This window comes from Triticum urartu, chromosome 2A, assembly GCF_056163025.1.
Source record: "Triticum urartu cultivar PI428250 chromosome 2A, HENAU_Tu73, whole genome shotgun sequence".
Lineage (NCBI taxonomy): Eukaryota > Viridiplantae > Streptophyta > Magnoliopsida > Poales > Poaceae > Triticum > Triticum urartu.
This window is the reverse complement of record NC_141874.1, coordinates 720,409,274-720,481,362: the sequence shown is the minus strand read 5'-3', so window position 1 is coordinate 720,481,362 and position 72,089 is coordinate 720,409,274. Positions and strand designations below refer to the sequence as shown.

Genomic DNA, 72,089 nt, shown 5'->3' with positions numbered 1-72,089 from the left:
GGATACTTTTTTTTTCTTACTCCCTTGTTTAGACAAATTTAAATTGTGTCTACTTGTTCTCAAATCCGTTATCTTGGCTAGTGAAATCCTTGGGTTTGACATAACTTTGGGATTTCCCTTTTTTTCAAAAGAGTAGCTTTAAACAACCCGAGGGAATTGTCTTCGATGCGGTTAACTCCTTCCTTAAACCAAAAGAAATAAAAACCGGCGAGTTAGACGATCCTGAGCGAAGCACTGCACATGCCCTAATGCGCGTTTTGCGTGCAGCAGGGATGGCGTCCAAGCCGAGATCACTCAGTGCCGGCGCGCGTGTTGCTTGGACCCGCCTGTTTTGTCCGACGGGGAGCAGAGCACACGGCACGCTGCAAATGGTATGTGCGAGTGTGGTGCCTCCTTTCACTTTATTCGCGCAATAGCCGTAAAAAGCACACATACCTTGTTCGACCGCTGCACCACCTGTAGATAAAATCCAAAACCAAACCGCAGAACCGCCACGCGATCGACCGCCGAGAAATAGCCCAGGATAAACGATGATGGCTCACGCATGCTTGCCGCCTACAGATCCAAGCAAAAGAGAGGCGTGGAGAGACCCACCGCGGGACAGGACCGAGCACGCACTGATTGCATGCATGACCCGCTGCCCGTCCTCTCCTCCCAGCAAATTGGGGCGGGGAGGCGCGCATGCATATGCATGCATGGAGCCGTGGGCCGCACACCGTACCGGAACCGCACTGCTGTCCTCGTCCACCCTTTCCCTGCATCTCCCGTCCGTATCCGGCATCAGTAGCAGCACATGTGCGCGCCGACACCTGCTGCGTCGTCGCCCCATGTCGACACATCTCAAGTTTTTCCCGCCACCGGCGGCTGATTTCGGTGTTTTGACCTTTTTGCTAGAGTTTAGTCGGATCTAACCCTCGTCTAAAAGTATTTTAAGATCCGACCCTTTTTCAACCAGTAGGATCGATGACGGTATGGTATAAGAGCCTACTGTCAGTAGAGACGCATGCCTCACCGTAAAAAATTCTCTAAGTATGAGATACAGTGTGAATTCATCTACCGCTAGACACCTCGACGGTAGAGGCACATAGGCTACCACCAGCCTGTTTGACGGTAGGCCAGCACTACACTTATGTGGACAAGTTAGCTACCTCCAAGATCCTTGGCGAAAGGCTATTATACCCTACCGTCAAGGACCTTGTCAGTAGCAAAAGGATCAATTTTTGAAATACTTTCGGACGGGGTCAGATCTGGCTAGACTTAACAAAAAAAAAGTCAAAACACCAAAATCAGCCGCCACCGGCACCCCGTGCCGATCCACGACGTTTAACCACCCACCTCTGACGGGCACGCGCCGAGCCCCCAGCTCCCCTCTCATGTCAATCCACCGCTAGATCCCTCTCCCCGTAGCCCGCCGCGTAGCGTACCAGTCCAGTGACCGGGTGCAGACATGCGCGACGCAGGGTCGTTGCCACGACAGTCCAATCCGGTTCCGATCCCCCTTGCCTCGTGCGCGCGCGCGCGAGGTGCCGTGGCGAGCGCTGATTCGTCGGGTTGGCGGCAGGTCGACAGGAGTACTTGGGCGATCGGCGCATGCAGCGCATACTGCATAGACCTACTACGACGCAATCATCATCAGCCCGGAGCTGTGGGCGTCGCTTTGCTTTCCAGCCGATGTGGTGGCCTGGCCTTGGCCTAATACCCACCCAACCCCCAACCCAACCAAAACCAATCACCCACACACACACACGCCATCATGCAGCATGCACTAGTAATCCACCTACGACCCCTCTGCCCAATTGTGCTACTACTCATGCAGCTCGCTCCACTTGGTTCGTTGGCGTTGGCGATTAGATTAGCCACCGGTACCAATCCCTGATCCATAATTGCACCGGCGCGTTCGGATTCAGACGCACGCATGCAGCGGAGACATGGACGGAGAAAAGTCTCACCCCCGACTGATTAGTGCATGCTGGCTGGCTGGCTGGCTGGCTGCCGATGCCTAACCTAACGCGGATATGCTTGCTTTGCTGCTGCTCCCACCAGCAGACACCCGGATTAAGCCCAGCGACTGGATACGTACGAACCACCGGATCAATTGTATACCAGATCAAAATCCAGAAGCGATGCACCCAGCAATTAACAAGTAACAACGGAGGCGGCGATGGCGTCGGCCAACTGGGACGATTAATTAACAGAAAATTGTACTGCTAATTGATGCTTATCTACTCGATAACAGCCAGCAAGAGACGGCGAGAGAGAGAGAGAAAAGAAGATGCTGGCGATTGTTTTATCACTGTTACAGCTGTCTTTTTTGACATTTGGAAAGACCGCCACTTGTGGCGTCCCCCGCCTCCCCTCCCCCTCCCTTGTTCTTATCCAGAACGACGTATTGAAAAATCCGGCCACCGACCCACCGACCACCGGCACCTCGCCGCCCTCACCGACGCGCACCCGGCGGAGCTTGCTAGGGAGACAGGCGGAACAGTAGGTGGGTGGGTGGACTGGATTGAGCTGCTTGTGCTGAACCTGATTGATCACACGCCGGCTGGCGGCTCTCCGGAGACTAGCTAGCTGCATGGGCGGCGGGTTGTGGATGGCTGGACTGGAAGCCGCTGCTCCTCTTTGATGCCTAGCTGCTTCACTCGGCCTCGGCGTCGGAGGTGTCCGGGCTCGGCGCCTGGTTGAGATCCGGGTTCTTGGCGCGCCCGTTCCACGCCGTCCGCTGCTGCTTCACGTGGCGGTGCAGCTCCTCGCCGTGCGGCTCCGCGTGGTGGTGGTGGTGGTGGAGCCGCTGCCGCTCGCGGTGGTGCGCGGGCGCGGCGACCATGGTGGTCATGCCGGTCTGCAGCGCGTCCACGCGGGACCCGACCTCGATGGCCTTCTTCCGGATCGACGCGGCCGACAGCGCGCCGCCGCCGTTGCCCGGCTCCTCCCCTCCGCCGGCCTCGGCGGCCTCGGGCGACGACAGCGCCAGCGCGGAGATCTCGTCGGGGAAGTTGAGGCGCGCCGACCGGCCGCGCAGGTAGAAGACGGCCGTGTCGTAGGCGCGCGCGGCGGCGACGGGGGTGGCGTAGGAGCCCAGCCAGATGCGCGTGCGCTTGTGCGGCTCGCGGATCTCCGCCACCCACTTGCCCCACTTGCGCATGCGCACGCCGCGGTACTGCTTCCGCGGCTGCTGCTGCTGCAGCGGCATCGCCATCGCCATGGGCATGGGCGGCGCCACGGCCACCGTCACGTTGTGCTCCTCCTTGGCCGCCACCGCCGCGGCCGCAGCCGCCAGGGGCGCCATGGCCGCGGCCGCCGCAGCCGCAGCAGCCGACCCCGCGGAGCCCTCGCTGGAAGACGACGAGCGGTACTCGCCCTGCTGCATGAGCGAAGCGAGGCTGCCTGCCTACAACCTACCTAAGCTCCTACGCTGGCTAGCCGCCTCGGCTGCCCTCTCTCTCCCCTGCCGGCCGCCCGCGTGCCCGAAGGAGGGGTAGCTTTTGGTGTGCAGCGGGGCGGAGCTGGTCTCTCTTTGTTGCCTCCCTCCAGTCCAGCCCGGGCTATCTATCTATTTGCTGGGCGGTGGTATTTGTATTGGGATTTTGTGGGTGGGGGTATGATTAGAGTTTGGTTGGGATAATCATAAACTAGCCCCGGTCCGGATGGAGAAGGGAAGAGGACATCGACGGCAGCGGCAGGAGCAGCAGTGTACTCTACTGTGCTGTTTGGAAGGGAGCCTGACCCGATCCGACCCAGGCCAGCGGCACCCCAAATCGCCAGGCCCACCGTCTCACCTCACTTGCGTCCGGTCCATGCATATCCCTACGTATATTGGGCCAGTAGTCTAGTGCATACGTACATACGTACAATTCTCCGAACCAACATCCATCCGTCGTACTACGTATTTGTATTTGTAATTTTGTACTTCCGGTACAGCTAGCGTCATCTCATGGCGGCTAGCGTGGCTACTTGGTCGCCTCGGAACTGGAATTTGCATCCGCTGCACAACTCGTTATTTACTCTCGCCGTAGAAAGAGAAGCTACTCCCTCCCTCCCATGATGTAAGACGTTTTTTTGATACTAGTGTCAAAAAAACGAGGGAGTAGCAAGGAGCAACATCGTTGTTCTGTCGCCGGTCCAAGAAAAAAACACGAGAGGTTCTTTCTTGTGGTAAGTTTTATGATGAGATGAACGCAACGTCACATTCGATCCATCCTTCTCTGTTGCTCACCAACCCTCGTGCGTGCGCACTTGTCGCCACGCTGTAATTTTGCTGACCTCCGTTGCCGCTCCGGTTTCTTCTTGTCCAAGTTCCGTTCACATTTTCGGGTCAACAAGTAACCGCTTGTGTATACAATAAGGGCAAATTCTAGAAGAAATATACTTGCATGCCTTACAAAACAGAGCTGACTAGGCAACGAAAAGATCGTCCTTACCCCCGCGAAAGGGGAAAAGGTTGTCCTTATTACGTTTTTTGCATCATGTGATGCACATGATATGGCATTTTATTCATGTGACATGCAAGTCGCTTAGGACGATAACAACATGCAAATCGAATGGCGAGTAGTGGTGACAATATCCACCACAAGTAAAATTGTGTGGCCGAAACTTTTACAAAGCAAACTAGAATTCCTAATAAGGTCAATGACCACAAAGATACTATAATTCTTTCATTGAAAAAACAGCTATTGCTTTTGCTGTAAGAGTATCACAGTTTCACTCACATTTTTGGTGAACAAGTAACGAATTGATTATTTATATATGTATCTATATCAACATCAAAAGCATCACTTAATTTTGACATGATCAATTCTATCCACCCATAATAACTAGGTCCGATGGTCCATGATTTAAGTTAGTTTTCATGAACAATCTTTTTTTTGGGTAGTAATTGCACTACTAATCTTGCTACGAGCCTTGTTCAATCGATTCTGCTATCCCTTGGTATCGTTCTCCGTCTCCTCCCCTTCACAATTCACACGCTCCCAATTAAGCCCATAACCTTCTTTCTCTAGCCCTACAATGGTGACCGATGCTAGCCGCTCCTCTGAGCTCCCCTCATCGGACATCGAGCGTTGTCCCCCCCCCCCCCCCCCCCCAAACGGGTTTCGAATTGGCACATCTAGAGGATTAGTGCTACATAATGTGATTGGTGCTACCCTTTTGTTCCCCTCTCAAGGAGGGGTTCGTGTGAAGTAGATGAGGACAGATGATGGTGTATAAATCATCAGTGGTTGTTTTGATATTACATCGTGAAGTTGATGGTGTCGTGGCGTGCAGGATGTGGCAGTGATAGGGTTAACATTGTCGATGAAAAGGCCGATGGTGCCAAGGAGTCTTACCATGATCATCCGAGTTACAACACACAAGAAGGTAGAAAAAAGTTTATGAGTAGTGGTACTGCTCTAACAATTCCATGATTCGCTCACCCCACTCTTCTTGTCCCTTGGCTAAGGTGGAGAGTCCTTCTAGGGGGAGTCGTGTGTCATCCCTAGATTCATCTCGGGGAAGCGATGATGAGGTGTGCTAGGGCATGTGCTACTACTTTCTATGACATGCTCAAGGTGTAGAAGGTGGGTGAAATTAATCATGTGCACATCAGGGCATCTTCAATTGTTTGTTGGTTTGCTTATTGGCGAAGTTAGTTGTCGTGGATATAATCCTTGCAATACTATGAGGGTAATCATGTAGAGGCCACCGTATCTACTGAACGATGTTGGTGGGAGTACGCGCAAGGAATTATACATATTCGGGGCCTCTTCTGTGGAGGTAACCCCCTACTAACGTGATGCTCTTAGCTCTTGGCGTAAGGTACAAGGTGTGAATGTTCAACCCTTAGCCAGATGCTCCCCTCCCGGCTTATATAGACTGCTCTAGGAGGGGGTATGTAATGGGTTGATATTAATGGTGTTCATGGCCTTAGGCGTGGCCGAATGCTTCCTAGTAATTACTACTGGTCACTAGTAGAAAAAGGCTCATTTGTCCTGGTGGCAGCCCCACTGTGAACAAATTCTGCTGACAACTATATAGCTTACACTATTGAAGATACCTTTAGCGAATTATGTGGTGGCAGCCCCACCGTGAACAACTTCGAGCTCCATACCAAGTTGGGTATTATCCGACTAGATCTCAAGGACTTTGGTGGCGAGCAAAGCTTTCTCGTTCTCCTCAAATGCTTTTTGCCTACTCTTCAGTGTGAGCTATCCTAACACAGGAATTCACGAGGCAAGTTACCATGAGTTGTGGCAAAAAAAACAACTTATTTGTTTTTTTGAGTTATTCATTACCAACCTTTTCATATCCACTGGCATATCTCCACTAATGTGTTGCACAATTAAGAACATTTCGTTACGAAGTACAACAGTGATTGAATGTCACTGTGCTATATGATTGATCATTAGGCACAATAGTAGAAGGTTTTCTCCCAAAGACGATTTTTATTTGTCCTATATTAACTAAATCGTTCTTTTCACGTACACGCTTGTCAACATAATAAGTGATCAATAGGAAGCATATATACATATCCTAGAAAAGCGTAAGCAAAATAACGTTCAAGTGATTGAATTTCACGGTGTCATATCATTGATCATTAGGCACATGACTTATGTCGGAAATGTTTTGATTTTCTTTTTGATAAGTGAAAGATTTTGATATTCGTATAAGCTTTTCACCTAGACATGATTTTTGTTTGTCAATTGTCCTATACTATTATCCAAAGTGTGCTTGCTGCGTAACAAGGGATCAATATGAAGCATACGTATACATCCAAGAAAAGAGTAAAAGCGACGAGACAAAAACAACGTACAAGTGGAATGCCCGTGCGGTGGTAATATCGTGCAAAACATCTAACTCCATATGAGAGGCATCCTTTTCTTTTCTCTGAAGCGGTTATGAGTCCTAATGAATCAGGAATGATTGGATATTCTCGGGACGAAAACTTGAATCCGACGCCATGTAGTCGGCGGCCAATACTTTGCGGTGAGGTGATGTGCCCGCCGGTCCTGATAATTGCTTGCTTTTAGGTGAAGAACCCGCCAGCCGCCCCCGACGCATAATTGTGGAGGGAATAGCTAGCTGGCGGCCCGCCGACCCGGCTCCCATAATCCAGAGCTAAATCATGCGAAATCTAAGCGTACGTACGTCCAATCAATCCACCTGGGTACACGTACACGTACACGCTCCGATGATCCATGACCCCGCCGACGTCGCGGCATCTTCCGCCCTTTTCCCTCCGGGAGCACGCATGCACGCGCGCACGAGGCGTCGCGGCATCGACCGCCGGTACTACGCCGTGGCCCCCGGCCGTCGTCGTGGCTACGCGCCTACGTGTGCGTGCGTGCGCTGGTGCGAGCCGTTGCGGTGGAGACACGACGTGGCCGGCCGGCCGGCCGGCGCGCGCGCGGCGGGGCGCACGGCCTTGTCGCTTGCGCGGGCGGGCGCGCGCGCGTGTGGGCCTCGAGAGAGTTGGATTTGGACCACGCGCATGTAGAAGCAGATGCTAGCTCTACGGCCTACGAGTGGGATGTTTGATCGATCGAGTGTAGGCTATTTAGCCTAGGAGAACAACGTGGTGGGGGACTACGCATGGCTATAGTGCTATGGCCGCTTTGCTTTGCCTGGATCGAGTGAGTTGTGTCCGGCTGGCTCGTGATCGAGGGCTCGAGGCCAGTAGGACCATGAGGATAGGATCTCTTGAAACCCCCCTTCGGGTCAAGAAAAGCCGGGGCGCGTGCATGGAGATGGAGATCAAAGGTGCCTTTCAGCTCCGTTTTGTCGTGGTGGAGGGCAACGGCACGCGGGAGGGAGGGGAGGTACATGGAGATGGAGTCTTGTACGTTCACTTTCTTTTGGTGAACCAGTCTCCAAAAAGGTTTTATACTTTGTTTTTTATCAGGGTGTACTCTACAAAATGTAAGCACATCTACAATCAGACTTCTCAAACCCGCATCATACGTCCGGATGGGCCGTCCGGTCACTGCCGGGTCACGATTTTTTGACCCAGACAGACCCCTCAAACACCCGGACTGACCGGCACCCCCCATATCCAGTCTAAATATGAGACGGATATGAGGGTGTCCGGGCGCGCGCCACATCAGCCTGACGGCGTCGCCCCACACGGACTCGCCGAGAAACCCGACGGCCCGACGGGCGCCTCGACCGTCGCTGTAGTGTGACCGCCGCGTGCCGCCGCCCGAGGCCGTAGCCGGCTATTTAAGCCGTCCGGCGCCCCCGGCCCTAGCACAACCTCTTCCCTCCCTCTGCCGCCACTCGAGCCCGTTAGTCATGCCCCCACACCGCTGCTACTACACGATCCAGCACCATCTCTTCCTCCTTGAGTTGGTCCGGATCCGTAGGGAAGCGAGGCTACCTCTGGAACCGGAGGAGGATTTCAAGGTGGTTGAGGAGGAGGTGCCGGGGGAGGAGGAAGAGGAGGAGGAGCAGGAGCAGGAGCTGGCGGAGAAATAGGAGGCGCCGCCGCTGGATGTGAGGTAGGAGTAGGCGTCGACGATGGAGGAGGACGTGGACAGTTGGCTGGAGCAGCACGGCATCCTGAACTCCATCCGCTCAGAGTCGGCTGCGGAGGCGAGATGTTGCCGTCAACAATAGATGGATACGGTGCATGTGGCCCAGGCTCCGGCGCTGGCGGCTCCGGCTCTGGTGCACCAAATTCGGCCATCGTCAACAACAACGAAATTTGAGTAGTAAAGAACGTAGTACGTAGCTATATATTCTACATGCTTTTGTATGGATTTAGGGGATGGATATGAGAGGATTGTATATGAAGAAGGAAATATGAGGCGTGCCCGGTCAGTGCCCGCGGACGCGTCCGGACACGTCCTGAGGCGTTTGATGGGTTGAATTTGCCAAGTCTGGTTGTAGATGCTCTAAACAGTAACAATATATAAATCATACGAGAAAAAAGTTATATTGTTGGATTTATCTTTGAAAATGGTACGACCCCTCTTTTTTTGGATCAAACTTTGTTCATCAGTAACAAAATATAAATCATATGGAAAAAGTATATTGTTGGATTTATCTTTGAAAGTGGTTTTTCTTTTCATATTAAGAATTTTATGATTTATAAAATTTACATTTGTTACTTAAATTTATGGTCAAACTTTGGTCTAAAACAAGAGGGGTGACTAATAAACTCGGATGAAGTGGGTAGTAGCATGAAATTGGCGCCTTGCTCATTATCGACTCCCTGATGGCATGATTTTATTTCAGGTAAGATATATTCCTTGTGACTTATCCACGCGCCTTTCCCAAGCAGCAGGCTCTAGTGGTGGAGCGTCGGCGGGACTACTACTCCTCCGGCGCCTCTGATCACCCTACTTTTTCTATGCATACACTGATTTTGCCCCAAAATAGATTTGAAGGCTTCCGTGCTTGCATGTCTACGAATAGCTTAGAACGTAACGGGCAAGTACTTTAACGTGACCGGCAAGTATCCTAGAGCCAGACAAAGCCCTCCCACGAAACTAGTCAAGCTAGACCGCTCATATTATATAGTCCATGATCAGTGGTAATTCCGCACGAGATGATCGAGTTGGAGTCTAGGGAGCAAAAGCTTAGGCAAACCAATCGTTGAGAGCTGAGACGTTGAGTCAAGCACGGCATAAACCAGAACTCCGTGTTGATTAATTCCGCACTTTCTTGACTAATTCGATCGAGTACATCATAGATAATGGCATGCCCACGTCCCCGTCCTCCTCGAACCCTAGCTAGCAGGCATGAACGAGTGTGTGTGGGTGTCTCCTTCGCGTACGCGTTGCACTTCTTTCTAATAAATAAGCTGGCAAATGACTGGGGCGTCGGCCATACGCAGCACCGTACGTCTGGTGGACGTACCGGTTTGGCCAACCGCGCGCACCGGCACCGCACCGACATGGGGTGAGATGGAGATGTGGATGTGGATGGGGATGGGGACGGAGCCGAGCGGTGTAGCGGGGGCGGCTAGGTGGCTGGCGTCGGGGCGGGGTGACGCGCGCCGACGCGGACGCTTCCCTCTCCGTCCACGGCATCCCCCACTGCCCATCCACCCGTCTCATCCCCTCCCGTGTCCGGACAAGCCCGCGACGTCAACTTGCTTGCCAGCGACGGCATCGCCATTATCTACCTCCTGCTAATCATGCACCCTAATCACGCCCACCACCCCCTAATCCCGTCCCGTCCGCCACCGCCGCTTTCTATCCCGCGCACCGCATCTTCCCCTCCCTCGCCACGTCCGGCAGTCCCCGCCACTGACCCAGCCGCGCCGTACGTGCCGCTCCGGTCGGTCTGGTAGGCCGCGCGCGGGGTCCGGGTGTGAGGCGTCCGTGTGACGGCGGGTCGGTGAGATCGGTTGGCGAGGTACGTCGCACGGGGGACGGGACGGACGGGCGTGATGCGACGGTGGCGGGCGGCGCGGGGGAAACGGAGGTCGGTGAGGGGCGGATAGGAACGCGACGTGTTGAGCCGAGATAGGGCATGGAGGAATCCCGTCACGCGTGGGGCCCCGGGTTGGCGACCTGGGATGGGAGTCGTCGTCACGGGGGAGTTGGGTGGGTGGTACTAGTAGGCCTCTGCGTGTATTCGCCAACCGGTTCCGTGGAGGACAAGGCCGGCCATGGGTGTCTAGAGCTAGGCGGAGTGAGTGGAGTTCTGGTAGAGATAGGGCAGCGGCCGCAGCGACTTCCGGCCAGGTCCGTGAATTTTGTCGGTGATCATACGGCCGCCCGCGTTTATGGCCGCCTCGCTGGCCGGCCGGCGACCACCCCACGGAGCATTTACCTGCACCGAGCTCACGTTTCATCATGAAAAACCAACAGTATACCGTCCACGGCTAACCAGTGTTGTTAGTGTACTGATTGCACCAGAAAGACACCCCCTGGTGGGACATGCACTCGGTTTGGAGCGTTCGTTTGGATGATAGCGGCAGAATCAAGCGGATGTGTTCGTGTGAATCGACACAGTTGTGGCCGGGCGCATAGAATACTGCTCCCTCCGGCCGTCAGCTTTACCATGTAGTAGTACTCTAGTTTTATCCAGCAGGGCGCCGGTCGGTCTGCGCTAATCAATACATGCTCCTGCAGGTCGAGCTGTGGAGTACTGGTACTCATTTCATATTCTAATGGTACTGCCGCTTCCAATAACTAACGGACTGGGCAGGCGCAGCCAGTGCTTGCTCGATATGCTGAACCAAATCGAGATTTTGGTGCCGACGAACTGGCCCGCCCGCCAACCAGCCAGCAGGCCACTTGCCGCTTTATAAAAACGCTCGCCTGCACTGGCAATTGATAACAATTATGGTGGCCGGAGGCCCGGAGCAAGCGAGCAGCGAGACGGATGGGTGCAAATATAGTGAGGATCACGTCCATATCCGGAGTTGTAATCTGGGCACTGGTTGTTACCGTCATGGGAAGTGGGGGGAGGGGTGGAGTCGGGTGAGGGAAGCAGGCGGGGTTGGCGACGGCGACGCGCGGGCCGGGGAGGAAGCTGCCGCTAGTGGACGGGCCCCGCCGTCGTCGCTGCCATCTTATCCCTCTTCTCTCCGCGTGTGACGCCTGATAAACAAATGCGCCGGGGGTGGAGTAGCGAGGAATACAACGAGGCGTTCCTGTCGCCCCTGATAAACAATCGGGGAATTAGTTTAGTGTTGCGTAATAATGCTACTGGGCTGCCGCTAATCATGATAGATTAAGAGGCGCATGATACGGATCGGCGGATAATGCTCCTGCCCTGGAATTCCACTGCCGACTCCGCCCGCCGGCCGGCGGTTGGACGTTTCCAGCGCGGCATGCGTGCGTGCCGTGCCGGTCGATTATTAAAACCGGCCAGCCCAGCCCAGCCCAGTGGGTGGCCGGAGGGGCGAGCGCAAGCAAGTTGCCGTCCGTGGCGTGGCCGGTGGCCCCCGCCGCTCTCGTCTCGGTCGGCGTGGCCGGCGCGTGCACACGCACTGCCGCCCCGCGCCCCTGGCCCGTCCGGCGCCACGCCCAGCGACGCCTCGCTATCGGCCTCCAGTGTTCCGTTTCGTCGCCCACCCGCGCCGGTCGCTGCATGCCGAGGCCACCCGCGCGCGCGCCGACAAGACAGGCGGCGCCCGGGACGGACCACCCACCCCGCGACTCCCGTTCCTCCCGCCTGCCTGCCGCGAATTCGGAAAAGAAATTCCTCCGTCCGCTCTTTTGGACGCTTTCCACTGGCGCTGGCGGCGGCGTCGGGGGCGACCCGCTCGCGCTGGCAGGGAAAGAAAGCGGCGGGCCGGGCCGGGGAAGGAAGCGGCGCGGCTGGTTCCGATTCCGATTACCGACTACGACCCTGGTGGTGTAGGTGTAGCCATGGCGGTAGCTAGTGGAGGCTGGCCGGATTTAGCGCTTTGGTGATACCGCCACCACTCGCAGCAGTACGACCGACGTGATGATAGGCTCTTCCGGTTATATGTACGATCATCATGGCCGACCGGTGCTGGCGCCCCCGGAAAGGTGAAAATAAAGGGTGCGTGCGTCCCTGGGAACTCTGCAGCGAGTGAGCGAGTCAGTGAGCAGATCATGCATGCGCGCCCTGCTCGCTGGTGCGTCAGCCCGGTGCCCGCCGGCGCAAAAAAAGCTCAGTCGATCCCGCCACCATGCCGGCCACCATTTTCTAAGATGGGAAGAAAATTGCACGCCGGACGGATCATGCTTCGTGCATGCATGTGTACGTGATGGGACGGCGGGCGCGCGATTAGGCTCGGTGGTGACCCGTGCTCGTCGGAGTTATCGCACTATCAAGAGGTGGGAGAGGGACATGCTCTACTCGAGCGTACGTTTGACTTTTCGACAGGACGCGCTTAATTTATTCATTTATATATAAGAGTCGGCACTACACATGGAGCGAGCATATACCTTACGGTGGGGCCAGGCTCCGGCGGTGTGATAGTCGGCGGCGACATCACACCTGACAAGTGGTTCTTCTTTTTCCCTCTCCCAGCTGAGCCGATCTAATGATTGAGCATTTGCTTGGAAAGGAGGACACCCACTACGGCGCATGAACCAACGGCGCCGTGCGCCAGCGTGGCCGCCGCGCCGCTCCCCTCTCCCTCCGTGCTCCAGCAAACTGGCCTCTCGTGGCTCGGAAAGGAGATGATGATACATGCGCCGGTCGGGTCGGCGGTCGAGCCGTCGAGGACCACGGCACAGGGGACGAGCTCTCGTGCAGCCTCTTTCCAGCCGGGTTCAGTGGCCAAGTACGTACCACGACACTGCACTAATGCGTTTCTTTCTTGTAGATACAGCAACCATCCTGTTGCGCGGGTCAGGCGTGATTCATGGCTCACGGGCAGAGGCGACAAGAGATCGACATGAATGTTTTCTGTTGCATGCTCCCTGCGTCTGCATGCATGCTAGGCCTCCACCGCGCGTACATTAGCTGATTTCAATTATGTTTTTCAGAATTATTTTTATCTTCAGTCGTCAGTAAGAGGCCCCGGACTGTGTGTTCCTCGATGATGGCACGCCATCCTGTCAGATGGAAATATGCGGTCAGTTTCTAACGTGGTTGAAATCTTGAGAACTAATGCAAATCACTGGATGCATCTTGAGTGTTCTTTTTGGCTGTCAATGGTCAAATCAACATTTTTCAGGAGGAATGGACAAATCTATATCTATATACCTACCTAATAATAATAAAGTCGTTAGTGCTTCTGTTTGTCCGTCCCAAAATTACAGCCGAAGTTGCCACCCATAAGTGAGGAAAAACGATTGATTTTAAATTCAAAATCGCCACCAGGTTTAGTTATTATATATTAATACACTCACATAACATAGGCACACAAATAACGCCCAATGGCGGTATTGGGCCGTTTTCTCTATTGCGCGCCTCCTCCCGCACGCGACAGGGGGCGGTCATGGCGCCCCTTGTTTTCTATTTCGTTTTTTAGAAAATATTGAGAAATCATAAAGTATTTGTGAATTCGAAAAAGATTCGGGGAATCATAAACTGTTCTTGATTTCAAAAAATTGTTCGCATATTATAAAAAATTGACGATTTCAAATAAATTTTCATGATTTAAAAAAAGATCCAGTATTCAAAACATATTCGGGATTTTGAAAGAAAATGTCCATGAAATTTTAGAAAATGTTCACAAAAAATAGAAGATCCATAAATAATGAACAAAACGAACGTCGATAACGTAGATGTTTTATTTGGGAATCTGTAGAGGTCGTTTTATGATTTTATTTAGTCCCTCACATCAGGTAAAAAAAGGTGCATGTGTTTTATACGACACTGAGCCTCCAAAAAAATTGACACACCTTCCTATGGGTTAGATTTTGTAAGCTATATGAGAATGACGAAATGTCTATTTTGCATCCATACACAACTATGTTTATTCTGGTTCCACAATATTGCTTATGGTAAACACCGCTACACTAGGTCAAGGCGAGACATATCATTCATCAGTCTAGCTCAGGTAGGTCCATCAATGCAGTTTGATCAGCAATTTTTTGTTGTGGTGGTGTCTTTGGAAATCAAGTCGTGATGAGAGCATCACATTTTTAGTTCTTGAAATGACTTTTTAAAAGTCCTTTATCACATCTTGACATCACTCAGACACATAATAGTTTGTGAAATAACATTATAATAGTCCTTATCTCATCCTGGCATTCACTACGGACATTTTTTAAATCTACAACCTCTATAATCGGATAGTTTTTTCTCCCATTGCAACACACGGGCATATTTACTTGTCAAATAAAATGCTCCCCGACAGTGGCCCAGGTTGAGTTTCAGAGATTAGCCCAATATTTTTTTGAGGTTATTAGCCCAATATATAGGAGCAACTAGTTAACGAGCGCTCCTTCGGAAGCCTTACAACGATCAGCGCCACTTGGCGCGCTCTCAGCCATTCGCCACGTGTCGCGCTCTGGACGCTTTCTTCGGATTTTTTTTTATTTTATTTTTCCACACGCGTTTTCGGCTTTTTAAACGGTTTTTCTTCCGCGAGAGGCACGGTTGTACTTTATCGAGAGTCACGGCCGTGCCTTTCGAAAACGAAAAAAAACGTGTTTTCTGTTTTTTTTCTTTTGCGAGAGTCACGGTTTTTCTTTGGCGAGAGGCACGGTAGTGCTTTTGCGAGAGTCACGGCCGTGCCTCTCGGAAAGGAAAAAACAAAACACGTTTTCTATTTTTTTTTCTTTCGTGAGAGTCACGGTTTTGTTTCCGCGAGAGGCATGGTTGTGCTTACGCGAAAGTCACGGCCGTGCCTCTCGGAAAAGGAAAAAAATACGCGTTTTCTGTTTTTTTTTCTTTCACGAGAGTCACGGTTTTACTTCCACGAGAGGCACGGCTGTGCTTTCGCGAGAGTCACGGTCGTGCCTCTCGAAAACGAAAAAAAACACGTTTCCTTTTTTTTCCTTTCAGGAGAGTCACGGTTTTGCTTCCACGAGAGGCACGGTTGTGATTTCGCGAGAGGCACGGATGTGCCTCTTTCGGAAAGGGAAAAACCGTGCTCCCGGTTCGGTTTTTTCGCATGGTTTTTTTCATGAAAAAAAAGTTCGTCAAAACCTATCAACATGGGTCTAGTTTTGAAGATCTCGACGCGAGGAATCCAATAGTGAAAATGGTTCGAGATTTGGACGGGACAGTTTAAGAGATAAAAACGTTTTGAATAAACGGATGTACGAAAAAAAAACTTCCAGGTTGCGACAAGTGGTGCGCTGCATGTGCGCCACTTGTCGTGATCTGGGAAAGTGAAATGTTCTTTGCAACGAGTACTCCTTAATTAATTATTTGGCCGATATATTGTAGGTCGTGCTACATCGCGGCAACTATATCTCGCTGCACGCAAGATTTCCTTCTGTGTCGCTCAAGATCTGTCTTCCGCGATGTTGCTATTGGTCGGCCCAGTTTTGTCTTATTTCTATTCGTTCGCTAGTTTTTCGATGGAGCTCGCTTGCTCGCTGCACTTCGTTCGCTCGTTTTTCTTTATTTTTCTTTTTCCGGGTTTTTTGTTTCCTCACTAGTTTCTTGGAGTTCTTTGTTTTTATTCGTTTTTAACCATTTTCTTTGTCTCTTACTCACTTTTCACAGGCTTATCTTCCTTTCCTTTTTTATTTTGTTTTTCACCGGTTTTCTTCGCCTTCCTCTCTATTTTCAGATTTTTATTTCCTTCTTATCCTTTTTTTCTTCAGTTTTCTTTTTTTGTCATTTTTCTTCGGTTATGTTTGTTTCTTTCTCGTTTTCCTTTGTTTTCTTTAGGGTACTCATTGTTTTTATACACATTTTAGGTATATATCCAATACATTTTTCTAATTGCCTTTAACATGTTTAAATACAGTTTAATAATTTTGTAATACATGGTAAATATTTTTCTATCAATAACTCCAACATTTTGCAAATGCTTAATTATTAGTTTTCAAATACAATATTAGTATTTTTCTGAATGCGCGGTCGATTTTTCCTATAGAATTTGAAGATTTTTTTACAATACTTGATTAACATTTTTGAAAAGCAAGAGTTACATTTCTTTAATACATTGTCAATTTTTTTAATATACATTCCATATTTTTCAAATGCATGATTAAGCTTTTCAAATAATTTTAAAAATGCATGATTAACATTTTTAAATACAATATTAGTCATTTCTAATACATGATCAACATTTTTCTATACACATTTACCATTTTAAATGCTTGATTAATATTTTTTAAATACATGATCAAATACTTTCATCATTCTTTTGATATAAGGTCCATATCTTTTCTATACACATTTAGCATTTCTGAAATGTTTGACTAAACTTTTTAAAAATAAATTATTACTATTTTCATACACATTGTAATTTTTTGTATACATGATAAATATTTCCCCTATACGATTTTTTTACAAATGCTAGGTTAATATTTTTTAAATTTTTTATGTAGAGTGTCTATTGTATTACATATATATTAAAAACATTTGCAATTACAAACAAAGGTAAGACCATAAAGCAAAAAACGAAAAATCGGAAAAAAACGAGGTTGTAGCATCCTGTTCCCCTTTTTAGTTTAGTAAATGTTAACACTTCTGAAAACTGTCTAAGACTTTAATTTTTTCGATCAAAATACTATAAAAATAATAATAAAATTTAAAATAATTTATAAGTGTTTTCAAACATTTTAGATAATATTGCCGTTCTTAGAAAACTACACAAAAGGTTCTAAATATGTTCATATTTTTCCAAAAAAATATGCTCAAAATCCCGAACGATGTATACTTTTAAATTTAAATAAAATTTTGTGTTTTCTGGGGAAAACAAAATGAAAACCCGCCTTAAAACACGGAGCACTATAAAGTTGAACGAAAAAAAATAGGCGGTCAGTACGCTCAATTGAACAGCTACAGATCCCAATGTGAATGGGTTGGCCCACTCACTCACTCCTCTATGGGAGCTCGACGATTTGATGCATGTTTAACATTGTAGCCATGTCCTAACTATTGTGGCCTAGTTCCAATTACAGTTTTTCTGTGGGGTCAATTACAGTTAAGCCCATTAACAAAGCTTGCAGTATCATACCTAATGTTTCTTTCCATTTCTGATTCTTGAAAAGAAAACCTAATGTTTTTTTTCTATCATAAAAAGAGGGAAAATGCTAGATACTCTTATGACAAAAAAATAATGTGCTGATATGAAACCATGTTATTTTTTGCGAATCCCTATTTGATATCCACTGGGTCAAAAAATACCGAGGCAAACACACTACGTGCTCTGATGGACTGGGACCCACTTACAGATATCGGTGGCTCTCTTTTATGTTTTTTGTTTGTTGTTTCCTTCTGAATATTTTTTCCTTTATGTTGTTTCCTGTTTTTCTTCCACTATTTCAGTTTCCCCCCTTTCACTTTCATTTTTTTCCTTCTTGGAACATGTTCTCGAGATTTTTTTTCTTCATGAATTGGGGAAAATATTCATAAATTTTAGAAAAATTACATGATTTCTTTAAAAGTAGTTGTGAATTTTCAAAACTAGACCTGATTTCTTTTAAATATTCATTTATTCAATATAAATAAATATTAACGACTTTCCTATAAGGAAGAAAAAAGTACACACAAAAAAATAATCCAAAAATGATGAATGAAAATAATATTGCCCTTTATCGGGCCATGCCACTTTAGAAGAGTAATAATATACTATCCACTTAATCAAAAAACCATTTAATCTCCACTTAAATTACTTTCTAAAAAAATTTAATGTCATAACAAAAGTCATGACGGCAAACGAATCATGTTGAGGTCACCATGACAGGTAGTTTCATCTTACTTTGTTTGAGGCTTAATGTTCTGGCCGACACTCGTGATCAATTACCGCGGAAGTTATGTCGAATACTATGTACAAGGTAGTTTACGGTTGAACTATGAGTTGTATTGTGTTCACATGGTATGAATGAACGTGTCCTAATAAGACATTTGTATCCTAGGCCTCCTATATATTATGAAGGTAGACACAGGGGAGCCGGCGCCGTGTGCCGATGCCTGGGTGGCCGATGTACACTATTGTGACGGTGTCATCGGGAGGAGTGCCTATATTCAAGCCCAAGAGAGGTAGCCATGTCGATGAATCTCGTTAACAAATCTCGGTATCATGTCTCGTATGATTGCTTGATCCTTTTTTCTAAAATACGCACGAGTGTGCGTATCATGATTGCTTGATCCTTGGTAGATTGACTATGTGCCTCAGATTATTTCTAACAAATGGTATCATGAGCTACATTGTTCGGAGGTGGTGACTGATGGCAGCTGGAACAACGTCGGTAGGGATGGATGATGTAGCACAGCGACGGTAGGTATTTTCCTCAGTTATGAAACCAAGGTTATCGAACCAGTAGGAGAACCAGGCAACACAACGTAAACAACCCTTGCACACAAATAACAACACCTCGCAACCTGACGTGTTAAAGGGGTTGTCAATCCCTTTCGGGTAACGGCGCCAGAAATAGCGTGTGACGGGAGATAAAGTTATAAATATTGATAGATCGAACGCCAAATAAAATAAATTGCAGCAAGCTATTTTTAGATTTTTGGTTTAGTAGATCTGAATGAAAATGCAAAGGAAAAATAGATCGCAAGGTGATAACCCACAAGTATAGGGGTTCGCAACAGTTTTCGAGGGTAGAGTATTCAACCTAAATTTATTGATTCGACACAAGAGGAGCCAAAGAATATTCTCAAGTATTAGTAGTTGAGTTGTCAATTCATCATGGTCTTCTCCTCTCGACCCCTAAAGAATAAGAAAAAATAAAACTATTTACACGGGAAAGTTCCCAACAAGCAAAAGAAGAACGAGAAATGTTTTTGGGTTTCTTTTAATTACTAATACTACAGGTATGGAAAGTAAAACCAGCTACTGATTTTTTGGTTTTTCTTAAGGTTTTTTCAAACACACAAGAAGAAGGCTTAGAAAAGAAAATAAACTAGCATGGATAGTACAATAAAAAAGTATGAGCACCGACAACTGGCATGAGTGTGTGGACATGAATGTAATGTCGGTGAGAAATACGTACTCCCCCAAGCTTAGGCTTTTGGTCTGAGTTGGTCTATGGCCACTGCTGGCCTGGCGGATATCCGAAGTCGTAGCTGAGGTTGTACTGAGATGCAACAGCTACTGCCTGAAGAGCTGCAGCTTCGAGGCAAGCTGCCCCCGTCCTCCTATCATACTCGTTCGACTCCTCCCTGGTTATAACATATCTCCGTTTTGCCTAGAAGTTAAAGAAAGTAGGAGCAGGGAGGGCAACATGGACAGTGCACTGTCTGTAAAAGATTAGTCGGTACTGGAGGAACTGTTCATTCCTCTCAAGAAACTGATGACGAACCATAGCACTATAATCTAGATAAACAGGAGGCAACTCCATATCATTTCCATGTATGGGTATTGTGATATCCTCGCTTATTAGGGATGATAGACTACTCATATAAATAAGGAATTCCTTCTTTTCCGGGAGCCCATTCGGACAGAACTCCAAAGTTAAGCGTGCTCAGCTTGAAGTAGTGTCAAGATGGGTGACCGACGGGGAAGTTGCTCCCGGGTGCGCACGAGTGAGGACAAAGTGCGCAGAAAAGAATAGTATTGATATGTGGGGCTAGTCTAGATTCCGCCAGGAGTAACGACCACTGGCCGGTGTGTTCGGGGCGTTACAAGTTGGTATCCGAGCCGACCCTCGCGGTTACACGGATGTTTGCGGATAGGTGCGCGGTCATGTTGTTCATGACGTTTGTGACCAGTCGTGGCACACGACATGGTACATGTACCGGACTGGATGCATAGACGTATGTGCCAAGAGGGAACGTTCCTGTGGCCCGACGAGGACATCGGTTCCTCTTAGTGGGGGTGTATGTGATAGCCTGGCTTATTAGGGATGATAGACTACTCATATAAATAAGGAATTCCTTCTTTTTCGGGAGCCCATTCGGACAGAACTCCAAAGTTAAGCGTGCTCAGCTTGAAGTAGTGTCAGGATGGGTGACCGACGAGGAAGTTGTTCCCGGGTGCGCACGAGTGAGGACAAAGTGCGCAGAAAAGACTAGTATTGATCTGTGGGGCCAGTCTAGATCCCGCTAGGAGTAACGACCACCGGCGGGTGTGTCCGGGGCGTTATAGGTATACCAAGATAATTAGCTACACGACTTGCATAAATTCCACCAAACAAATCTCCACTTATACCGTTAAGATGCAACCTTCGTGCCACAATGGCCCCCAAGTTATATTGTTTATCGCCTAATACCGCACTCTTGAGACACAAAGATCTAGAACACACATGTGACAAGCCTCATCTTTACCGTTAATGCGTCTACCTATGAAGAGAGCAAATTAATGTATGAAAGAGAAATGAATGCTCCCTATGGTAGCTTGTGTGATTTCTCTAGATTCCCCCACAGTGATACTAGCAAGAAAGTCTTTATATTCAGATTTGCGAGGTTCACTAACATTGCCCCACTACGGGAGTTTACAAGCAGTATTAAAATCTTCTAAGTCCATGGTATATGATTTATCATAAAGATCAAATAAAATAGTGTGAGAATTGCGCGAGGATGTAAATTTAAACCTCCTCACAAAGGAATCACTTAGGTAGTGGTACTGTAGGCACTTATCTGACACGAAGTCCTCAAGATCAGCATTATGCACATACGCGTCAAATTCATCTTTGATGCCTGCCTGGACCATAAACTCCTCTGACGGCCATTCATAAGGCCGCACTTAAGCTTCCCTTGGTGGTTCATCGTCCGGCTCACGTATCGCGAGCCTTGGTCTTTGCTTCCTTGAGGAACCACCTTGGTACATTTTCCTATGCATTTTTCTTTCTCTGATTTTTTTTAAATTTTAATGACTCAAAATAAAAGTGAACCAAACTCAACAAGATTGATAGCAACTACTCCCACAAGTGCCTAGAGGAAATATCATGCATTAAAACTACTTTGGACCATATAATTTTGACATGCAAGCTCAAGAACAGGGTCACCTTAGCAGAAAAAAATTACAATAAATAAAGCACTAGAACAAAAACTAATTGGACCATTGAAGGAGTCACATACCAAAGAACAATCTCCCCAAATAGTTTTGTGAATGGAGATTTGAGGAAAGAGATCGAAAATGGCAACAAGATGAGCTAGAACACGGGTTTGAGCTACGGGAGGATTTTTTCTGGAGGAAGACGAAGTGAGGGGTGCTGGAATAAGTGGAGGGCGTCCACGTGGGGTCCATGAGGCAGGGGGCGCGCCCTGTGCCCTCGTGGCCAAATGGTGGCCCCCCTGGTGTGTTCTCAGTGCCAGAAATTCTTAAATATTCTACAAAAATTCATATTTCATTTTCAAGACATTTGGAGAACTTTTATTTCTGGGGTATTTTTATTACAAGGATAATTCAGAAAACAGACAGGAAATACAATTTTTGCTTTATTTAATCTAAATAACAGAAAGTAAAAGGAGGGTACATAGAGTTGTGCTTTCTAACTTCATCCATCTCGTGGTCATCAAAAGGAATCCACTAACAAGGTTGATCAAGTTTTGTTAACAAACTCTTTCCGAATCGCATGAAACCGGAGAATTTTCGAATAACACTAGGTTACCTCAAGGGGGATATGCATGTCCCCAACAATAAGAATATCATATTTCTTCTTGACAGTAGGAAGAGGGAATTCAAAACCTCCAATAGTAATAGTTGAAAATTTTCCAATAGAATTGATACTGTGGACTTGAGGTTGTTTCCTCAGAAAGTGTACCGTATGCTCATTACCATTAACATGAAAAGTGACATTGCCTTTGTTGCAATCAATAACAGCCCTTGCGGTATTCAAAAAGGGTCTACCAAGGATAATTGACATACTATCGTCCTCGGGAATATCAAGAATAACAAAGTCTGTTAAAATAGTGACGTTTGCAACCACAACAGGCACTTCCTCACAAATACCGACAGGTATAGCAGTTGATTTATCGGCCATTTGCAAAGATATTTCAGTAGGTGTCAACTTATTCAAATCAAGTGTACAATATAAAGAGAGAGGCATAACAATAACACCGGCTCCAAGATCACATAATGCAGTTTTAACATAGTTTCTTTAATGGAGCATGGTATAGTTGGTACTCCTGGATCTCCTAGTTTCTTAGGTATTCCACCTTTAAAAGTATAATTGGCAAGCATGGTGGAAATTTCAGCTTCCGGTATGTTTCTTTTATTAGTAACAATATATTTCATATACTTAGCATAAGGATTCATTTTAAGCATATCAGTCAAACGCATACGCAAAAAGATAGGTCTAATCATTTCAGCAAAGCGCTCAAAATCCTCATCATCCTTTTTCTTGGATGGTTTAGGAGGAAAAGGCATGGGTTTCTGAACCCATGGTTCTCTTCCTTTACCGTGCTTCCTAGCAACAAAGTCTTTCTTATCATAATATTGAGTCTTTGATTGTGGGTTATCAAGATCAACGTCCAGTTCAATCTCTACATCATTGTTATTGCTAGGTTGAGCATCAATATGAACATCATCATTAACATTATCACTAGGTTCATGTTCATTACCAGATTCAGTTTCTGCATCAGAAATAGAAATATCATTGGGATTCTCAGGTGTGTCAGCAACAAGTTCACTAGAAGCATGCAAAGTCCTTTCATTTTTATTTTTCTTCTTCTTAGAAGGACTAGGTGTATCAACACTAGTTCTCCGAGAATCTTGCTCAACTCTCTTAGGGTGGCCCTCAGGATACAAAGGTTCCTGATTCATTTTACCCCCTCTAGTCATAACTCTAACATCATTATCATTTTTCTTATTATTTAATTCATTAAGCAAATCATCTTGAGCTTTAAGCACTTGTTCTACCTGAGTGGTAACCATAGAAGTATGTTTACTAATAAGTTTAAGGTCACCTTTAACTCTAGACATATAATCACTCAAGTGTTCAACCATATAAGCATTACGTTTCAATTGTCTACCAACATAAGCATTGAAGTTTTCTTGTTTAACAATAAAAGTATCAAACTCATCCAAGCATTGGCTAGCAGACTTATTACGAGGATATCACCTTCATCAAATCTATAGAGACCTTTACAATTTTATTGTATAATTATAAACAAACATTACCCACTATATGCTATCACAATTTTATGGCCCCAAGTCAAGGAGGCTTCAATAAGAATTCAAACATACGTAAATAATGAAGCTATAACAGCAATCTGTAAAAACAGGACAGTCTGTAAAGATTTGAACATCAACCATACTTCTGTAACTCAAACAATTCCGAAAAAATTAGGAAAAATAAACAATTTGTATATAAAGACAGTACAAAAGGTTTCAGAAACGTTTGAAGTTCTAGTAAAAATGTAAAATTGCGCACTACAGCCAAAGTTTCTGTTTTGCAGGGCACAAACCAACAAGTAATTTAAACATCCTAAAGGAGAATCTTGGAACATTATTTTTATAATACAATGGAATTGTACAAGGGGATAATTATTTTTTTTAAAAGTCTCTATAATTAAGATTCACAAAGTTTTCGTGAGCATGAACAAAGTTCAAGGAGCTCCCCCACTTCAACAATGCTTGTCTCTCTCACTTTCACTTTCCATTTTGAAAAGTTTTGGGTTCCCCTCTATATTTTTTTGTTTTTAAACTTTATAAAAGCATTCAACAGAAATAAATGACTCTCTAAAACTTTTGGGTTTTCTCCCTGGCAGCGCTTCCTTTAAAGCCATTAAGCTAGGCATAAAGTGCTCAAGTAATGAATCCACCCGGATCCCAAGGTATATCAAAGCCAATTTTAATTAACAATGATTTCGCATTTAGTAGTGAGCACAAAGCAACATATATCATGTAATGACAAAGTATAACTCTCTTCCTATCCATCGGCATGTCATACAAGAACAATTCATGAACATCAAGTAAAGGCCAATATATAGCATAAGCAGTTTCTTGCAATTTTTTCGTGTTGGAAACATAAAGAGGCAGAGATGTAGTTCCTCTCTCATAATAATAGCAAGTAGGAGCAGCAAGCACATGCATATTATATTCATAAAAATCATCATGTGCAACGGTAAGTGCAAAATTCTCCGTTATATTGTAGTTTGGAGAATTCAAAAAGATAATAGGACTATCATGCGTGGGTGCAATAGAAATAATTTCATGTTTAACATAAGGAACAATAGCAGGTTCATCTCCATAAGCATAATTCATATTGGCATCTTGGACACAAACATAGCAATCATCAAGTTCATCAAAAAGGGATATTTCAAAAGAATCAACTAGATCATAGCAATTATCATAGCATTCATCCTTCGATAAGAACGAAGGGGCATTAAATACTGTATGAGTTGAAGAGTTACTCTCATTAGAAGGTGAGCACGGGTAGCTAATCCGCTCTTCCTCCGTTTGTTCTTCTCTCTCCTCATCATCTTTTTCATCCAATGAGCTCGTAGTTTCATCAATTTCTTCTTCCATAGACTCCTACAAAATATTAGTCTCTTCTTGGACAGCGGAGTTATTCTCAATAAATACATCAATATCATAATTGTATAGTTATCATAGCAATATTTAAGGATAGCAAGATTTTCAGGTATATAAACTGAATCATCAAAATCTTCAAACTTTTCAAACAAAGATTCAATTTCATATGCACCCTTAAAAGCAACAAATTCTTCTATTCGTTCCACATCATAGTAATCATATATACCATTAGCATAAGAAGCTAAGGTTTCATTATCATTAAATTCACATGAAAAGGGAAGATGTGGAGCATTCATCCTAGAGCAACAAGTATAATCATATCTCTGGCATAAATTCCAAGCATACCAATGAAATATATGAATTTGATCCCATCATAATTTCTCTTTATGAGTCAAGCGATAATCCCTAAAGTATTCACGTTGATCCAACGTTACTCCCATTATTTAGTTGAATGGGGGTTTTCTCAGGATTACCAGAGTAGTGCATAATATCTTTCACATGACAAGCATCGAGGGTTTTAGGAGGTTCCCCATCTCCGTGAGTAGCAGGTACAACTAATTTTTTTGGTGTTTTGTGTTCCATATCCATAACTAAAGATAGAGAACAACTTAGAACAGGGAATAAAAACTACTTGGTGATAAAGCAAACAACACACACGAGAATATTCACCCCACGCTATAACTCCCCGGCAACGGCGCTAGAAAAAGGTCTTGATAACCCACAAGTATAGGGGATCATTTGTAGCCTTTTTCAATAAATAAGAGTGTCGAACCCAATGAGGGGCTAAAGGTAGAACAAATATTCCCTCAAGTTCTATCGACCACCGATACAACTCTACGCACACTTGACGTCTCCTTTACCGAAAACAAGTATGAAACTAGTTTGTAGGAGTGATGCTAGAACTACTTTGCAAGAATAAAACTAGAAGTACTTTGCAAGATAATAAAAGTTAGGTTTTTAGAAAAAGGGTTTGTGTCAAAAAAAAGTTATTTGTCCCAAGGCAATCGATAACAAGTACCGGTAATCATTTTTGCAATTTTATATGAGGGAGAGGCATGAGCTAACATACTTTCTCTACTTGGATCGTATGCACTTATGATTGGACCTCTAGCAAGCATCTGCAACTATTAAAGATCATTAAGGTCGTGAAACCCAACCATAGCATTAAGTATCAAGTCCTCTTTACTTCCATACGTCATACCCCACTTACTTGGGTTTAAGCTTCTTTCACTCTCGCAACCCACCATAAGCGAACCATGAACATATTGCAACACCCTACAGCGGGGGGGCCTCACGTTTGCGCAAGAAGGGAGGGCACTATAGGACAACACCATAAATAAAATATACAATCATACCAACCAAGATCACGATTAACCCACGGGACAAAACGGATCTACTCAAACATCACAGGATAACCATAGATCATTGGGAAATAATATATGGAGTTGAGCACCATGTTTAAGTAGAGATTACAGCAGGGAGAAGAGATGTTACACCGCTGCATAGAGGGGGAGAAAATTGGTGTTGATGGTAGCAAGATTGTTGATGTAGATCGCCGTCCCGATCGTTGCCCCGGAGGCACTCCGGCGCCACCGGAAGCGAGGGGGAGAGAGCCTGCCTCCTTCTTCTTCTTCCTTGGCCTCCCCCCTAGATGGGAGTAGTGTTCCCCCTCTGGTCCTTGATCTCCATGGCGGCGGAGGGGCGGGAGCCCCTCCGAGATTAGATCTCCCTCTCTGTTCTCTTCTGTTTCGCGTCCCCCGGATCTGGCCCTTCACCGTTTCTTAAATTCCCGGAGATCCATAACTCCGATTGCGCTGAAATTTTTACACAATTTTTTCCATAAATTATCTTTCTTGCACTAGAAGAAGGGCCCTAACCGACCTTCGAGGAGGGCACAAGACACCTGGGCGCGCCAGGCACCCTGGCGCACCTTGGCGGGTTGTGGGCTCTATGGGCCCCCGTTTGCGTTGATTCCACCTCCCAAAAATCACATAAAATCCAAAGTAAATCTCCGTAAATTTTTATCGCGTTTGGACTTTGATATGGATTTTCTGTGATACAAAAAACATGCAACTAATAGGAATTGGCACTGGATCAATAGGTTAGTCCAATAAATCATATAAAAAGTTGCCAAAAGTATGTAAAACTTGTATAATATTGGCATAAAACAATCAAAAATTATAGATACGACAGAGACGTGTCAAGCATAAAGCAACATGTTCAAGTAGAGGATACAACGGGTTGCGGGAGAGCGGACCGCTGAATATAGATAGGGGAAGGTGATGAAGATGTTAGGGAAGATGACGGAGGTGTTGGTGTAGATCGCCGTCACACGATAATTGCCCCGGCGGCGTTCCGGCGCCACCGGGAGAGAGGGGGAGAGAGACCCCCTCCTCCTTCTTCTTCCTTGACCTTCCCCCTAGATGGGAGAAGGGTTTCCCCTCTGGTCCATGGCCTCCATGGTGGTGGAGGGGCGGGAGCCCCTCCGAGATTGGATCTCTCTCTTTGTTTCCTTCTGTTTCTGCGCTTCCAGATTCTGGCCTTTCGCCGTTTCTTAAACTCCCGGAGATCCGTAACTCTGATTGGTCTGAAATTTTAACATGATTTTTATCCGGATATTAGCTTTCTTCAGAGAAAGAAGGGCACCAACAGCCTTACTAAGTGGCGACAAGGGTCCAGGGCGTGCCATACCCCCTAGGGCGTGTCCCCTGCCTTGTGGGCCCCTCGGGCATCGTCTCACGTTGATTCTTTTTCCCAAAAATCACATATATTCCAAAAAAAAATCTCCGTAAGTTCTTATCGCGTTTGGACTTTGTTTGATATGGATTTTCTGCGAAACAAAAAATATGCAAAAACAAGAACTGACACTGGGCATTGGATCAATATGTTTGTCCAAGAAAATCATATAAATTGTTGCAAAAAGTATATAAAAGTTGTAAAACATGGGCATGAAACAATAAAAAAATTATAGATACGACGGAGACGTATCAGCATCCCCAAGCTTAATTCCTGCTCGTCCTCGAGTAGGTGAATGATAAAAAATATAATTTTTGATGTGGAATGCTATCTAGCATAATCTTGATCATGTAATGTAATCATGGCATGAATATTAAGACACGAATGATTCAAAGCAATAGTCTATCATTTGACATTAAGATAATAATACTTCAAGCATACTAATAAAGCAATCATGTCTTCTCAAAATAACATGGCCAAAGAAAGTTATCCCTACAAAATCATATGGTTTGGCATTAATCAAGCAATTGTTTCATACTTCAGTGTTCTCAGACTTTTTCAACTTTCACGCAATACATGAGCTTGAGCCATGGATATAGCACTATTGGTGGAATAGAATATGGTTGTTGAGGAGAAGACAAAAATAAAAAGACAGTCTCACATCAACTAGTCAAATTAATGAGCTATGGAGATGCCCATCGGTCGATATCGATGCAAGTGAGTAGGGATTGTCATGCAACGGATGCACTAGAGCTATAAGTATATGAAAGCTCGAAAAGAAACTAAGTGGGTGTGCATCCAACTTGCTTGCTCACGAAGACCTAGGGCACTTTGAGGAAGCCCATCATTGGAATATACAAGCCAAGTTCTATAATGAAAAATTCCCACTAGTATGAAAGTGATAACTCAAGGGACTCTCTATATGAAGAACATAGTGCTACTCTGAAGCACAAGTGTGGTAAAAGGATAGTAGCATTGCCCCTTCTCTCTTTTTCTCTCATTTTTTGTTTTTTTCTCTTTTTTGGGCGGCTCTCTCTTTTTTGGCCTTTTTAAAAAAAATATTTTTCGTCTGGAGTCTCATCCCAACTTGTGGGGGAATCATAGTCTCCATCATCCTTTCCTCACTGGGACAATGCTCTAATAATGATGATCATCACACTTTTATTTACTTACAACTTAATATTACAGCTCGATATCTGGAACAAAGTATGACTCTTATATGAATGCCTCTGGCAGTGTACCAGGATGTGCAATGATCTACCATAGCAAAGATATCAAAAAACAGACAAGCCATGGAAATATCATGCTAGCTATCTTACGATCATGCAAAGCAATATGACAACGAATGCTCAAGTCATGTATATGATGATGATGGAAGTTGCATCGAAATATATCTCAGAATGGCTAAGGAAATGCCATAATAGGTAGGTATGGTGGCTATTTTGAGGAAGGGAATATGGTGGGTTTAATACACCGGTGAAAGTTGCGCGGTACTAGAGAGACTGGCAATGGTGGAAGGGTGAGAGTGCGTATAAGCCATGGACTCAACATTAGTCATAAAGAACTCACATACTTATTGCAAAAGTCTATTAGTCATCGAAACAAAGTACTGCATGCATGCTCCTAGGGGAAGGGTTGGTATGAGTTAACCATCGCGCGATCCCGACCTCCACACAACGGATGGCAATCAAAGAATAAATCATGCTCCGACTTCATCACATAACGGTTCACCTTACGTGCATGCTGTGGGAATCACAAACTTTAACACAAGTATTTCTATCAATCCACAATTACTCACTAGCATGACTCTAATATCAACATCTTTATATCGCAAAACTATTGCAAGGAATCAAACATATCACATTTAGTGATCTACAAGTTTTATGTAGGATTTTATGACTAACCATGTGAATGATCAATTCCTGTCAATTCTCCAAATAGATATAAGTGAAGCATGAGAGTTTTATTCTTTCTACAAAAGATATGCCCACACTCTAACAGATATAAGTGAAGCGAAAGAGCATTCTACAAATGGCGGTTTTCTATGTGTAGAGAAACATGCAATCCAAACTTCAAATGATATAAGTGAAGCACATGAAGCATTCGATAAAGCCATACTCCAAAGATATAAGTGAAGTGCATAGAGCATTATATAAATCAACCAAGGACTATCTCATACCAGCATGGTGCATTATTAAAAGCGAAAATAAACGGCACACGACGCTTCAAGATTTACGCATATCATGTGACGAATAAAAATATAGCTCTAACTAAAATTACTGATGATCGTTAGAAGAAAGATGGGATGCCTTCCGGGGCTTCCCCAAGCTTAGTTGCTTGGGAGTCCTTGAATATTACCTTGGGGGTGCCTCGGGCATCCCCAAGCTTAGGCTCTTGCCACTCCTTATTCCTTCATCCATCGTGATCTCACCCAAAACTTGAAAACTTCAATCACACAAAACCTAACAAAATCCTCGTGAGATCCGTTAGTATAATAAAATAAATCACCACTTTAAGTACTGTTGCAAACCCATTCATATTTTATTTTTGCATTGTAGCTACAGTATTATAACTTCTCCATGGCTTATACCACCGATAAAATCGGTAGTTTCATCAAAACAAGCAAAACAATGCATCAAAAACAGAATATGTCTTAAACAGGACAGTCTGTAGCAATCTGAACATCTACCATACTTCTGTAACCTCAAAAATTCAGAAAAATTAGGACAAAATAAAACACTTGTATAGGGTAATGTGTAAAAATTTCAGCAACTTTTGACATTCCAGTAAAAAATGTAAATTCACGCGCTACAGCCAAAGTTTCTGTTTTCCACTTCACATACCAAACAAGCAATCTAATCATCCTAAAGGAAAATCTTGGCACATTATTTTTATAATAAAATGGATTTGTACAAGGGGATAATTATTTTTAAAAGTTTCTGTAATTAATATTCACAAAGTTTCCATGGGCATGAACAAAGTTCAAGGCATGCTCCAACTTTAACAATGCTCGTCTCTCTTACTTTCACTTTTCTTTTTGAAAAAGTTTTAGGTTCTCCTCTTTATTTTTTCTTTTTAAACTATATGAAAGCACACAACAGAAATAAATAACTCTCTAAAACTTTCGGGTTGTCTCCCTGGCAGCGCTTTCTTTAAAGCCATTAAGCTAGGCATATAGTGCTCAAGTAATTGATCCACCCTGATCCCAAGGTATATCAAAGCCAATTTTAATTAACAATTATTTGTAATTTAGTATTGAGCACAAAGCAACATATATCATGAAATGACGAAGTCTAACTCTCTTCATATGCATTTGCATGTCATAAAAGAACAATTCATGCACATCAAGTAAAGGTCAATACATAACATAAGTATTTTCTTGCAATTTTATTGTATTGGAAACATAGAGAGGCGGAGATGTAGCTCCTCTCTCATAATAATTGCAAGTAGGAGCAGCAAGCAAATGCATATTATATTCATCAAAATCATCATGTGCAATAGTAGAACGCAACCCATCAATATAGTCCTTAATAAGCGCAAACTTCTCCGATATAGTGTAGTTGGGAGAATTGAAAAAGATAACATGACTATCATGTGTGGGTCTAATAGCAATAATTTCATGTTTAACATAAGGAACTATAGCAAGTTCATCTCCATAAGCATAATTCATATTGGCATCATGGCCACAAGCATAGTAAGCATCGAGTTCATCAAACAGGGATATCTCAAACGAATCCAAGGGATCATAGCAATCATCATAGCATTCATCCTTCGGTAAGCACGAAGGGAAATTAAACAATGTATAAGTTGAAGACTTACTCTCATTAGAAGGTGGGCACGGGTAGCTAATCTGCTCTTCCTCCTTTTGTTCTTCGCTCTCCTCGTCATCTTTTTCATCTAATGAGCTCATAGTGTCATCAATTTCTTCTTCCATAGATTCCTACAAAATATTAGTCTCTTCTTGGACAGTGGATACTTTCTCAATAAACACATCAATATTGGCATTATATTCATAATTCTCATAGCAATATTTAAGTATAACATAATTTTCAGTTCTGTAAACAACATCATCAAGATTTTCACACTTTTCAAACAAAGATTCAATTTCATAAGCACCCTCAAAAGCAACATATTCTTCTATTCGTTCCACATCATAGTAATCATATATACCATTAGCCTAAGAAGCCAAGGTTTCATTATCATTAAATTTACATGAAAAGGGAAAGTCTGGATCTTAGAGCAACAAGTATAATAATATCTCAAGCATAGTTCCCGAGCATACCAATGCAACATATGAATTTGATCCCATAATAGTTTCTCTTTTTGTGTCAAGCGATGATCCCTAAAGTATTCAGGTTGATCCAGCGTGTCTACCATTATCAAGTTGAATGGGGTTTTCTCAGGATAATCAAAGTAGTATTTAATATTTTTCACATAACGAGCATCGAGAGTTTTAGCAGGTTCCCCGTCTCCATGAGTAGCAAGTACACCTATTTTTTGGGTATTTCGTGTTCCATATCCATAACTAAAGATAGAGAACGACTTATAATAGTAAATAAAATCTACTTAGTGATAAAGCAAACAAGCACACACGAGAATATTCACCCCACGCTATTGCTCCTCGGGAACGGTGCCAGAAAAAGGTCTTGATAACCCACAAGTATAGGGGATCAGTTGTAGCCTATTTTGATAAGTAAGAGTATCGAACCCTACGAGGAGCTAAAGGTAGAACAAATATTCCCTCAAGTTCTATCGACCACCGATACAACTCTACGCACGCTTAACGTTCGCTTTACCTAGAACAAGTATGAAACTAGAAGTTCTTTGTAGGTGTAAACGGATAGGTTTGCAAGATAATAAAGAGCACGTAAATAAAAGATAGGGGCTATTTAGATAAAGAAACAATTACGTTAGTTTAATGGGTGTGGAAAAGTGGTGGTAGGAGTTGCGGAATTGTCCCTAAGCAATTGACCTCGTTACTAGACCAATAGCAAGTTTTATGTGGGAGAGGCCACTGCTAGCATGTCATCCCTTGCTTGGAATTCTATGCACTTATGATTGGAACTATTAGCAAGCACCGCAACTATTAACGTTCATTAAGGTAAAACCCAACCATAGCATTAAGATATATTGGTCCCCCTTCAATCCCGTATGAATCAATTTCTATGCTAGGCTGAAGCTGCTATCACCCTTGCCCTCCAATAGATAGTTCTATCAAGATACAACTAACCCTATGGTGTGATCCACACGCGCGCTCATATGATGGGCACCAAAGGACAGCAACATAACCATTAGCAAATTAAACCAATCATAGCCATTCACCAATCACCGATAGGACAATAAAAATCTACTCAGACATCATAGGATGGCAACACATCATTGGATAATAATATGAAGCATAAAGGACCATGTTCAAGTAGAGGGTACAGCGGGGTGCCGGAGAGTGGACCGCTGAATATAGATGGGGGAAGGTGATGAAGATGTTGGGAAAGATGACGGAGGTGTTGGTCTAGATCGCCATCACACGATGATTGCCCCAGCGGCGTTCTGGCGCCACCGGGAGAGAGGGGGAGAGAGCCCCCCTCCTTCTTCTTCTTCCTTGACCTCCCCCCTAGATGGGAGAATGGTGTCCTTTCCTGTCCATGGCCTCCATGGCGGCGGAGGGGTGTGAGCCCCTCCGAGATTGGATCTCTCTCTCTGTTTCCGCGCTTCCAGATTCTGGCCTCTCACCGTTTCTGGAATTCCCGGAGATCCGTAACTACGATTGGACTGAAATTCTAACACGATTTTTATCCGGGTATTAGCTTTCTTGCGGTGAAAAAAGGGCACCAACCGCCTTACGGGATGGCCACAAGGGTCCATGGCACACACCCCCCCACCTTGTGGGCCCCTCGGGTATCGTCTCGCGTTAATTCTTTTTTTCCCAAAAATCACATATATTTCAAAAAAAATCTCCTTAAGTTTTTATCGTGTTTGGACTTCGTTTGATACGAATTTTCTGCGAAACAAAAAACATGCAACAAACAGGAACTGGCACTGGGCACTGGATCAATATGTAAGTTCAAAAAATTTATATAAATTGTTATCAAAAGTATATATAAAAGTTGTAAACATTGGCATGAAACAATCAAAAATTATATATACGACGGATACGTATTAGAGACATGGTTCGATTCCCCTGTGCTCCGGAGTATTGTAGACCCTTCAGCAAGTGATCCTTTCGTCTTGCTTAACGCGAGATATAGCACTGGCGTGTGCACCAGAGTCATAGAGTCAATTTGGTTAGTGTCCTGGGCTTTGTGCCTGGAAAAAGACCCTGCCTGGTTTGAGCCTGGCATTTTAAAGTTTTCTGCCTGGTCAGGCTGACCTGGGCATAAGTTGTTTGGTTGGTGGCCTCGTCTGGGAAAGCATTACTAGCATTAGTAAAGGTACATAAGTATAGCAGGCATAGAAAATGGCAGCTGTTAGCTGCCAGGCAGCCATCCAGGCAAGTCGTTTCGGGCGCCTGGTCCAGGCTAAGCTGGCTGCCTGGGAGAAAGTATAGGCTAATCAGGCTGTCACATCACCAAGCCAGGCTATCCTTTGATTTTTCAGGACGTCAACCAAACATGTTCTAGGCAATGTTCAGGAAGGCTCCAGGCCAGGCATATTTTCCTGTGGACACAATCCAAACTGGCCCATAGCCGTTCGGCCTAGCGGATGCTATGGACTGGTGCGCAGGCGGAAGCGCACGAAGCCGTGATGAGCAGAGCTAAAGGGCATGCTTCGGTGCACGCAGGCAGCAAGCATGAGATTTTTTGTGACAAAAAAGGGGAGTGGCCAAGATCACATGTGTCAATAGTAGTTTGGCTGGATCCTTTTTGGTCCTTTTTTCTTGTTGAGTTGCATGGATAAGAACCCGCAAATAGTGGTAGGAAAGAAAAAACTATGCAGTTCGCATGGAAATGGGTCGGTTCATCAAGATGGTTTGGAACACGTGGACAGCCTGTAGACCATAGAGGCGCGCAGACAAGCGCGTCATGAGGATTGTGCAATTACATGGCGTCGAGTAATGCATGGATACGCGAAGCGGACACAATGCAGGGTTGCAGTCGAACAAGTTCTCACGGATCGAGGTGAGTCGATTGGAACAGAAGGCAGTGGTGGGATATTCTAGGTAGTGGCAGAGCCGGCCCTGAGGGGGGTAGCAGGGCACGACTATTTGTCGCGTTACATGAGCCACGAGCAGTCCCTCGTTGAAGGAATCGCCCGACTAGGTGGCAGACAGCAAGCCTAGCCGCGCGGGAGCCACAACCTGTTATTTTCTTTCTGTTTTCTGTTCTCATTTTTTGTTATTTTTGTACTTTTTATATATATTTCTACATTACAAAAAACACTCCTCAAAAACTGTTGAACAACAATTTGAAAACTGTTGAATAAGTATTTGAAAAATGTTGAATAAATATTAAAAATGTTGAACAAGTATTTGAAAAAGGTTGAATAGGTATTAAAAAAATTGTTTGACGAGTATATGAAAAATGTTGAACAAGTATACAAAAAATGTTGCTGAAGAATTTGAAAAATGTTCAACAACTATTTGAAAATGTTGAATTAGTACTAAAAATGTTGAACAATTATTTGAAAAATGTTGAATAGGTACTACTAGTACAAATGCCCGTGCGTTGCACCGGGCTATAAAAAGGGAACAACGTGCTTCAGGTGTAATTTTGCACCTTTTTTATATCCAATTTTAATAAACGTCGATAATAATGTTGAACATGGAAATTTCCTTATTTTTAATAAAAGTTAATGTCTTCATTAAGAATGTAAAACCATTTGAGAAATACTCCCTCTGTAAACAAATACAAGAGCATTTAGATCACTACTTTAATGATCTAAACATTCTTATATTTCTTTGGAGTAGTTAACATTTTTATGAAAATTGGAACATTTCTCTATTGAAGAAAATAATATTTTCTGTTGTACATTTGAAAAAAAATTAGTAAAAAGTGCTTTGGGGGGGGGGGGGGGGGGTAAGTGTTTTAAAAAGTAAGAACGTATTTTTTGAATTACTTTTAAACTATTTTATTTCTTAACTTTTTGGGCATTTTTGTTTGGTAATTTTTACAGATAGTTGGTTTTTTGATTGGAAAGAGTTTTCTTTTCACTTTTTACCTTTGTCGGTTTGTCCAGCTCTAGCAAGGCACAATCCAACTCCCCTCTCTAGATCCGTATTATAGCTAATCCTTAGCTAGCAAACAACCTATATATAGCTGGACTTATTTTTAGAATAAAAAATCTTAGTAAAAACACCCGCCTATCAGAAGGCTCAGGTCTTTCTCGGTTTCATAGTCAACAGTTTGTTAACTGAAAGTGAAGATACATGCTGGGTCGAGACCAGCTGAAACTTGGCTCGGAAAGCATGTGAAAGGAAACATCGATCTATGCTAAACCATTTGAGGTGATAGAGTTCGGAGCCGTTGCTGGCTGAAGGTTGATGATATTACTGGACATTCAGTCGTCTGAAGCACATAATCTTCTTTCAACACTTCTCAAAAGGCAAAATCAATACGACCACATGAACACGAGATAGAAGGTGAGAGAAATTTACAATCAAGATGTAGGCCGGGTCAGGCAGGACTGTGCCCCGCATTGGTAGGTGGCGCCACCAAAGTTGGGGCAGGGGAGTGTGCGTCTCCACTCCGTCACGTGATATCCATCGGACATCACCAAACGATCTCCAGGGACAATGAAGCGATGGTGGCTTCTGGCTTTGCCAGTTCAAGAGCCCCCTGTTATCGGTCTCGGGCCACCCTCATTCCTTCACCAGTGTTGTTGGCGGGCCACCGATGAAACTGACTGTTGTAGGAGGTGCAGCCCCAATTCTTAGCCTTCAACACAAAATTGGTCCATCACAAATGCTACCAAAATAAGCCACATAATTTTTCTGATGCTATAATTCAGAAACTACTAAAACCAAATTCATGTTGTTATTTGGACGCACAAATATTCTGCATCAACTAATGCATGGTGCAGGGAAAACAGGGAATTACCTCTTGGTCCAACCAGGAGATTCATGATTTACTTTGCCAGTCAATTCCACCGACTACACTGGAGTAGCTCCCTTCCTTGCCGAGTCTATTCCTCTGCTGCTGTCCGAGCATAAACAACAGTGAGCCATAATGTACTACCATAGGAAACAACAGCAAGTAAAGCATCATCAGTTCGTAGATGCAAGAACAAAAGATGCTAGCAAGCAACTCTGCTGCTCCCCAAACTGTAACCATCGAGTCCCGCGAGATACATCCCCAGCCGCTTGTTTGGATTTCCTCAAAGAAGCTCCCATCTATATTCAACAATCACCCCAGCCAACTTCTGGCGGCGACCATTGTTTTCTAAAGAGTTTGACTGGATAACATCACAATAACGCATACATTACACTATTATGTGACAACATTATTAGCATTATACAAATTGATACGCTTGTCCCCAGCCTAACAAAAGTCAAGGATACATGCAACCACAACAAATGTAAACACATGCATGTATCTACATTGTCTCTCGAGATAAAGAAATAAAGGGGTAAATCACGTTACATTTATTTATGTGACCTCCGTTGTAGCTCAAACATGTGTTGATTTGCTGCATCAAGGTGCCAAATAACTCACATGGTGCGCCCACTTTGTTGTCTCCAATAAATTCAGGACTCTTCCAAGATGTTAAAATAGTAGCATATAAAGAAAATAAAACATCTCCTTACAACTACATAATATATACAAAACAGAGTATATAGTGACTGTTTCTTGAAGCTGAGAGAAAAATAAGCATCTTTCATCAGAATCTTTGGTACATTGTGAGGAAAAAAACAATTGAACTTCTTTTCCAACACGGGATAAGGCAAAGAATGAAAATGAAACAAAAACTTACCATGTAAGAATTCATTATTTTCGTGTCTCGTTTAGACGGGTAATGACTTAATAGACGAACAAAAGCCTTACATTTAAGCAGATTTTTTTCATGGTTATAATGATGCTATTCTTCTTAAGTTAAGGTTGGTCTTGTTTGTTAGAAAAATATAAAACTAAAATGAGCTAGAGAACACAAAGTTACATGCCAAACCATGGAAGAAAACAGCTTGCCGACTCACCTCTAATAGTCAATGGTCTCACCTGCATCAGCAACAATCAATTGTGTTGTGTAAATGAAGTTTGTAGATATTAGATTAGGGTGCATCAATTGAAATGCCATGAAAATAGCAGTAATAAAGGAAAAACTATTGAGGAAAATAATTATCGGCAGATGATCATGGTCTAACAAATAATAAATGAAATTCTAAAAGCAGCTCCCAGTTGTTTTCTTTGTTAATCTAAATGGTAATTATCTAAACATCACTATAAAGCTACTGCAAAATTCTCTCACCACTTCCTTGCATAGTCATTTCTCCAACATAAGAATCAAAACTTATAATTAAACTATAAGCACTTCAATAAGTTTCTCGAGCTCCTCAAGGTAGCGAACAACCTAGTGTATTAAGCCAAACCATGTTATCATAATATTTTCTTAACTCTAATCATCACACGTCCATACATTTTCTCACAGAAAAAATTCTCTAGCTCGTCTAGGCAACAATGAACCAAGGCATGCACACCAACTAAAGTACATCCCCTGAAAAGTGCAATTCTAATTGTTTTCCACATTGAAAATCTGGTACATCATGGTCAAAACAACATGAGAGAAAAAAAACTGGGGAAATCCCTCATTGATTATTTCAATTGGCAGAACAAAAACTGCTAGTCCAAATAAAATAAAATAAGCCTCTAACATTGACATGTTGTTCTGAAGTATCATCAAACCTATTGATAATTAATTGTATATAGAAAAGAACTAAAACCAACAAATGCACTTGGCTAATTGAAAATCAAGCACACTGAAGTTGTAATTGCAGGTAGAGGACGAAGCAATTAAAAAGTAGTTAGCAAATGTTGGATATTCCGAACTCTCATACCTACGTGTTGATGTCGTTTAGTATGTGTCATACGCCGAGTTAGCAAGTCCTGATCTATGTAATCTGCATCTGTAAGTACAAGAAAAAATTATCGTTATCAAGGTTATGGCCTGAGGCAAACAATTGAACTATTGATCTAGTAGCTATCTCATATGTGAGAGTTTCGTCTTGGCCAAACTGTGATAAGCCTATAGTAGCTTGGTGTACGGCAAATCGTCTACTCAAGCGACGATCCGATCAAAGGAAGCCACGCACAGCTAACTGAGATTTTTACACACCTTATAATTTATATAGCAGGCTGCTAGCCTAAATAAAATAAGGCTTTACCATATTGACATATTGTTCTAAACTTCACCTAACCTATTAACTATTGCCAACAAAGAGATTTAGCTAATTGAAATGTAAGCACATTGAGCTTGCAATTGCAGGTAGTGCGTAAAGCAATTAGGAAGTAGCTAGGGAATGTTGGATATTCCGAACTCCCATACCTACGTGTTGATCTTTTTTCTGAGTCCCAAGTCATAGTATTTATCATCCACTGAGTTGGCAATTTCTAATGTATGTAATCTGCATCTATAAAGTTTTGCCTGCACATCGGACATACATGCCTTTGCCCAAGCATCAGGGAAAGGTGTGCGTGTTGTCATCATTGAATCTGCGGACAACCAAAAAGTTAAGATCAATCTCCATGCCCAACATAATCCGCAAAATCAAGTGACTATTTCCCCTCTCGATCTCCTCGCTCTACTCGACCATGGTAGCCGACAGAGCCAGAACAGGGAAGCCTGTGTGGGCTGGAGGCTGTCCGCCAGGAGGGCCTGCACGGGAGACGGCAAGCGTTTGTAGCAGGCCGTGAGCCGCATTGGACAGGATGGGAGAGGAAAGGGGTGTGGAGCAGTGAGCAGCGCCCCCGAGGGAGTGGAGATAGAGGTACCAGGGAGAGGCGTCGACATCCTTGCGCACAGAAGCGCTAGGCGGTGGCGGAGATCCTGCGGGAGGCGCCAAGGTGGCGAGGTGAGTCTCCGGCGGGGTCGCGCAGAATCAGGGCATCCACCGGCGGGCGGCGTGCTCCAAGGAGCTGTCGGCCGAGGCTCCGTCTAGGATATCGAACGCCCGCGAGGGGCTACGACGACGACTGGGGATGGGAGAGGGTGGAGAGGGTTGCTGGGAGCGGAGGGATGGGGCGCGGCGGCGGAGGGAACCCTAGCGCCGGGTGGCCGGGATGGTTCGTGTTCTCGTGGGGATAGAGAGACGGGCGTATGTAGAATCGTTTTTTTCCTGTAGAATCGTTTTTGTTTCACTTATAAGAGATTAAGAGATGAAACATCATGGAGTGCGGGTTGTTTTTAAAAAGAGTGAGGGGCCTTTGTGTAAAAACGCCGCGACGGTGAACCCAGAGACTCAATCCGTGCTTTATTATTATTAGGGAGAGAGAAAATGTTGAATGAGTATTAAAAATGTTGAGTAAGTATTAAAATGTTGAGAAAGTATTTGAAATATTGAATAACTATTAAAATGTTGAAGAAGTATTTGAAAGATGTTAAAAAAGCATTTGGACAATGTTGTATGTGTGTACAAAAAATGTTGATCACTTGTTACAAATTTTTTTTTGACATGTACAAAAATGTAGAGTGAAAAAAAGGAATTATAAGAAAACACGCATGAAAAAAAAATGAAGAAGAAACAAGAAAACCAAACAAAAAATGCAGAAGAAAAGGAAATGAACAAGAATGAAACAAATCTAATCTGAGAAGAAAGAATAAAGAATGCAAAAAAAGAGAAGAAAAACCAAATGAAACAAAAGAAAAAAATGTTGAATAAGTTTAAAAAAATGTTGAACGAGTATTTGAAAAGTGTTGATCAAGTGTTAAAATGTGGAACAAGTATTTAAAAAGTGTCGAATAAGCGTTCGGATAATGAAACAATGAAGAAAAACGGAGAAGAAAAAAAAAGAAACAAAAACAAAGAAATGAAAAACAACGGAGAAAAAAAATAGAAAACGAAAAAAGAAATGAGAAAACCGGCACGTTGTGCTTCAACTGGACGGGCGCGGTTGTTGTCCAGACGCGTTTGGATCGCCCTGCGGAACGATACATGTTCGCGTTGGATGACTTCTACGACCCGAATGGTGTGGTCGGGAAGTATGCTGGCGGTTTTAGAGTTGGTGCTGGAGACACCCTTTGGACGAATCAGACCGACAAACTAGCACTCCAGAACACATCCGCGTAGATTGTAGAACTAATAGTTGCAGGTGATTAAGTTGCATCGCAAATATTTATGAACTCACAGTTGCATTAGATTTGAAACATTTAAAAGTTTTTGAACATTTTTTAAAAATTGGGAACAAATTTGGAATGTCAAATATTACTGGAAATGCAAACGATTTTTGAAAACTTTTCCTTTTTGTAATTCTAAACATTTTACAAAAACATGAACAATTTTTTATGTGAATAATTTTGACATCACAAACCATTCTTGAAAATTTCTAACATTTCTTGAAAACCATGAAGAGTTTTTGAAATTCTCTAACATTTTCTCAAAACATGAACCTTTTATAAAACATATGAACATTTTTTTGATATTTACAACATGTTTTGAACATTTTAAATATTTTTGAAAACTGTGACATTTTTTTATAAAAATCCGGGAATTTTATGAAATTGCAAACAATTTATAAAAACAAAACATTGTTTCAAACATTTGAACTTTAAGAAAAAACATGAATAATAAAACTTGTGAATAGTTTATTGAAAAAACATGTGATTTTACTAAAAAAGAGGAAAAAGGAAAAAAGAAAACCCATCTGTGGTTTGCTCGCTTGTCGTATAGACAAGGTGTCTGATGGATCAAGGGCCATTAATAAGTTTCCGCTGCTTCTCTTTATTTTACGTGTTTTTCTTTGCGGTTTTTCTTCCGAATGTTACTTTTTTCCTGGTAGTTTTAATTGTTCCTTTTGTTCTTCCATTTTATCCCTTTATCCCATTTTCACATTTTTCAAATAGAAAATAATTTTTTAGATAGTGTTCAGTAGGTGTAAAAAAGCTCATAATTTTTTAGAACATACGTGATTCCTTTAAAATATTGATGGATTGTAAGTAATGTATTTATTTTTAAGGTGGTAATGATTTTTCTAAAAAAGGAAAAAGGGAACACACAAAATAAAAGTAACAATAAAGAAGCATGAATTCCACAATAAGATATATCTCTTCTAATTCGAAAAGAATATAAGGTTCTGTTGTCCGCTTGTCCCTCTTCAGACCTTGTGCATGATCTCCTTCTCTCGCTCTTCGGGGTTTTGATCAATTTTACCTGAAGACCGCATCATCTGCCCACAACTTATTGACTTCATTAAAAGTTAAATTTTGTTCTCTTATGTAGCCAATAAATGCTAACGAAATAAAGGTTTACCAAAGAAATATCCTTTTCTTACACGATCATACTAATATGGGCAGATAATCACTAGCTAACCTACTAAAATATTTATATCCCACTGCAACACAATGAAAAGTAGCTAGTGAAACAAGAAAAGAAGAAAAGTAATATCGGACCACGGTGTCGGCATGCCTCATAAGGGTGATATGGCTGTTATCCCTTCAACCTGACGCTATTGCCATCAAATAAAATTTCTCCTTTTATTTATTTATTTTTGAAGCGCACACCATAGGACAATAGTTCTATGGTAATTTTCATTATATAAAAGTATGATACATAAGGTACCAAGAAAAGAGAATAAAGCTACAAAGATCTATCTAAAAAACCCAAAGAAACAAATTAACCAACACCAGTTCTCTTATTATTGTAGAGAATCAAACAATTCCTTTTGTTGAAAGTCTGAATGTCTAAGCACCTTATTCTCAGCAAGATTTTTTTTTAGAACGAAGACGCTAGAGGCGTCCGGCTTTAAATTAATAAAGCCCACAACTTAGGCAGCGTTTACAGACGGGTCTAGGACAAACGGAACGAGCACGGAGGCTCAGGCCACGCTGGCGCGAAAGCACAATAAGTTAATGGCAGGCCATAGGCCAAAGGCAGTCACAGCGAGTCTATTGCAGGCCGAAGGCCAAGAGCTTAGAGCATGCAGGCTCGCTCGCGAGACAAAAGGAACCACTTCACGTCGTAGAAGTGGCGGACGGTTCCCTAGCCAAAACGTAGACTTGGCGAAGACGATCTTGAGCTTGCTTCATCCTCTCAGCATCCTTGCGCTTCGCCAACGGACTCCACAGCTGCAGAAGAATGTTGCATTTGTAAAGAATATTAGCAGGGTGTGATGGGAAGATTCCCTCGATGGCAAGTTTGTTCCTGGTAAGCCACATAGCCCAGGCTAAGGCGCCTAGGCAGCTCCAAAGCACGCGCTTACTGCCACCAGTCATCGAAGCAACTATGGCCGCAAGGTCGGCGGCCAAGTGCGGGTCCCAAGTGGTGTTGGTGGCTTCTCGGACTGCACTCCAGGCAAAACGCGCTAGAGGGCAGCGGAAGAACACGTGGTTCGCATCTTCCATGGTGTTGCATATGACACATAAACCGGAAGACGGGCCGTTGCGTTTAGCAACATTAGCAGATGTGGGAAGTCTATCGCGGAATAGTTGCCAAAAAAACACCTTGACCTTAAGCGGAATACGTGCGTTCCACAAGCCCGTCGGCATCGGGAAGGCCGGCCCCTGGCCCTGGCACAGCCTGCGGTACAGTGACTTGATCGTGAACTTTCCGGACGGGGTGAGAGCCCAGGTGACCGTGTCAGTGGAAGTGGACAACGTCACCGATTGTGTCAGGCCAAGCAGCTCCTCTAAATGTGCTTGTTCAGGGCCCGTTAGCTCTCTACGGAAGTGGATCGCCGGAGGGTTGGAGGCAAGTGTCGTCGCGACCGTCATCTCCGGGTTGACCGCCAGGGCGTACAGGTCCTGAAATTGGGCCCAAAGGGGCTCCGCTCCCAACCAAAGGTCGAGCCAGAAGCGGACCGAGCGGCCATTGCCAACGACGAACTTGGCGCCAAGGGCAAAGGCCGGACGCACCGCTTGTAGATCGTTCCAGAAGGGTGAGCCCCGCGCCCTGCCTTCGAAAAAGTTCCCGTTCAGGAAATATTTAGCGCGCAACAGATCAACCCACATACCCGTCGCCCCCTGCGACAGCTTCCAAATCCATTTGCACATTAGTGCAATGTTTAGGATCCGTGTGTTTGTGATCCCTAGCCCCCCTAGGTCCTTGGGTCGACACACCGCGTCTCATCTGACCATATGGTACTTGCGCTTGGGTCCCGCCCCTTCCCAAAAGAATCGGGACCTGGGTGTGTCCATCTTGGCATGAACCCCTTCTGCCAGGAGGAACAACCCCATCGCGAACTGCGGCAGCGAGGATAGGCTCGCATTCGTGAGTACTAGACGAGCTGCAGAGGAGAGGAACTTCCCCCTCCACGGACAAACCCGCCCTCCCACCTTGGTCCAAAGCGGGGCCCAGCCATCAATCGAGATACGTTTGGCATCCAACGGGAGGCCAAGGTAGGTAAACGGGAGTTTGCCTAGTTTGCAATTGAGCTGGTCCGCGATTCGTCTACTCTCGGACGGATCGAGCCCCATGGGCATCACTTCGCATTTGTGGAAGTTGATCTTGAGCCCCGTTCACCGAGACCGCAGTTTGGCCCCCCGAGACCAGCTGCATGACTCTGTGCACCCGCACCGGCGAGAAGCCTCGGCTAGTGAGGATTTGTCTAAGGAAATCCCAATTGACGCGGTCGTAAGCCTTTTCGAAGTCTAATTTTAGTAAAATCGCCGGCTCGTGCGTGCGTCTAAGTTCGTGGAGGGTCTCTTGCAACGCTAATGGTCCCTCCAAAATGTTTCTACCGCGGATGAAAGCAGATTGGGAACGGCTGATGGTGCGGTGGGCGATCGGAGTAAGCCGAGTGGCACACCCTTTGGCGCAGATCTTGAAAGGTACATTAATAAGCGCTATTGGTCTATACTGGCGGATATTATCCGCACCCGACACCTTCGGGATTAGCGAGAGCACTCCATAATTTAGCCTAGCAATGTCCACGAAACCACGCATGAAGCCATTGCATATCGCGAAGATGGGATCACGCAACAATGGCCAGAAGTGTTTAAACATCGCCACCGGCCACCCGTCAGGCCCCGGGGCCGTGTCTGTTTTCATGCTTTGGAGTGCAGCGTCAATCTCCTTGGGGAGAAACGTGAGCCCCAGCTCTTCGTTCTCCGACTCTAAGACTTTTTGTGCTGGGAGCCAAACATCCTCGTGCAGCCTTGCGCGCTGAGGCTCGTCAGTCCCCATCAGGCTGATGTAAAAGTCGTAGATGTGTTTGCAAATCTCTGATTGCTGGAGGAGGAGCCCCTGCTCCGTCTGTAGTCTAAGGATTAGGCATTTCCTGCGTCGGCCATTCGCGTACGCGTGGAAATAACCAGTGTTCGCATCGCCCTTGAGCGTCCACTTAAGGCCTCCTCTACGCCTCCAATATTCCTCCTCGGATCGAAGCGACGCCTCGACTTGCCCTTCTAAGGCATATCGATGCGCCCATTCTCAGCAAGATGATCAACCGAACAACAGTTCCGTCTGAATTTATCCCCAGAAACGTCCCTCCTACCTTGTTTTGCCCTCCCAGACCAGCCTCTGTCAGTTAAGTGCTCAACAGAAATACTCCGTGTAAGTCACACTGAAAAAATAAAAGAAAAACCCGAGATATAAAGACTTCCATAAAGAAAAAAACGGATGGTAAGCGAGTTGTGGCACTTGCAGAGAACGTACCCGTCGAGAATAGCCTCACCTTACCTCCTTGAGCTTTGCTGTTCCCGCCGACACAGTCCCGAACAGTAGCTCACCCGAGAAACGTCGCGTCTCACGAGCAGTAGCAGCTCGATCGGCTGGTCTCTGACTGAGATGTGAGTCACAGTGGAGACCAACTCCAACATCGCTCCAACTTACAGTGAGCAACTGTGGCAGCATCTCCGAACATTCCTACTGTAACGGCGGGGGCGACAACGACGACATCGCCGGTCTCTCCGCTGTTGTTCCACTACGGGACGGGACGGCTCGGCCGGCCATGGCCATGGTAGTGTAACATCAGCCATAGCCTCCAGCAGTGTACTACCAGCCACTGCAGGAGTATCTTCCTGTACGTACCGGCCTGCACTGCTAGCTGCAGGCAGGTTAATAATAACTCTGGTTTCTTGGATGGATCAGGTGCATGCATCACTGCATTTCCTGTAAAATATTTGGAACAGCTCCAAGCTGTATATGTTTAGATACATGTTGGTCGATAAGGCGGCGATCAGATGGTTGCGTTGACGCTCTGATCAATGAGTGCAACAAAATGAAGCTTCGGTTGTTTATGTGTGGTCCTTTCCTGAGATAATCAGTGAGGCAAATCAAGGATGCTTTAGTATTAGCGTGCTAGTATCAAAGGTTGCCACCACCAATCCACCATGGCTAGTTTATGCTGGCGGCAACTGTGTTTGCCATGCCAAATGCGTCAGCCGTGAGCTCACTACCCATATAACCCTGAATAACAAAGACGATCGATCCATGTTTAACAATGCAATGCACGATGGATGGATCGATCGAGAGGTTGTTGATGCCGAGCAAGTAAAGAACGCCCCAGTTGTTGTACGATGTTTCTGCTTGTGGATGCCATGCATGCATGCATGCATGTGCCAGCGGTCACACGCGAAAAAAAAACTCTAGATCTTCAGATCCATCCAACTCGGCCCAGTTATCTAGGCATTGATGCGGGCAACGTACGCAAGAATCTAGGAGTAGCACAAGAAGCAATGCCAAGTTCCTGAGATTTACCCACGCATGATTTCTGCCAGTGCTCTTGTAAATGCTAGGTACTGTACGTACGTATACAAGGCACTTGAATGGATCATATACACATTAAAACTTGCATGCCGTAAATTTCAAAAAAAAAGAAAACTTGCATGCCGTGGCACAGGACGAACAGCAACAACTCAGACTCACATCATGTGTAGTTTAGTATTCACATGCGATCGGGCGAGATCGATCCAATTACTGCCGTGTCGGAAACAGGCAGTGTATCATAGGGTATCCACGTACGTGTCCGCGCCGTGCCCCATGCGCGGCAGCATATATAAGTTCTCTGACGTTGAAAGGCCGTACGTACGTACGTACGTTGCAACGGAAGTTAATGGAACAGTGTAGGCGTCCAGCGTGCGCACGTATGTAGGCAGCTGGAGACGTGACGGTACAAAGCAAAGACACGACGGACTGTTTTTTGGACCCTTGTCTCGCCCGAGCCGCTCCCGCGGGCGGCAGGGCGAACCCTAGCCGCCGCCGCACCAGCCCTCTTCCTCACCTCCTCTCCTCCTCGCCGCCGCCGGAGGGCAAAGCCCGGTCGGCGGCGACGGCGGCAGGGTCTTCTGGCCCTTCTCCCCTGTTGCTCGCGGCGCGGACGTGGCAGCTTGGCAGGGGCGCGTCGCTCGAAGTAAATTACACGATAGTATCACATTTGAGGCGGTGATGACGGATTGATACCACTTTTCGTAATTTTTACATGTCAGTATCATGTTTGGGACTGCCTGTTACAAAATAGTCTAAACCGCGTATTGACGGTGTATCTGACCGTTAGGGCCCGCCTCTCAGGTGCTGATGTGGCATGTTCTTTTCCAAAAAAGACCCTTACCTCTTATATAATTACGCATCCATCCCTGGTTTGGTAAAAAGGGCCCTGCCAGGATTTTTTTTTAAAAAAACCTACACGCGCGCCCAACGCGATGCCAGGATTCGAACTAGCGATGGCGGGTTCGCAGCGCAACGTCGCTGCCATTACGCCACAGCACATCCCCTCTTGACGTGCACGCTTTTCTAGTTTGGACCATTTCGTTTTTTTTCCTGTACTTGTTTTTATTCCTGTTTTTTTTGCGTGTCTCTTTTGCCTTTTCTCAGATGGGTATTCTTCGGGCCGTACGCAGTGTGCGTATCATATATAGAAAAAGTTACACACATTGTGTATATAATGTATGTGTTGGATGAACATTTTTATAGTACGGAAAAAGGTCATCGTATATTTAAATGTTCATCTTATATTTCAATAAGATCATTGTATATTAAAATATGATACACTTTTGTAATATATGATGCAATGAACATTTTTTTAATTATATGATGTGATGACGTTTTTTAATATCATATAACCTTTTTCAGTATCGTATAACATTTAATAAGAAAATTTTAATATACACATCTTTTTAATATACGATACTTTTTGTAAATAGGGAAACACAAACAAACATATATATTCACACATTTTTCTTAATATACGGTGTACATTTTTGTATTTATGTTGAACAATTTTCTAATATACGATGAACATTTTTGTAATTTATGTTGAACATTTTCTTAATACATGATGAGTTATTTATTTCATTTCTAAATTTATTATGATAACATTTTTTAATATAAGTTATCAACTTTTTAATAATAGTGTGTTTACAAAAATATAATAAATATACGAGTAAGTAAAAAAAACTGTGTGTTGGGCATATAATTTTTGCAATAGTTGCGTATTTGAATAATATAATGAGGTTACACAATAATTGTGCATGCTTGTGGTCCTAGCGAGGACACATAAAATTTGGGCCGTGCATGTAATAGTATCTTCTAAAAAAAGTCCACTTAATTCTTATTAAATGTTTAAATTAACGGAAATGTTAAAAATTGGACAAAAATGTAATAATATTATAATTAAAAAAAGAAAAATGAGTAATTAACGGAACGTATCCGCGATGGGCCCAAGAGCCAGCCCAACGGTGTTCAAGATGCTATAAAAGAAATCTCGCATCTTATGTAGCACCTGCGACCAAGTGGCCTGGTGGTTTGCGCGGGGACATATATGTTCTTATGATTCAACATCAATTGTGATTGAGTTTTTTTTCTTGTTATTCTCTCTCTATCCCTCCCTTTCTCTCATCAGTTCGACTACTTATTCCTGCATGTATTAGGACAATTTCTTCAAGAAGCAGCTCTATGAAAGTATGCAAGTCAAATCTCCAAACGACTTTCTTGCACACAACACACACAATCTACCAAAGATGAGCAACTAATTGAGAACTCAAAAGCAAAGTGCATGTATTCAAATGTAAGTCATGTCGGTACACATACCTCCACCCTGAAGTAGGAATTTGGAACACTAAAAGAGATAGTAGTGGCTATATTCACCATGTGGATCTCAATACCACATTATGTTATCCTCTACAAGCACATCAAAGCTACACAAAGATATGGCCAAATATTAAACTTCCAACCGAAGAAATTCATTTTTCATCTCTTCTTAGCAATTGCAACGATCTGTCATATACTATCGAACATATATTTTTTGGGATAACAATTAACATTTGCTTTTGCAAAAACTCACTACCGTAATATTTTGTTTCTCTATTAGATCTTACTAAAAAAAACATAAGAACACATGAATATAAGGAATTAAAATCCCCTTTTCAAGCCTACAAGACATTCATTCTGGTTAGAACAACGTGATATGTGTCATCTTGGAACCGTAACCAGCGAGGCCACTCTTAGCGTTCTCCAATCTGTGTCTTCTTAGGAGGCAGCCTCATCAACCCGTCTCGGACGTTGTTACACAATCTATGGGTCACAACATATTTGGTTGTTGCCCCTCTACTTTTGTCATATCGCCCAGAGAATGACCAACATGGCCTTGGTACGGTAATGGCTGGACTTCATCATCTTGTCGAGCATGACAGGAACAATCTCTTTGGCGTAGGACCTTGGCGCAACCGACAGCGATCAGGTGGGCATTGTATCATGAAGAGGCAGCACCAGGACTTTGAATAGATGAACCTCGAGGTGAGTAGGCATTGCGAACTGCGTCTCTGCTCGGCGCCCGTCATGAGACGTGCAGTCAGCCGGCGAAGCAGTGTTTTGATTCTTTACCGTCCGATTCATATCTCCTTGCAGACATGGCTGAATCTGAATCCCCCCTCTTTCCACCTGCACACGTTGGTTAACCTCCCATGCACTACACCATATGCACACACACATACACGGTACACCACCATGAGCTTCAGTTACTTTTTTTTACAAACAGTTGAGTCGCTATCAATCATGCATGCATGTATGTACAAAACAACTGTTTCATGGAGGAAAGCAAATTCAGATATTAAGCTTACCGGTCTAGCTCCTTCCTCAAGGTGGAAAAGTCATTTCTCGACACCCTCCAGCTGCCAGAGCACATCATCCACCGTCAGTGGCTCCATCTCAATCAAACACCCTGGTGCGCACAACCTGCAACCAGTCTATGACATCGTTTTCAGATACATAAATGCCACCAATTGATTCATCTCGTCAGGATACAACAATATACATCGCAATACAGTAAATTCTTTCTTCATATAAAACCATCAAGAATCAATGTTTGTAGCTGTAAAAATAAGTCTGACAGGGTTCCATTTTCTACATATACCCAGCAACAATGAAACGGCTAGTACCGAAAGACTCAGCATGAGTTTGATTGCCATGGTGAGGAACAAAGAAGGCCGGTACAGAATCATCCCACTTACTTCTTGGTGCCCTTCATGTGCACGTCGTCACTCTCCTCCTCCTTAATCTTCCTCGGGAACTACCAACTGTGCTGGGTGCACTCTGCACTTGACAATGAGCTTATTGACACACCATCCGTGCTGCAGCAACTGACATGGATTCAGCGTTGGCAATGAAGAGGCGCTGAAGCTCGGAGTGGCACACGGGGCACCCAGGCGCACGAGGAGCTCGAGACGCGCTTGTCAGTCGTGGAACCGGAGGGTGGCGGTTAAATCAAACGACGGTCACTCTCGACGCCAAGGACACGGGCGACCGTCCAGACCAAGTCCTACGCGAGACACACCTACCCCGCCACGATCACGCCGAGCCGCCGCTACGCGTCAGGCGCCGTGCAGAGCAGAGGTGGTGGCTATGCATGTACCTTTCCATGGACCTCAGGGGAGGCTAGCACGGGGCGTCGCCGGTGCACGTCGGCGACGAAGGTCGACGCGAGCAGTGGCGGGATCGCAGTGCCGCGGGGAGGATGCAGAGGGCTTGGCCTTCTAAGGGAGTGCGATGGCCGGGCTTCGTGCAAGACGGGGCAGAGGTTTGGGCAGGGATCACCCGGGTGGAGGTGGTGGGTAGCGCGATCGGCGATGCGATGCCGGGAGATCCCCCACCTCGCGCACGTCCAGCGGCTTCGGCCCACCAGGGGAAGGGGAGGGGTTTGGGGTGCGGGCGTGCAGCCAAGGATTTGGGGAGGTCAAACTAACGTAGCGTGGGTGGTCTAACGAGACCGTGCAGTCGCGCGTGCGGGATGGACAAATTTTTTTTTACTGCGTGCGATCAAGGGGGTGGGAGGATGGTCGAACCATCACGATGACTGCATCCAGTTCGACGGAAACTTTCAAACAAGTCCGAAAGAAAAATAAAGTCTCCCACAGGATCATTTTACCTGATTACATATAAAGTAAGGTTTTTTTTTGCAAAAGAATAGACCACGTCAGCACCAGACAAAGCGGGCCCCAACAGTCAGATACACGGTCAATACATTATTAGACATGGTTTAGACTATTTTGTAACAGACAGCCTCAAACATGGTACTCCCTTTATTCCACAATGTAGTGCTTCCTCTATCTCCGTGCTTCAATTTTGACCGTAAATTTAACTATCAAGACCGATTGCGGCGGGAGCAAAAATTGTATCAGTGAATTCCTATTCGAAATAAGTTTTCAATTATATATTTTTTTCTCCCGCCGCAGTTGGTCTTGTTGGTTAAATTTATGGTCAAAGTTGGAACTCAGAAAGCGCGGGCGCACTATATTTTGAAATGGAGGGAGTACTGACATGTAAAAATTACGAAAAGTGGTATCAATCCGTCACGACCGCCTCAAATGTGGTACTATCGTGTAATTTAATCCGTCGCTCGCGCGGCGGCGACCCGGGCGGCCGTGCTGGTGGCGCGGCCTGCCGGTGGAGCGGCGGCGGCTGCGCGGATGGATGGGCGGCTGGCGAGGCGGAGATGGCGGGGTCGGCTCCTGCTGTGGTCGTTGGTCGGTCCAGATCCCCTTGTCGGTCGGCTCGGGCTGCGGCAGCGTGGGCCGAAGGGCGCTTTGCCTTGGCGGGATGCTGCTCCGGCGAGGCTGAGGAGCCGCCTGCTGCTGTTGCCTGGCGGCGGGCGGGGCTCTGGGGGCGACTCGCCTGGTGGCGGCGGCGGTCCAGCTCCGACCACGGGCTGCAGCGGGCGGGTCCCGGTGGAGCCCTTCTCTTCGGGCCATGGCTCGGCCCTCCTTCTCCTCTCGGTCGGGGTCCGAGGGGAGCTGGTGCTGGTGGAGGTGGGGGCGTGCCAGCCGAATCTGATGCGAGTTTTCCGGCAGGCGGCGCGGGTTGGGCAGCGGCCGGGTGTGGCCGCTGCTCCGGCTGTGGATGGCGGCGTGGGAAGGTCTCGGTGATGGCCTCCCGGTGTCGTGGCGGCTCCACGGTAGCTCGACGGATCTGTTCGCGGCAGCGGCCGGCTTCTCCGACGTCGGCTCGTCTGCAGTCGGGCCGTTTCGGCCTTTCCCCCATCTCCTCGTCGCCCGGGCGTTACTCCCATCAATGGGCTGGTCCTCTCCCGGTCCACCGCTCGTCTCGCGCCCCGGTGCTGCAGGACCAAGCTCGTTCCGCGCCCGATGCAGTAGGACCGAGCTCGTCTCGCGCACGGTGCAGCAGGACTGACCTCGTCCCCCTCTCGATGCAGCAGGACCGAGCTCGTCTCGCGCTCGGGGCTGCATGACGGGTCGGTGGATGCCAGTTTTGGCCTACCTATTGGGTCTCGACGTTGGGGGTCGCCCAGGAGGGCGAAAGGTGGGACCTTTTCGCTCGTTTCTTTCGTTGGGGTGCGACGGGTCTCGGGTGAGGTGGTGTCGAGGTCTTGGATGCTGGGGCGGCGGCCCTGGTGGTGTTAGCACAATGCTCGTGGGCAGAGCCTGTGCCTTGGTGCTGCCCGGTCTCCATGGCCGTGTGGGCGGCATGGTTGCCGGGGTGTGGCGTTCGGTGGCGGTGAGTGTTGGCCGAGGTGAAAATCTGTTCTATCTTCGGACGGACCGGCGGCGGCAAAGATCGTTCCCTTCTTGAAGGCGTCGTCGCGGCTGTCATTGCCTGTCATGTTGCTTCGGGGGAAACTCTGATCCTTGGATCGGGCGGTGGCGGCGCGCCGGTGTCGTTCCCTTCTAGAAGGCGCCACCTTGGAGTGCATGGTTCGTCATATGTAGCTTCATCTCTGGGTGGTAGTGCTAAGGGTGATGTTGATGCGCTCAGCGCCTTTGTATCCTGCCCTGGGTGTATGCGTGTGTTGCGGTGGCGTGGCGTGTGTTTGTACTAGATGCTTGTTGATTGATGCTTTATATATAAAGCGGGGCGAAAGCTTTTTTCAGTAAAGCAAGCACACTTGCATTGATGCTGGAGCGTGCAATGTCTCCAACTTTCTCCATCTGCAGCGGTAGTACTTGGAGATCTTCAGGTCCGTCTCCGGAAATTTAAGGCCCCGGTGCGAATTTCAAGATGAAGCCCTAAAATTGAAAAATAACATGTGTCATAGCCTCCTAAATGGATGACGACAACCACTCACAAAAATAATGGTGGACAACAAATGTTTATTAAGCATGGCAAAATTTATAGCATCAATTTTTCAAAAAAATATGCTCACAAAACAGGTAACATAAAATGTAATCAACATAACTAGCTATAATTTGTTCAGACAAATATCACAAAACAAACGTATGAATATGATGTCAAGAGATACTGCTTACACTATTATTCGCCACCATCATTTTTTGCGGAAAAGTCGCTACTATAAATTTATCAAAATTATGAAACTGACCTGTTCAATAAAGATGAATCACTTCGTCTGCTCCGTTGTTCACCTCCTGTAGAACATAGTTATACACAAAGGAAGCACATACGCGAATGCACAATACATCGTAATTTTTAAGTTGAAAATTAATTTCCAGTCTTTTCTCTTTCTTGTAGACGCCATAAGATGAACTTTAGTTCTTCCAATTCATAATCTGCTTCCGCCCGTGCGTGCCCACCGCCTAAATTTATCTGCTTGCCGTCGGTCATGCGTGTGCTGCTCTCGGCTCGATCGCTGCTTTTTTTTTTCAGAAACCCACGATCGCTAATATTTTTAACCTAACCCATGATCGCAATCTCCCTACGATATGGGCCAGCGCCACTTCTTAATCTTCATCAATGTAATGGAATAACGATTCAGTTGCTTTCTTCTTGCGGGAGACGAGTCGCAGACCTTCGCAACAGCTCTAATGGCGGCTCCTCTACAGATCAGATTTTATTTAGATCGATATTGGTGAACTATGAATATAGGATCTGGGGGCCCCTATTTTTTGGGGGCCCTGTGCAGTCGCACTTCTCGCACATGCTTATGGACGGCCCTGGAGATCTTGCCTAATGGTGTAAGATGTGTTGCCTGTTGGTACCGACCAACCGAACAGCCAACCGCAACGCGTCTTTTCCGTGTAAACTGAGGCTGATCGTAACGATAGTATTATAGATATTATCATGCATACCAATTAGGCAAATTTGAATGAGGTGACATATAATAAAAAAAAGGATTGAGCATCATATCATGATACCGTATCATATTAAATGGTGTGCTACTACGTGTCATGCATAACAATAACTGAAGTTAGCTATGATATTAACTTATGATATTATACACTATGGATGTACTATCATACACTAGTATCATACACATAATACTAATATATGAACTCGTCATTACGACTAGCCTGAGTACTCCTACCTGTACTGCGATTGCATACGCGTGCACTCTCGCTTTGTACCGGAAATTAACGGAACAGTGTAGGCATTGAGTGTGTACTATGTTTTTCCGAAGAAAAAAAAAACAAGTATTGAATACGAACTCTCGCTTTGTAGTACTATTTATTATCTACAAAATGAATATGCTTTGAAGTTTGCATCGAGTACCGAATTCGGTCAGTTAGTCCATGTGCTAAACATGGTGTAGTACACATGAACTTGATTGCCGCCAAGTACTTCTACGACATAGTCTTCAATTTCAAATCGGCTGCTCGTAGCGATGTGATAGCCAGAGCTGCCGTAAACCGTAAACGGTTGCTCGCGGTTCCAGAATCCCACGAGTTTCAGAATAGCACGCACGAGTAATCTTTATCTTACTCCCTCCATTTCATAATGTAGTGCTTCCTTTATTTTCGTGTTTCAACTTTGACTGTAAATTTAACTATCAAGACCGATTGCGGCGGGAGCAAAAATTATAATAGTGAATTCGTATTCGAAAGAAGTTTTTAATTATATAATTTTTTCTTCCACCGTAATTAGTCTTATTGGTTAAATTTATGGTCAAAGTTGAACTTCAGAAAGCGCTGGCGCACTATTTTAAAATGAAGGGAGTACTATATACTACCCCCTCTGTTTCAAAATATAATAACGTTTTTCACGTTGTACTAGTGTCAAAAACGTTGTTATATTATAGGATTGAGAGAGTAGTAATACTAATACTAATATATATATATAATATTAATATTATTTTTAATATTAAAGCACGTAGTGTTTTTGCTCATTCACCGTCATCTAAATTACCCTCGAAGTTGGTAACAATACACACCAATGCCACCTAGTGGCAAAAACGATTTGGTTATTTTTCAAAGTTGTCGTCATCCGATACGTTTCTTATAGGGTGTGTCTAGGGCACATCTAAATGTGCTCTAGTTATTGCATATCTAAGTGAGTGAATCAAGCATGGAGAGAAAAAGAAAAAAGAGAAAGAAAATATTCACACGAATCTCAATGTAAGATCAACGACATATGACTTAGATGTGCAATACTTATGGCACATCTAGATGTACTTTAGCAAACTGTTTCTTATATCGTGATACCCATATATTTATTAAAGTCCAACAGTATTGCAATGGCTTGAGCCTTTCTTTACCACTTGGGAGACCTGGGTTCAATCCCATAATCTACTGTTTTTTCCTCTGCTTTTTCTGTCTTGCGAGCACATGTTGAAGGGCCGGCCCATGTGCGCGGTGTGACGCCCCCTTTTTTCCTTATTTCCTTTTCTCTTTTTTCTTCTTTAAATTAATTTTGGATTTTCAAAAATTATAAATTTCACAAAATTGCTAATTTTGTAATTTTCTGAGATATCATAAAATGTTCATGAATTCAAAAAATATTTTTAAAATCATAAAATGTCTGGTATTTTAAAAAATTCTTCGCATACTATAAAAGAATTCATGATCTCTGAAGAATGTTCGTAGATAAAAAATATTCATGATTTTATTGTGTATTGGAAACATATTTGGGAATTAAAAAAAGATGTTGACAAAGATTTTCAAACAGATCCGTGAATAACAAAGAAAATGAACCCACTTACATAGAGGTTTTTTTTGGGGATCTATTGATGTCGTTTCATGATTTTGTTTAGTACATCACGGGTCACGGAAAGGGTTTCGTTTTCCTGTACAACGTTGAGCCCCAGAAAATTGAAACAACTTCAGTCTTTCGAAAGTCCTTACCTCATCTTGGCATATGTTTCAAAATTTTATTATCTCTACTACATCCACATAAACTGATTTTTTTTCTCCCATTGCAACACACAGACATATTTGCTAGTTTGCTAGTAATAGCAAAGCACGGATTGCTCCCGTCGGTTCACCGTTGTAATACACTTCTTCACGTAAATTTACCCTTCTTGTAATAAATTTCGTACCTTCGTTTTTCCACTCCGAAAAAAATTACGAGAGAGATTCAGACCTGGGTCCCTGCATCCAAAGCACAACCAACTAGGCAACTCACCTACCACAAGTTTCTCTACAAACGCACGGAACGTTCTGTGTTTATATTGAACTAAGCCTGGACTTCGTATATTTTATTGGCATAGGTGCCACTAGCGTTGCTTCGGCCGCCTCATGTAATCCAGCTGATCGAATGCAACGTGCTGATGGGCCTGCACAATGCACCATGTGAGTGGGCTTTGAGAATAGGCAAAATATTCGCGGATTGAACTCAGGATACATCCTTTCTTTAAGGCTACAACCAGCCAGTGGCGGAGCTTAGTGAGGGCCAAAGGGGGCAATGCCCCCCCCCCCCCCCCCACCAAATTTATTTCTTTGTATAAGCATATAGTAATATTTAATAAATTAAACAAATTTTAATAGAATACACTAGATTAGGCCCCTCAACTCTATTTAAGACTCATTTAGCCCCCTCTCAAATCACGTTGAAGCTCCGCCACTGCAACCAGCAACCTTTGAATTAATAGTCCCATCTTGCTACTGTTTATGAAATCATACCAATGAGTAGACAATTAACATGCCCCTTGGTTAATAAATAAAGGATGATGTGTGGGATTTCGCAAAAAAAAAGGATAAGGTGTGGGATTGTGGGAGAGGCTGAAGATAAACATGAATAACGATGGATAAGTTAGAGCTGCAGTAAATGAAGCTGGACATATAAAAAAACTAAGGTGTCAACCGCCGGACATGCTGTTGTTCGTTTCTTCTGCAAGCCCAAGTTCTATCAAGTAAAGCCAATGATTGGAGGCATTGGGGGCGCAACTTCCTCGACCTATTCTCAAACTTTCTCTACTACTTAAGAAATCCCAGACAGATTTGTGGGTGCTATTTTTTAATTTACAAGAAGCTTCAGCGAGGGGCGAGCGTGCGTGCGCTGGGGTTGTTGCTGCAAGTGAGTTCATCTTTTTTTTAACACAACTAATCTATTTTTTCAAGAGAAAAAGCAAGTGTGTTAATTGCACAATGTGGGCTGGTTCAAATTCCTGAGATAACCCCAAGAAACTGAAAGTGATGAGTGGATTTCAATCTAATGGTTTTGTTCAACTTTGATTTATTCATGGATGACGTCAATAAATTGTCGTACACAAAATCATATAAAAAAGATCGCATGTCTACCATGGTTTTTAATGCCGGACTAATGTACATTTTTGCTAGACCTTGACATGCACGTCTCTGTTACCGCCAAGTTGCAACGTTTGATTGTTGTAGTGTCGCGTGGATGAGTGCTTTGGTAGACATCTCAATTGTCTTTCCCGTCGCAACGCACGAGCGTAGGTGCTAGTAAGGATAAAAAAAAAGGGTTCTCTCATTCATTCCTTGCTTCGGGCTGAATGCCCAGAACGCAACGCATGCTTTCATTTCGTTTCCTTTCCGGTGAGATGGACGCAACCGGCTTTTTCAGACCGCGCCCGCATTGATTCCGTGTGTCTCGTCCACGGCAAAATTTCAGTTCGCCTGCATGCGCATCGTTGATCTGGACATGCATGCATGCATGCAGCACCAGCGCCATGCGTGGCGTGCATGTCTGACGGACGGGGAGACGCTGTTTCTCTCACAAGTGCAGGCTGGCTTGTCGCCTTGCATTGCAAGAGAAAGCCGCAGGGATCACGCGCCCTGACGCTGCAAGTGCATGGCATGCCGAGGTGCAGTGGACGTGATCAGCTATGCGCCGAAAGGCTCCTTGGTTTCAGTTTCAGGACATCGTGTGCCAGCTGAGGATTCAGAGATCGATGAGCACCGGTTGACGAGGGGAAAGAAGGGCAGGCGAGTGGAGTGGCCCTCTTCGTGTTTGTTTGTGCGGAACCAGAGGGGGGAAGAGGTGAGTGGAGTGACGCCATCGGGACAGAGCAGAGGATAGACCAGAGGTGGACGATGACCAGAGGATGCATGCTGGTAGCTTCGTGACTCGACACTTGCTTCTTTGCGCGGTCAAAAATGTACGTGGGCAGTAAATCCGCATCCTTTTTTACTGGTCAAATCTTGATGGTGTCACGGCTGCTGTTGCAGGCCAGTACGTAGTAGTAGTACCATCGACCCCCCCTGCTGTTGTTGCTCACATGTAAATACTGTAACCACAAACAGTCTGAACTCTGAAGTAGGCAGGCCTTGGTATAGCTGTACTGGTACAACTCCTCCACTTGTAAATAGTGGCCGGCCCTTCCTCTGCATCGCAGCGCAGCAGAACAGGAGGAGCACCACACATGGTTATTTTTAAAGGCCCGTTTTGTTCTCTCATTATACAATCTTCGTTAACTAAGGCAAGGAACAGAGATGATGCCCATGCCCTGCGTTCAAGTCTGAAGCTGCAACATTTCTAGTCTGAATCTCTCGACTCAACCAACTGCCACATCTGTTGACAAGATGCTACCCCCCAAAAGGCGTCCCTTCCTTTCAAAGCTAGGAACCCCCCCATGTGTAGCCTAGCATCACCTGACATTTTCCTAACATGTAACAGCAAGAACTTAATAATGAAGTGCTACTTGCAACAGCCAACGAAACAACATGGGTGTGTGTCCATCAGGGAAGGGTAAAAGCTACCCCTCCGTCCCATAATATAAAAACGTTTTTGACACTATACTAGTGTAAAAAACGTTCTTATATTATGGGACAGAGGGAGTAACACCGAAAGAAAAGCCAAATGAATGAAAGCCAGTGTAGTACTGTACAGCATCGTCCGAACTCCTAACTTGTACTAACAAATCCGTGCTAGCTAGCTGCATTCCGGCCAGTCAGTCATGTCGCCACATCCGTCCTGCACGGCTGCAGTTCGCTTGGTTGACGAGGACCTCATGTCGCGGTGCGTAGACTTGGAGGGTGGTCGACTAGTCACGGTCCAGGAAAACAATGGCGCTATACGGCAATGATAATAATTCAGAAGAAAAAGATGGAGAGAGGGATAAGGCCGGAGTCCATGACTATTACCTACCAGCACCATATTCTCTTCCCGGAAAGATAACAATAGGCACCTACGAGTATTACCTATAACTTGACAGCAAAAAGTTAAGCTAGACGCTACAAAAAAACCTCCAACAAAAGATCATAGAGTTCGGGGACTTGAACTGAATGGAGCACTATATTTGCCCTCTTGTGTGTTCATTATTATGGTACAAGGCATACTGCTTTATGTCTCGCATGGTCACACCCACCGGCCACCAGATCATGTTGCGCTTTCATCACCATCACCAACACTGTGGCGGTACGAAGTTAGGTCTAGATTAGATGGATCGGGAGCGGTAGCTAATTTCGTGAGCATCTATATTGATCCACCTGCAGCTTGGGTACTAGGAATGGGACGTGGGTTGTGATGCCTACTTCCTAATAAGGAATACATTAACTTCTAAGCTGACATCCAGCTAGATTTTCCTGAACAAACTTTTATAGCCATACGTTGAGCATCTTCCAAATGTGGAGTTTGTGGCCACGCTCAAACTCGCACAGTTCCACACTTGGGTCTGTCCCAACTACCAATAGTAATTAAGAGATGTCCATACAAGCACATTGCAAGATTTCCAAGATTGGGCCATGTGTATATATCTAATACATATATATACTTTCCCATTGTGGCCACGTTTTTTCCGCGAAATTACTGCAGTGCAAAAACATTACAGGCATAACTGTGGAACAGGTATTAGTGTATGAGTATTGCTTCATAAGAAGAAAAGAAGAGGATATCTTTTTGATGCGAGCCAAAGTGAATGATTAGCACTAATTGTCTATCTATTACTGATGATGATGTCTTCACGATATATACCCACCGAGGGGTTGTGTCCGAAACGACGTGTTCCGTACAACAGGAGGGAGGGACGTGATGGTTAGCCCATCACTGGTAGAAAAAGGGCCTGTTGTCCCGGTTCGTAAGGGCCTTTTGTCCCGATTCTGAAACCGTGACTAAAGAGTCGGTACTAATGCCCTGTCCCTTTAGTCCCGGTTCAATCCAGAATCGGGACAGATGGGCTTCCACGTGGCCTGTGCGCGTGGTGGCACCAACCGGGACCAATAGGCATCCACGCGTCAGTATTTTTGTGGCTGGGGTTTTGTTTTTTTAAAGGGGGGGTTGGGGGTTTTTGGGGGGTTAATTTAGGTGTTTCATATATTGTGTTAGCTAGCTATAATTAATAGAGAGAAGTGTCCTTTCTTATGTCCGTGCTTGGTCGACGCTACGTACTATACATACGTATAGAGAGGACTAGACACGCTAACTAGCTAGTAAGCAAACGAAGGAAACAGAAGATCGTCATGAACATATATGCATACAGAGAGAAGTGATATCGACCACCTCTCCTTCTCCATAGATTGGTCGAACAACAAGTTCTCGTATCTATCCGACACTACCGGCTACATATATACAATAATTATCTCTTACAAATATAATCATACGGACTTAGGGTCCACATAGAATTCTCCGTCTTCAGGGATCACGTGGTCAAGAAAGAATGCCGCCAATTCCTCTTGAATTGCTCGCATGCGAGCTGGTGCTAGGGTTCATCCCGCTTTCGAAACATCTAATTTAAAGAAGGGGGTCAATACATATATATATGAATGAATGAAACTCAACACAAATGATGGTAATAAAATAAAATTGTGAATGTTGTTATTTACGTACTTCATATTGTTCGTCAGTGTAGCCCCGCTCACAGGTCGTGTGGCGGATGGACTCGCAAACGTAGTATCCACAGAAATCATTCCCTTGTTCCTGCCACAACCACTTAACAAGAAATAGAGGTCAATCAAACTGATAAGCAAGAATGCCAAATGGTATTGATGAAACTAGCGCTTGAATGACTAGTAGATGCGCGGAACATGCTACTACAGTACTTATTTTCGGGTGTCTAAATTGCAGCTCCTTCGGCAGTCCCGGAGCTTTTCTGGTGAATTTTCTCCAAACCCTGCCGGACAAAGAAAACAATTACTTGATATATCAGGAAATGAACAAAGTTGCTGATATGGTGGATAATGATCGATTTAACTTACTTCTCGAGTATTTGAGTCATGTCTGCATAGTCCTGGGGATCTTTTCGTCTTGAGTCTAAGACGGTTACTAGTCCCTGCTCAAGCTTAATCTCTAGGAGAATATAGTGGAAACTGCACACGCATGAATAACTCATCAATTACATTACTATAACCTTGACTAATATATAAGGAAAACCGAATACGCACAAGACAGTAACACCCACTTGAAGTTGTAAGGAAAGAGTATTATATCTTTGTTTTCATTTATTTCCAACGATCGTAGCAAGTTGGCCTCGGTAGCTGCGGCATGAAATTTAACCTGAGTTGCATCTATGAGATATGTGTTAATGAACCCAATATCACCGACTTGTCTTTTCTTCAATTCGACGATCTTCAATCTACATAGTATAGTGAGGATGATTATAAATACATGCAATGAAAGAGCTGAGCTATATAGAGAGACTTAATGACAGAAGTAGTATTACTTACAGACAGTAGCATGCGACCGTTGTTTTATCGAGGGCCAATTGATTGAAAAACCGATAGAACTCCTCAAATGGAACAGGCAACCGTTCAATTCCAACGAGGTCATGCTCCTTTTTAACTTTCACATACAAAGTACTCCTCCCCCCCAGAGTCTCTGCAGATTTTCAAGTACCAATCGTGCAATCTTCGCATCATCGTTGATAGAGATCTTTCATCTTTGACGAGAGGCTTCCCGTACTCGTATCTTTGTATCTGCACCTCCATGGGTTCATAATGTACATCCTCGGGCAGGTAATCTGCAAGATTGCTATAACCGGGCACCATCCTCGGATCATTAGCGACGTTGTGGCTAGGCACCTTGAGCGGGGGGCACGATTGCTTCGCTTGTTCGCCGAGCTGGGCAATTTGTTTCCCAGCTCGTCGTTCTTTCAGCCTTTGATCACTGACAGTACTTCTCGACCGCTCCGCTTCGGCAAATTCCTTTCCAATAATGCGCTCATAGTTTTCTTTCGGCGGAGACTTGGGTGGTTTTGTCAGGGCAACCAGAGTGCGCTTCGCTTTCACCGGATCTACCTTCTCCTCCGGAAGTGGATGTCTCTTTGCTTTCAACCCTTGAAACCAGTCATCCACTTCGGTTCGTGCGATCTCGGCGTTCTCCTCCGGGGTCCTCTCGTATGGTAATTTCTCTGGAGTCTTCAGAGAAGGATCGAATCTGTATGTCCTCCCGCCTCTGGCTGTACTGCTAGACGCCGGCCGAGCAGACGGAGCGGTTGTCTTCTTTACTTGCTTACGAGGCGGAGGAGAAGGACTACGACGCGCCGGAGCAGCCGGAGCGGCGACAGGTCTCTTCCGCCCTTGCTGACGAGGCGGAGAAGGAGGAGGCTGGCTGCTCAGGCGCGTCGGCGCAGGCGGAGAAGGAGGCGGAGTGCCGCCACACGCTGGAGAAAGAGCCGGTCAAGTGCCCTGATCGTCACTCGCCGGAGGAGGAGGCGGTGGAGGAGGCGGAGTGCCCTGACTCGCCGGAGGAGGAAGCGGTGGAGGAGGCGGAGTGCCCTGACTTGCCGGAGGAGGAGGAGGCGGAGGCGTCCAGTTCGGAAGGTTGATGAGCTCCTTCCGCCATAGGCATGGAGTCTTCAGAGCAGACCCCAGCCTAGTCTCCCCTTCACCGGTAGGGTGGTCAAGCTGGAGGTCCTCAAATCCCTCCGTTATTTCATCCACCATCACCCTAGCATATCCTTCTGGAATCGGCCGGCAGTGAAAAGTTGCACCGGGTTCAGTAGGATAAACAGAGCCAACAGCCGCCTTGACCTTCAAATTCATCCATTGCGTCATAAGGTGGCAATTTTGAGACTCCGTGATAGCATCCACGGGATAGCTGGCAGGAGCCGTCAAGGCATGCTCCGGCTGAAGCAGCTCGGTGGAAGCCACGCTGCTTCTCCGCTGAGATGGCGGGGTAGCTTCGGGGGAAGCTTCGGCAGTACGTTTGCTGCGATTTGCTTCTCGTTCCTCTATCGCTTGTACCCTTGCTTGTAGCGCCTGCATTTGGGTCTGCTGCACTTTTTTCCTCCTCTCATGGGATTTGTAACCGCCAGCGTCCGGAAACCCAACCTTCCACGGAATGGAGCCTGGCGTGCCTCGTGTCCGTCCAGGGTGCTCAGGATTCTCGAGGGCCATTGTGAGCTCGTCGTTCTCTCTGTCTGGAAGGAACGTCCCTTGATGCGCTGCTTCGATATACTGCTGAAGCTTCCTGACTGGTATGTCCAGTTGATCGTTCGTCCAAATGCACTTCCCTGTTACAGGGTCCAAGGTTTCGCCAGCCCCAAAGAACCAAGTCTGGCAACGGTCTGGCCAGTTAATTGTCTCTGGTTCGATCCCTTTATCAATCAGATCATTCTCAGTCTTGGCCCACTTAGGCCGGGCTACGAGGTAGCCACCTGACCCCGTGCGATGGTGATGCTTCTTCTTTGCAGCATTTTGCTTGTTTGTCGCCGACATCTTCTTACTCTTTTCCGATGTCTTGTGGGCCACAAATGCGGGCCAGTGATCTCTGATCTTCTCATATCTGCCCTTGAATTCTGGTGTCTCATTATTTTTGACAAACTTATTCAGCTCTTTCTTCCACCTCCTGAATAGTTCTGCCATCCTCTTAAGAGCAAAAGACTTGATTAATTGCTCTCTAACTGGGTTCTCTGGATTATCCTCTGGCGGTAGGGTGAAATTTGACTTCAACTCAGTCCAAAGATCATTTTTCTGCATATCATTGACATAAGACACCTCAGGGTCTTCTGTAGCCGGCTTAAACCATTGCTGGATGCTGATCGGGATCTTGTCCCTAACCAGAACCCCGCACTGAGCAACAAATGCGTTCTTTGTTCGGATGGGTTCAATCGATTGGCCGTCGGGCGCGATTGCTATGATCTCAAACCTTTCATCCGAGCTCAACTTTTTCTTCGGGCCTCGTCTCTTTACCGAAGTTGTGCTCGATCCGGAGGGCTAGAAAAAAGAACAAAGGCTTAATTAATATGTGTACATACCAAAACAATGAATGCATCGATTACCTAGTCAGCACAGGCTTAACTAATATATATACCTGGCCGGACTCGGTTCGGTCACCGGAGCCGTCATCACGGTCTCCTTCTTGCACCGGCATTGGGTCACCGGAGCCGTCCTCATGTTCTTCTTCTTGCACCGGCATTAGGTCACTGTAGCCAGCTTCTTCACCCCCTCCTTCCAGACCATCGGTGTCGTTGAGAAACAACGAGACGGCATCACTTCCTTCTGCGATTATGTCCCTTAATAACGCTTCTTTTGCTTCGTCTCGGGCGGTGTCCATAGTTTCTACAAATATTTACAACATGGCAATTATTATTCAAACATGACAGATGGATATATTAGTGGCAAATGTAGAACTAGCTACCTAATCATAGTAAGGAATCATATATATTAATTAGTGGCCTCGACGCTGCTTCTCTAGGGTTTGGGGTGGCCTCGACAACGCTTCAAGGGTTTGGGGTGGCCTCGAGAACGCTTCAAGGAGGGGGTAATATCGACCCCCCCCCCACGTGTTGAAGCTATCGGGAGGGGGTATATCGACAACGACGACACTACATCTATGTCCCTCGACGACCCTCGTTCCCGATAAAAAAAAGAGGAGAAGAAAGAATAGAGGAGAAGAACTCCTCTATTCTTTCTTCTCCTCTTTTTTTTTCTTCTTCCTCTTCTTTTTTTATCCTCTTCTTCCTCTCATGTTCGAGAGGATCGCCGAGGGGTCGGGAGGTTGCCTAGTGTCAGAGGATTCAACAAAACCATGTCTTCATCATTAGGCGAAAGTAACAGGTGCATGATGGTACGAAGCTCTCCAAAGTTATTTTGGAACGGAGTCCTAGATAGGATAATTCGCTTTTTGGTACAAAGTTCAGCAAGAACCTTCCAAATATCGTTATTTGGAAGGCCTTTGCTAAAATTCATACAAAAAGGCAAATTATCCTATCCGGGACGCCATTCCAAAATAACTTTGGAGGACTTCATCATGCCCTGGTTATTTCCGGCTAATGATGAAGCCATGGATTTCTTCAATACTTTGACACTAGGAAACCTCTCTCGACCCCTCGGCGATCCTCGACCCCTCGAACCCTCGACGACCCTGGAACCCTCGAGCCCTCGGCGATCCTCTTCTTCCTCTCATGTTCGAGAGGATCGTCGAGGGGTCGGGAGGTTGCCTAGTGTCAAAGGATTCAACACAACCATGTCTTCATCATTAGGCGAAAGTAACAGGTGCATGATGGTACGAAGCTCTCCAAAGTTATTTTGGAACGGAGTCCTAGATAGGATAATTCGCTTTTTGGTACAAAGTTCAGCAAGAACCTTCCAAATATCGTTATTTGGAAGGCCTTTGCTGAAATTCATACAAAAAGGCAAATTATCCTATCCGGGACACCATTCCAAAATAACTTTGGAGGACTTCGTCATGCCCTGGTTACTTCCGGCTAATGATGAAGCCATGGATTTCTTCAATACTTTGACACTAGGAAACCTCTCATATATATCCATCTATAGCCACATACATATATAAATGGAAAAAATGCTATGAACAAAAATACATATATACTTGGTAAATATTCTATGAAACATCGTTTCTCATATATATCAATGCATACATCCATGGATCATCATTGCTCATATATCCATAGTCATATATAAAAACTTTCTGCCTATGAACAAAAAACTTTCTATGAACAAAAATCTTTGTATGAACAAAAAAACATTTTTGACATATTTAGCACATTCTAAATTTTCCTAACTCTTTTACAACCACAAAAATTACTCCAACTTCATGACAGTACCCACACTCCATTTCACCAAAAACCTTCTGATCCATAGTTTAAATTTTTTAATTTTCATTCAAATGAAATTTGAACCAGATTCAAATTCCTTGCTAAAAACCTATTCTAAACCAATCATAAAATTCTGAAATTTTGCCATCACCTTTGTCTTGCATCAGTACCTCACCACAAAAAATATCATAAATCCTAAAAATGCCCAAAGCCATCTAGCATTTGATCAAACACCCTCTATATGCACTGTTCATATCTGTAAAAAAATCAGAAATTTCAGAAAAGTTTGCTGCTGCTCCACTCCTTCTCCTCTCCTCTCCTTCTCCTCTCCTTCTCCTCTCCTTCTGCTCTTCAATGCGTCAGGGCCGGCGGCGACCATGGAGCAGGGGCAGAGAGCAAGGGCCGCACTCGATCGGGACCATGGGAAAGAGGGGGGCTCACTTCGAGGGGGGCGGCGATGGCAGGAGTCCGGCGATGAGGACGGCGGGCTCGGGGCGGCACGCGGTGACGGGGACGGCGCGCGGCCGGCGACAGGGACGAGGAGGGGTGGGCTCGGGGAGGCACGCAGCGACGGGGACGACGAGGACGGCGGGCTCGGGGATGCCGGCGATGAGGACGGCGCGGGCTCGTGGAGGCGACGACGTTGGCGGCGGCGGCGTAGACGGCGAGGTGGAGCAGCCTGACGGCGTCGTCGGCAGGGGAGGGGGGAACTGGCGATGCAAACTGAAAATTTTCACAAGTGTTTGTTATATAGTCCAAGATTTAGTCCCGGTTGGTGGCATCAACCGTGACCAATGCCCCCTTTAGTCCGGGTTGGTGCCAGGGCATTGGTCACGGTTCGTGGCACCAACCGTGACCAAAGGCCTTGTGCTGCCCCGCGCCTAAATGTTTAGTCCCGCCTCGCTAGTTGAGAGGGAGCCGCACCTGTTTATAAGGTGCGGTGCGCCTTCCCTCTCGAGCTCCTCTCTAAAGCAGGCTTTCGGGCCTAACCGCGCAATGTGTGCCTGTGGGCCTACTGGGCCTCCCGCGGGCCTGAATCCTGGCCCATGGTAGGGTTTCTAGTCGTATTCAGGCCGTGGGTGCCCAGTAGGTGGCACTTTTTTTGTTTTTTTTGTTTTCTTTGTTGCTTTATTTATTTTATTTTGTTTCTACTTACAACAAAATACTTATTGTTGCTATTTTTACTTTTTTTCCAGTTTTTTTGTTTTGTTTTCTGTATTATTTATTTTCTTTTATTTTTTGCTTTATTTTTTAATTCTTTTTGCTTTTAGGTCAGCAAAATTATAAACTTTCTGTTGCTTTATTTATTTTATTTTGTTTCAAATTACAACAAAATACTTATTGTTGCTATTTTTTTCCAGTTTTTTTGTTTTGTTTTCTGCATTATTTATTTTCTTTTGTTTTTTGCTTTATTTTTTATTCTTTTTGCTTTTAGTTTTAGAAAAATTATAAACTTTCTGTTAGTGCCATTAGTTTTCAAATTTGAAAACACTTTTTTAGTTTTTCTGTTTTCTTTGTTGCTTTATTTATTTTATTTTGTGATTAACTTTACTATAAAAATAGTTTTTTTCCCCGTTTTTTTGATTTGTTTTTTGCTTTAGTTTTTAATTCTGTTTGCTTTTAGGTTAGCAAAATTATAAACTTTCTGTTAGTGCCATTAGTTTTCAATTTTGAATAGTTAAAATTTGAATTCTTTGAAAATTGTTTGAATCACAAGTTTGTGATTAACTTACTAAAAAAATGAGAATAGATGCGCTTATAGAGAAAATTCAACCTAAATTCCTAGTAAATTTCTATGAATTTCAGAGAAATTCATTATGAATTTAGGTTAAACTTTTCTCTATTAGGGCATCTATTTTCACTTCGAGAGGAGCTCAACAAGGCAGAGAGGGAAGGGCTTATAAACCGGTGTGAGCCCTCTTCAGTTGGCGAGGTGGGACTAAACTCTGCCCGCAACGAGGACCAACCCTTTAGTCCCGGTTTGTGGCACAAACCGGGACTAATGGTCATGGGCCAGGGGCGAGGAGCAAAATTATAAACTTTCTGTTACTGCCATTAGTTTTAGAAAGTTGAAAGTTGAAAGTTGGCATGGGCCAGGGACTAATGGTCATGGTATTACGAGGGCCGAACCATAAGACATGAAAGCATTTCAAATGAACTCTGAAAAAGTTGAAAGTTGGGATGGTATCATAATTTCACCCACATAGCATGTGCATGTACAAAACGGACAATGGTAGCATGTTCGTGTGTTACAAAGTTGGCATGGTATCATCATAATAGTTGCGGGAGAAAGTCTTCACTTTTTCTTCGCTTGTGTCATTTGCTTATTGCGCCGTAACCATGGATAATCTTCATTGTTTATCAGGATGCTTGGGTCAGCCTTGACATTGAAGGGAGGAATTTCATGAAACTTTTCATAATCTTCAGACATGTCTGTCTTGCCGTCCACTCCCAGGATGTCCCTTTTTCCTGAAAGAACTATGTGGCGCTTTGGCTCATCGTATGATGTATTCGCTTCCTTATCTTTTCTTTTTCTCGGTTTGGTAGACATGTCCCTCACATAGATAACCTGTGCCACATCATTGGCTAGGACGAACGGCTCATCAGTGTACCCAAGATTTTTCAGATCCACTGTTGTCATTCCGTACTGTGGGTCTACCTGTACCCCGCCGCCTAACAGATTGACCCATTTGCACTTAAACAAAGGGACCTTAAAATCAGGTCCGTAGTCAAGTTCCCATATGTCCACTATGTAACCATAATATGTGTCCTTTCCGCTCTCGGTTGCTGCATCAAAGCGGACACCGCTGTTTTGGTTGGTGCTCTTTTGATCTTGGGCGATCGTGTAAAATGTATTCCCATTTATCTCATATCCTTTGTAAGTCAATACAGTCAAAGATGGTCCCCTGGACAACAAGTACAACTCATCACAAACAGTGTTGTCACCTCTGAGACGTGTTTCCAACCAACTGCTAAAAGTCCTGATGTGTTCACATGTAATCCAGTCGTCGCACTGCTCCGGGTGTTTGGAGCGCACACTGTTCTTGTGTTCATCGACATACGGGGTCACCAAGGTAGAGTTCTGTAGAACTGTGTAGTTTGCTTGAGACCAAGAATATCCATCCCTGCATATTATTGAGTCTCTTCCAAGAGTGCCTTTTCCAGCCAGTCTCCCATCATACCGCGATTTAGGGAGACCTATCTTCTTAAGGACAGGAATGAAGTCAACACAAAACCCGATAACATCCTCTGTTTGATGGCCCATCTTCCTTCTGGCCTAGCGCGGTTACGGACATAATTTTTTAGGACTCCCATGAACCTCTCAAAGGGGAACATATTGTGTAGAAATACAGGCCCCAGGATGACAATCTCGTCGACTAGATGAACTAGGACGTGCGTCATGATATTGAAGAAGGATGGTGGGAACACCAGCTCGAAACTGACAAGACATTGCGCCACATCACTCCTTAGCCTTGGTACGATTTCCGGATCGATCACCTTCTGAGAGATTGCATTGAGGAATGCACATAGCTTCACAATGGCTAATCGGACGTTTTCCGGTAGAAGCCCCCTCAATGCAACCGGAAGCAGTTGCGTCATAATCACGTGGCAGTCATGAGACTTTAGGTTTTGAAACTTTTTCTCTGGCATATTTATTATTCCCTTTATATTCGACGAGAAGCCAGTCGTGACCTTCATACTGAGCAGGCATTCAAAGAAGATTTCTTTCTCTTCTTTCGTAAGAGCGTAGCTGGCAGGACCTTTATACTGCTTCGGAGGCATGCCGTCTTTTTCGTGCAAACGTTGCAGGTCCTCCCGTGCCTCAGGTGTATCTTTTGTCTTCCCATACACGCCCAAGAAGCCTAGCAGGTTCACGCGAAGGTTCTTCGTCACGTGCATCACGTCGATTGAGGAGCGGACCTCTAGGTCTTTCCAGTAGGGTAGGTCCCAAAATATAGATTTCTTCTTCCACATGGGTGCGTGTCCCTCAGCGTCATTCGGAACAGCTAGTCACCGGGACCCTTTTCAAAGATTACGTAGTGTAAATCATTGACCATAGCAAGCATGTGATCACCGGTGCGCATGGCGGGCTTCTTCCGGTGATCTGCCTCGCCTTTGAAATGCTTGCCTTTCTTTCGACATTGATGGTTGGTCGGAAGAAATCGACGATGGTGCAGGTACACATTCTTCCTGCATTTGTCCAGGTATATACTTTCAGTGTCATCTAAACAGTGCGTGCATGCGTGGTATCCTTTGTTTGTCTGTCCTGAAAGGTTACTGAGAGTGGGCCAATCGTTGATGGTCACGAACAGCAATGCCTCAAGGTTGAATTCCTCCTGTCTGTGCTCATCCCACGTACGTACACCGTTTCCATTCCACAGCTGTAAAAGTTCTTCAACTAATGGCCTTAGGTACACATCAATTTCGTTGCCGGGTTGCTTAGGGCCTTGGATGAGAACTGGCATCATAATGAACTTCCGCTTCATGCACATCCAAGGAGGAAGGTTATACATACATAGAGTCACGGGCCAGGTGCTGTGATTGCTGCTCTGCTCCCCGAAAGGATTAATGCCATCCGCACTGAAAGCAAACCATACATTCCTTGGGTCCTTTGCAAACTCATCCCAGTACTTTCTCTCGATTTTTCTCCACTGCGATCCGTCAGTGGGTGCTCTCAACTTCCCATCTTTCTTTCGGTTCTCACTGTGCCATCGCATCAACTCGGCATGCTCTTTGTTTCTGAACAGACGTTTCAACCGTGGTATTATAGGAGCATACCACATCACCTTCGCAGGAACCCTCTTCCTGAGGGGCTCACCGTCAACATCACCAGGGTCATCTCGTCTGATCTTATACCGCAATGCACCGCATACCGGGCATGTGTTCAGATCCTTGTATGCACCGCAGTAGAGGATGCAGTCATTAGGGAATGCATGTATCTTCTCCACCTCCAATCCTAGAGGGCATACGACCTTATTTGCTGTGTATGTACTGTTGGGCAATTCGTTATCTTTTGGAAGCTTCTTCTTCAATATTTTCAGTAGCTTCTCAAATCCTTTGTCAGCCACAGCATTCTCTGCCTTCCACTGCAGCAATTCCAGTACGGTACCGAGCTTTGTGTTGCCATCTTCGCAATTGGGGTATAGCCCTTTTTTGTGATCCTCTAACATGCAATCGAACTTCAGCTTCTCCTTTTGACTTTCGCATTGCGTCCTTGCATCGACAATGACCCGGCGGAGATCATCATCATCGGACACATCGTCTGGTTCCTCTTGATCTTCAGCAGCTTCACCCGTTGCAGCATCATTGGGCACATCGTCTGGTTCCTCTTGATCTTCACCAGCTCCCCTCGTTGCAGCATCACCATATTCAGGGGGCACATAGTTGTCATCGTACTCTTCTTCTTCGCCGTCTTCCATCATAACCCCTATTTCTCCGTGCCTCATCCAAACATTATAGTGTGGCATGAAACCCTTGTAAATCAGGTGGGAGTGAAGGATTTTCAGGTTAGAGTAAGACCTCGTATTCCCACATTTAGTGCATGGACAACACATAAAACCATTCTGCTTGTTTGCCTCAGCCGCATCGAGAAACACATGCACGCCCTTAATGTACTCACGGGTGTGTCTATCACCGTACATCCATTGCCGGTTCATCTGCGTGCATTATATATAATTAAGTGTCCAAATTAATAGTAGTTCATCATCACATTAAAACCAAAGTGCATACATAGTTCTCATCTAACAACATATTGTTGGGGAACGTTGCAGAAAACAAAAATTTTCCTATGGTTTCACCAAGATCCATCTATGAGTTCATCTAGCAACGAGTGATCGGATTGCATCTACATACCT

At 44.9% G+C, this 72,089-nt stretch overlaps 1 protein-coding gene and 1 long non-coding RNA gene across 6 annotated transcripts; both read right to left on the bottom strand.

The window, feature by feature from the left end:
• Nucleotides 1–2,184: 2,184 nt before the first annotated feature.
• Nucleotides 2,185–3,567, bottom strand: LOC147987133 (ethylene-responsive transcription factor ERF008-like). Its single transcript, XM_087545141.1, has one exon. It carries the CDS (start codon nt 3,368–3,370, stop codon nt 2,639–2,641), a length of 732 nt encoding a protein of 243 aa, XP_087401267.1. The 5' UTR covers nt 3,371–3,567; the 3' UTR covers nt 2,185–2,638.
• Nucleotides 3,568–36,109: 32,542 nt separating this feature from the next.
• On the bottom strand, nt 36,110–39,901 carry LOC125528212 (uncharacterized). Of its 5 annotated transcripts, none has more exons than XR_007292350.2 (6): nt 39,565–39,901; nt 39,119–39,448; nt 38,631–38,699; nt 37,222–37,794; nt 36,679–36,777; nt 36,110–36,516 (listed from the first exon to the last, which is right to left on the bottom strand). It is a non-coding gene; the product is annotated as an uncharacterized LOC125528212 (long non-coding RNA). The 5 variants fall into 5 exon arrangements; XR_007292348.2 differs by having other exon boundaries at nt 36,679–36,774; XR_015617573.1 differs by having other exon boundaries at nt 36,679–37,794; nt 39,119–39,285; nt 39,384–39,448.
• Nucleotides 39,902–72,089: the final 32,188 nt, after the last annotated feature.

Bases quoted from the DNA above. Each gene is read 5' to 3' on its own strand.
- LOC147987133 (XM_087545141.1), bottom strand. From the start codon at position 3,370: ATGCAGCAGGGCGAGTACCGCTCGTCGTCTTCCAGCGAGGGCTCCGCG.